The sequence below is a fragment of the Vulpes lagopus genome, chromosome 6 (assembly GCF_018345385.1).
Source record: "Vulpes lagopus strain Blue_001 chromosome 6, ASM1834538v1, whole genome shotgun sequence".
NCBI classification, from domain to species: Eukaryota; Metazoa; Chordata; class Mammalia; order Carnivora; family Canidae; genus Vulpes; species Vulpes lagopus.
This window is the reverse complement of record NC_054829.1, coordinates 9,780,252-9,849,450: the sequence shown is the minus strand read 5'-3', so window position 1 is coordinate 9,849,450 and position 69,199 is coordinate 9,780,252. Positions and strand designations below refer to the sequence as shown.

General features: G+C 52.3%; 4 protein-coding genes across 6 annotated transcripts; all 4 read left to right on the top strand.

The window, feature by feature from the left end:
- Window positions 1-3,006: 3,006 nt before the first annotated feature.
- Window positions 3,007-11,559, top strand: SERPINA4 (serpin family A member 4). Of its 2 annotated transcripts, none has more exons than XM_041760265.1 (5): window positions 3,007-3,101; window positions 4,816-5,463; window positions 8,963-9,236; window positions 10,078-10,237; window positions 11,008-11,559. In XM_041760265.1, exons 2-5 carry the CDS (start codon window positions 4,833-4,835, stop codon window positions 11,206-11,208), a joined length of 1,266 nt encoding a protein of 421 aa, XP_041616199.1. In that variant the 5' UTR covers window positions 3,007-3,101; window positions 4,816-4,832; the 3' UTR covers window positions 11,209-11,559. The 2 variants fall into 2 exon arrangements, with proteins under 2 accessions (XP_041616199.1, XP_041616200.1); XM_041760266.1 differs by having other exon boundaries at window positions 3,053-3,101; window positions 4,762-5,463.
- Window positions 11,560-18,009: 6,450 nt separating this feature from the next.
- SERPINA5 (serpin family A member 5) lies at window positions 18,010-28,003 on the top strand. Of its 2 annotated transcripts, XM_041760299.1 has the most exons (6): window positions 18,015-18,125; window positions 18,265-18,371; window positions 23,618-24,250; window positions 25,634-25,904; window positions 26,249-26,396; window positions 26,969-28,003. In XM_041760299.1, exons 3-6 carry the CDS (start codon window positions 23,635-23,637, stop codon window positions 27,155-27,157), a joined length of 1,224 nt encoding a protein of 407 aa, XP_041616233.1. In that variant the 5' UTR covers window positions 18,015-18,125; window positions 18,265-18,371; window positions 23,618-23,634; the 3' UTR covers window positions 27,158-28,003. The 2 variants fall into 2 exon arrangements, with proteins under 2 accessions (XP_041616234.1, XP_041616233.1); XM_041760300.1 differs by lacking the exon at window positions 18,265-18,371 and having other exon boundaries at window positions 18,010-18,125.
- An 11,371-nt stretch (window positions 28,004-39,374) lies between these two features.
- LOC121493783 (alpha-1-antichymotrypsin-like) lies at window positions 39,375-48,290 on the top strand. The gene is given in 7 exon segments (XM_041760032.1): window positions 39,375-39,457; window positions 40,274-40,322; window positions 40,969-41,622; window positions 43,824-44,051; window positions 44,054-44,096; window positions 46,669-46,819; window positions 47,884-48,290. Coding segments are annotated over 5 exon segments (1,263 nt in total). The 5' UTR covers window positions 39,375-39,457; window positions 40,274-40,322; window positions 40,969-40,985; the 3' UTR covers window positions 48,088-48,290.
- Window positions 48,291-55,712: 7,422 nt separating this feature from the next.
- On the top strand, window positions 55,713-66,242 carry LOC121492490 (putative serpin A13). The gene is given in 6 exon segments (XM_041757773.1): window positions 55,713-55,787; window positions 56,478-56,580; window positions 56,583-57,014; window positions 58,375-58,449; window positions 58,452-58,544; window positions 66,115-66,242. Coding segments are annotated over 6 exon segments (906 nt in total).
- Window positions 66,243-69,199: the final 2,957 nt, after the last annotated feature.

Genomic DNA, 69,199 nt, shown 5'->3' with positions numbered 1-69,199 from the left:
AAGTTGCAAAGTGACAGAGGGAGGGTCCCAAGGGAGTGCGGCTCTTGACTCTGGTACAGCTCAGGCCACTGCTCAGGTGCTGGGAAAGCAGCTCTTCCCTGAGGATCTCAACCCTGCCCCTACAGCAGCCCCAGGTGGAGCATTTTGAGAGGGGGTGGCCGAGATAAATGGTCAAGCCCTGTGCTTCTCTGTTTCCACACCTTGGACTTCCAGGTCAGAGAGCTTTTCTTCTATCATTTAAACAGGTACTTGCTAAGATCATTGCTGTTTTCAGGAGCACACCAAGCTTTGAGCAAAGCCTCTGGTGTCCATTCATTCATTCATTCATTCATTCATGATACATATTCTCTTGGCCAGTCCTATTCTGATATAGATACAAATCTGACTGTAACATGATCTGTTGCCCTCCTGGACCTCACAATTGAGAAACTCCTGGCACACCAGGGTATAACATGCAAGGTCTTCACACTCCTTAAGCCTGCCCAGAGGCCTTAGGACAGCAAGCAACCAGATGCTGGGTGGGGAACGAGCTCTGAGCTAGCGGCTGAGCCCAGTCTGCCACCAGTACCGCTGGCCAGCAGTCCCCATCCTCCATACTCTCGGGCAGTGACTCCTTTGAGGATCTGAAGATCATTTCTATCTTTCCATCATGCAGGATGCTTCCTGTGGGAGAAAATGGCTGTCCTGGCGCACAGTGACCACAAGGATTTTATGTGATTCAAGGAAGCTCGTAAATTGTAAAATTTGAAAATCTGTGTATATTTTAGAAAGAGTCAGTCCAAGGCTTTCTTGAGATAGGCTGTCAGGACCACAGTGCAAAAAAAAAAATGTTTAAAAACACCGATTTAGCTATATTCACACATTTAGGGATAAATGAATAGCATGCAAACTGTCTGTAGTAATACGATAGACTAGCTCACACTTACATTGCACCTCCTATTGCCAACACTCACTCTAAGCACTTTACAGACACAAATTTCCTGACTTCTCATGACAAGCTTGAGATTTGGAACAATTACTGCCTTTAGCTTACAGAGGAGAAGCAGAGGGAGTAGTGTAGCTGGTGGGTGGGCCTGGACTGAGCACCCCACCTCCAGGCCCTGCCCTTTACCACTGCAAGAAGTTGGGAAGAAAGAAAGAAATGTCATTGATCCGGAGGGGGAGCCCAGCACATTTGAGGATCCCCGGTCCCCTCATGTCCGCCTTTCCAATTAGTGATTGCTCCTGATTTGACAGGTGAGGAAAGTGAGTTTCAGAGAGGTGGAGTGACTTGCCCTGAATTCACCAGCTCAGCGGCAGCACTGCCTGTCTGACTTCAAAGCCCAACTCCATCCAGAGCATTGCAGGGGCAGGGTCCAGGAACCAAAGGGCAGTCACCATGTGCTCACACCAGGGTCAGGACACCTGTCCTTACAGCTGCCCCCTGGAATCTGCTGCATCGAGCTCTAACTCACTGCAGAAACCAGGCTAAGGAAACTAAAACCAAATTGCCGACTCTGGAAAGGGAATAATTGAGTTTCATACTCATGAACTGATAACCCATCTCTCCTTCATTCATTTACTCGGTGAATATTGATGGAGCACCTACTGGGTGCCACACATGTTCTAGCACGTGGGTTATAGCCAAGAATGAAACCAGACCTGATATTCTAGAAGAACGGCAGGTTTGTCCAAGCAGAGAAAGAACATGGGCTTCAGTCTAACTTTGAAATCTGAGCTAGCAACTTCTCTGAACTTTTGTTTTCTTGTCTGTAAAATGGGACAAGGACAGTCCTCCTGGGGTGTGTACGTGTGTGTGGTAAGAGAGGAGATGCAAGTGGGTAGTAGTTCTCACTCTTACCTGGCATGACAAGTTCTTCTCTTGCCCTGGTGTTGATACATTTCTGTCCTGTGAACTTGGACACACCTGGGAACCTCTCAGAGCCCAATAACAGACTGAGATTTGGACCCCAGAGCAGCTGGGTCCAAGCCTGTGCTTGGGCCTACTCTACCACTCTGTCCTCTGCCCAGCTCTGGTCTCCTAGCCCAATCTTGCTACTTGGTGGTATATGTTCCACTCAAGTCAAAGCCCCAAGCACCTGGAGACACATTCAGGAAAGCCCACGAGAGGAAGCATGAATGTCAAGGGCATATCATTCAAGACACCTCGGGCCACATCACTTCCTTCCCCTTGGGCTTAAGAAACAACCATATGTTATCCACATATTTAACTGCCCCAGAATAGTCCAAGGGTGCCCAAGCTCACTGATTACTACACATAAAGCAGATTCAAGATCCATAATTAAAAAGGAAATGTGCAATTGGATTCCTGGCCCACAGAGGGGTTTGCTCCGACCCCATGCCACCTTTGCCCCTGGATGCACTCTCCTTGAAAGCCAACATATGGTACCTCATAGGCCAACATGTTCCATCACAGAGTCATGTACCTTTAAAGCCGGAAGTTTCCTGGGCAATCCATAGTCCAGGATTGCAAACTGGAGGACCAGGGCAGGATCCAGCCCCCTACCGCAGCCCAGTGGGTCCTGATGGCCACAGAGAAGTAACCCTCTCCAGTCCCACATGTCCACTATTCCTCATTATGTCACCCTGGAAGCAGTATTCTGAGGTTTGTGAGGGCACTGGGGTTTGCTGGCCCCTGGTCTTGTCCACCTCTTCATTTTGCAGGAGGTGGTGGGGGATGGGATGGGCACATGACAAACCCAGAGAAGGGAATAAATGTGCCTTAGTTCACATGGCCAATAAGCGGCAATGTGGAGGCCACATCCACTAAGGGGCCCCATCAGCCTCTGGAGGAAGCATGTGCCAGGGAAACATTAGTGCACAACACAAAGAGCAAGGGGTAAACTCAGTTGGAATCCCCCTGGACAGAGGAGGGTCATCTTGAGAAGGTTGAGACAACTTTCAGTGAAGTTCTCTGTGTTGAGACTCCACACTGCACCCATAGGTCTGTTCGTTAATAATTACCTAATCTGGGAGGTGCTGGTGGTGCTGGTGGTGCTGAAAGCCTCTGCCAACCTTCCTTGGCTTGATAAGCCCAGACCCTGTTCCTGGGCTTCCTCTAGCACTCAGACAGCTGCCCGGGGGCCATACCAGGACTGACCGTGAGTAACTCTCTGAGGGCCACGACTGAGACTCAGAAGGGAGGGTGATCAATCATCCTAGTTTTCCTAGGATTGGGAGATCTGGAACATAAGACTTGTAGTGCTAAAACTAGGAAAGACCTAGAGGTGACACATCCTATGGCTGGAAAGACCCCTACAGATGATTGCACCAGCCTTCATATTGCACCAGTGGGCAAACCGGCACCCAGGCCCAGAAGCAGCCTCCTGCAAGGCCACACATGACTTAAGACTCAGGTGTTTTGGAGAATGTCAAATAGAGAATTCTGGGTAACTCACTGCAAAGCCAGAGATAAGTACGCATGTGACGGTTAGGGCAGGAGAAGGTATTATAGCTTGGTAGGAAGCCATGCTATGGGGACAGGTGTTAAGCAGGTGAGTAGAGCGGTTACTCCCATTCCAGGGTGGAAAATAATATAGAAAGACCAGGTAGGAAGCTATAGTGGTCTAAGACAGGGCTCAGCAAATGGTGGCCTATGGGTCTAATCTAAGCCACAGCCTATTTTTGCCTAGCCCCTGAGCTAAGAATGCAAGATATAACAAAATATAAAATATACATATAAATACAAATTTTGTAAATGGTTGAAAAAAATCAAAGGGAGGACAATATTTTGTGACCCACGCAAAGTATATAAAATTCACATTTTATTGTCCATAAATGAAGTTTCACCAGAACACAGCCACACACAAGCCTGCCTCGTGGGTAGCCGCTTTCCAGCCAACACAGCCAAGTTCGGCAGCTGCAACATGACTATGGCCTGCAGAGCCAAAGACATTGACTCTCTGGCCCTTTGTAGGAAAAGTTTTCTGACCTCTGGTCTGGGTGAATGAGGTTGGAGGCCTGAGTGAAGGTCATAGCAGTGGACAGGCTGGGGGGTTGGGGGAAGAGCCTGTCAGACATGCACAATGATTGAATGGAGTGGGGGACGGAAAGCCAAACACAGACTAGAGATGACAACTGGGTTTGGGGCTGAGAACAAGATAGTAATGGTAGGTCCATTTGATGCAGCAGCACAGATTTGATGGAGAAAAATCGAGCACCCTGTTTGGGGCGGATTAAGTTTGCTAGGAAAAGAGATCAATCCTTTTCCTGGGACTTTGGGCAGGTTAGCTTTTGAACATTGATGATCTTACCTGTACGGAGCAATGGTGAGAATTCCACTGATCTCTACCTAGGAAAGAGGGGCAGGCAAAATGGCATTAAAGTGATTATGTCGACTGTAAAGCACACCTTGGATGTTGCTGCTGTAGATGCTCACATACCCTTTGGTGATTTGCACCCTTGCTGCAGTGGGTCACCGGACTGAGGGAATAAGTGTGAATGGTAAAAGGAGCTCCAGGCTGAGTCTGGAGACTTTGTGTTCTAGCTTACTTACCAGTAAGGTGACCCAATTAAGTCATTTCTGGAGTCTCTGGGACCAGAATGGAGGCCAGTGCCTTGCAGAGCTCAGAGGGATGAGAAATGCAAGGAGGTGTGTGGGGAGGAAGTGTGCTTGGTTCATCTAAAGCACCGCCACGGAATATCATCTTCATCATATGCTGGGAAGGTGCTGGATTGTTTGCTAGCCTGCCACAGGTCCATCTGCAAGAGTTCACAGTGTCACTTATCACCCTGGGGCCCTGCCCTTGCCCAACTTCTTAGGACAGCTGGATGTTCTACTGAGGAATTGCCTGGGCACTCTTTTTCCTCCTATAGCCCTGAGAGTGCAGAAGATGGATCTTGCAGACAGCCTGCTCCTCCTTCTGGCTGGACTGATAGTCTTACCTCATGGTCAGCTGCATCCTGAGCGCTACAGCCTCCATCAGGAGCCTCCAAGCACAGGTGAGGGCTCCCCTAGCCTCAAGATTGCCCCAGCCAATACAGCTTTCGCTCTCCACTTCTACCACCTGATGGCTTCCCAAAGTCCTGGGAGCAACATCTTCTTTTCCCCACTGAGCATTTCAGCCTCCTACGCCATGCTGTCCCTGGGGGCCCGCTCACACAGCAAGACCCAGATCCTTGAGGGTCTGGGCTTCAACCTCACAGAGGTGTCCGAGTCAGACATCCACCAGGGCTTCCAGCACCTCTTGCACACTCTCCACCTTCCGGACGACAGGCTGGAGATGCACATGGGCAGCACCCTGTTCCTGAGCCAGGACCTGCTGATCCTTCCGGGATTTCTTAATGACAGTGTGGCCTTCTATGACTCCAAACTCTTCCTCACCAACTTCCATGATTCTGTGGGCTCCACCCAGCTTATCAATGACCACATCAAGGAGGAAACTCAAGGGAAGATTGTGGATTTGGTGAGCAACCTGAACACGGACATTGCAATGGTGCTGGTGAATTACATTTACTTCAAAGGTAAGAGTAGGTTCGCTAGTGAATCCTATATCTTCCCTCTCCCCCTAATTTAAGGATAGATTAAATATTTTAAAAAGAGAAAGTAGATGGATGGGGTCAGATAGGATCAAGCAACCCTTAGAAGATTCACGTGAAAGCATCAGATATCTAAGATTGTGTAGTATTGAGAAAATTTAGAAATATTTACTTATTTGTTTTCTTCATGGTAGTAATGTATGAAATGCACAAGGTGAACTGCTGGATTCATATCAAAGCTCTGCCACTTACCCCGGTGTAAACAGAGCAGGTTGTTTGCTTAAAGTAAAGATAATAAGAGTCCCTCCTTCAAAGCTTTGTTTTGAGAATCAAATTATGTCACATTTTTATGTGCTCTTTAAGAGAGGGCCTAAAGAGATAGGCAAACCACCAACCCCAGCCACATCTGATGGACCACTTGTTTCTGTCAATAAAATTTTACTGGCATACAGCCATGCCCACTCATTTATGTATTTTCTCAGGCTGCTTTCACACAGCCACAGAAATAAGCAGTTTCTACAGAGCCTAAAATATTTGTTTTCTGGACCTTTGCAAAAGAACCTTGTGGAGACTTGACAGTTATATATATTCAACAAATAGAGTAATCATAATTAATCTAATAATAACAATGCTCATTTTGAAGACACCTAAAAACACATATAGGTATAAAAGAGAAATAGAAATTACCCATAATCTTACTACCCTTAGGTAACCAGTGTTAACATTTCACCTAACTCATTCCAGTCTTCCATTCACACACATATTAACAGTTGAAATAACAGTGTGGGGACAGATTCGTACAGCGTGTATCATCAGTGTTCCATCAGAGGAACAAAGCCACCATGAATGTTCAGGGAAAGGGGATTGCTATAGGAATTGGACCTTGCACAGTTGTGGGGAAGTGAAGGTCTGGAGGAAGTGGAGTTGGAGGAACAGAGTGAAGTCCTTGGCGCAGGTGGAAGTTTGGAGTTTATCAGGGATCTATAAGCCAGGGACATCCAGCCACTACAGTGGGTTCATGTATGGGCAGCTTGTGGAGAGGTCCATGCTGGGCACCTGGTAGTGGCTTGGGGATACTGGAGGGCTAATGTTGGACAATGAACTTGGAGGACAGCATGGAAAACTTGAGCACACAGAGTTCTGCTAGATCTGTTCATCATCCCATCTTCCTGGGAAGACCTTTAGAGTATGGTGGTTGCTTCACATCTACCTCCTGATCTCACACTTGTAACCACCTTGAACCCAGAATCTACAGGGAACAGATTCTGGGAAACAGTCCCAGACTAAAATCCAGCCTAGTTGGTCATTGCTTGCATTTTACACATGGAATTTTTTGTGCACCACTGAAAACGTTTTAAAAAACCTTTTTAATTCTGCAGTAACCATAAACTTATAGAAGTTGCAAAAGCAATACAGAGAGATCCCATGTACCTTTTATCCAGGTTACCCTAAATAATATCTTACACAACTGTCATACAAAAGCAAAACCAGGAAATTGACATTGGTGCAATCTACAGACTATTCAGATTTTCCAGGTTTTGCATTCATTTGTGTGTGTGTGTGTGTGTGTGTGTGTATAGGTGTAATTTAATGCTATTGAAAACTGTGTGTGTTGTTTTATGCCACTGAAAACTTTATTTAGATCTTGCTTTAATGGTTGCACACTATTCTATAGATGTCAATCTTTTCAAAATATAATTTAGATGTATAGTATATTCCATCAACCTATCTAAAGCTTTGACCATAAATAATGCAGGGTTTGAGTGTTCTCTTCCTGAAAGAGACCTAGCTCCAACTGGGTTAGTGTTATTGGCCTGAGAATGAGAGATTCTCCAGAAATAGAATGAAGATAGAGACATCCTTCCCTCTGACACATCTGCCCAACACCTTAGGGACATAAACGTAGCCCCAGGCCTCACTGTAAGCCACATGGTGAGAGAGTGGGAAAATTGTGGCTTACCTTCAAAACTGAAAACTACCTAGCAAAGATGCACAGGATTTCTGTAGATAAGATTCTCTTGAGAGATATTAAAGTAGACTTAAATTTTTTTAAATATAGATATACTATGTTCATGAAAAGGAATAGTTAATGTGTAAAGATGTTGATTCTCTCCTGAATTAGTCTGAATATTTAACGCAATCCCAATCAAAATCCTAACAGGTTTATTTTTTCTTTTTGGTGGCAGTTAACAAGCTGATTCTAAAATGTGTATGGTGGTGCAAAAGGCCAAGAATAGTTAAGATGGGAAAACTTGACTGCCAGAGGGTGAGACTTATCATAAATCCATATTAATTTAGGCTATGTAGTATAAATGGGCCAATGGGACAGAATAATGAGGCCAGAATAGACCTTAGAAATGCCCACATCGATAGATACATGGACATTTGATAATTGTCAAAGCTGACATTCCTCCTCACTGCCATGATAGAGCACTAGGGAAAGAGTGGATTTTGTCAAAAATGGTGCTGGTGCAACTAGATACCCACAAGGGGAACAAAATGGGTTTGGACCCCTCCATTCAATGAGTAATAAGTATTTATTCTAGGTGGACTAGAGTCCTTTTTGCAAAAGAGAAAACTAAATCTTCTAGAATATAATACAGGAGACTATCTTCAAGATCTTGAAGGGAAAGCTTTCCTAAACAAGACACAAAAGACCTAACCACAGAGGAAAAGACTAATATGTTCACTGCATTAAAGTTAAGAATTTCAGTCACCAAAACACTATTAATAGAGTGAAAATGCAAGTCAGAGAGAAAGACAAGGGATTTGCAACTCATGCAACCAATAGACAATTCGTGTTCAGTTCTGAGAGAACTGCAAATCACTAAGAATCAACCCTACACAAATCAAGAGAAAAACATGAACTGGTGTTGACATAAAAAAAAAAAAGACACTTAGTTGGTCAATAAACATACAAAAGATTGCTCAACCTTATTTCTAACCAAGAAAGTACACTACAAAGCCATAATGTGCTACCACTACATAAACATCAGGTTGGCAAAAAAATTTAAGTGCAGCAATGTAGATGAAATGGTGAAGACGTGGGGTGGCTCAGTCAGTTAAATGTCTGACTCTTGGTTTCGCTCAAGTCATGATCTCAGGGTTGTAAGATCAAGTCTGGTATTGTGCTCCAAGCTCAGTACAGAGTCTGCTTGAGATTCTTTCTCCCTCTCCCTCCCCCTCTGTCCATCCCAATCTCATGCTTTCTCTCTCTCTCTTAAATAAATAAGAGCTTTGTAAATAAGGGTGAAGACATGAAACAACCTTGCTTATACTGTTTTGTATCTCACATTTTAGAATCTTAAATGAGCCCTGAGAGATCCATTTCTCAGGCAGGTCAGGTTTTGAAGGACCTAAATGGTACACCATGATGGAATAGTAGGGTGGGCGTCTCCAAGACTGTGGGAGAGGCATTCCCTAGCTGAAGGCTTAGCTTGTTGGTCCCCAGGTGCCCTGTGCCTTCTTTCCTTCTTCCTTTCAGCTCTGTGGGAAAACCCATTCCAACCCTCGATGACTACTACCCAAGACTTCCACGTTGATGAGAATACCGTAGTCCAGGTGCCTATGATGCTGCAGGACACAGCGCACCACTGGTATCTCAATGACAGATACTTGCCCTGCTCAGTGCTGCGGATGGATTACAAAGGAAACATGACAGCCTTTTTTATCCTTCCTAACCGAGGGAAAATGAAGCAAGTGGAGGAGGCCTTGACCCCAGAGATGCTAACAAGATGGAACCGCTTACTTCAGAAGAGGTAATCAATGTGCCTGGTGGTGCTGAATCTGCAGCACTGCCCTTCCTGTGGACCCTCCTAATGAAAGCCAGTGTCCAGAATGGGGGTAATTGCCGAATTATGAAAAAATTCTTATTTGGTCTCAGACTTCCCATGGGTTCCTTTAGACAATGAACTTTCCTGTTACATCTGAAATATGATTTTGCCCCTATTGGTGAGAAGAGAACCAGACTAGGTGTTAAGAGTCCTGGCTCTAGATGTAGCCCTTATATTGCACAAGACTTGTGTGAAGTGACATCGGCTCTTCAAGGATCTGCCCCTGTGCAGTGAGTGCATAGACCTCCGGTCAAGATGCTTAGTATAGAGGGACTTAAGAAAACTCCACCCATTCATCCAAGGAAGTAGCAAGGAAGTTTCCTGTCACCTTGGGGCTATGAATGGGGGAAGTTTCAAACCACAGATAAGAGCCTCAGCCTAGGGCCACATGTGGATGGAAAATTCACACGGCTCACGTGGTAGAGGAATTCTAGCCAAAGAAATCATCTTTGGTCCCGAATAAGTGAAAATCGCAGGACCCCAACAGAGATGAAGGCAAAACTGTCACACTTGTATTTCCCTGGGCACCTGGCACGTTCACAGAAAGCAGCCTCTGTTGAAAATGTGCTCCCAAGGGAGGAGCTCCTGCAGATAGCAGGCCGGGGTCGGGGGAGTGGGGATCCTGATTCTAAGTCTCTGGGAGCATTGAAGCACAGTCAGTTGGAGTGAGTGGGGCCAGCTAGAGAATGCAGTCAAGAGGACCACAGTGCACTGGGGTCCCTTGCTTGTCCCTGGGTCCAGTGTTTTAACCCCATGCCTCCTTTAGACATTTTTATAGGAAGCTCGAGCTGCATTTCCCCAAGTTCTCCATTTCTGGCTCCTATAAACTGGATGAGATTTTGCCCAAGATGGGCTTCATGGACCTGTTCTCAAAGCAGGTTGACTTGTCTGGCATCACCAAAGAGAAAAAACTGCAGGTGTCCAAGGTAAGTCATCCGTGGTCATCCATGCCTGAAGACTCAGTGGGGAACTTCTGCTGTACGAGAGCTGCCGGGTGATATGTGTTCTCTCTGCCACCACATGAAATCTCAGAGCCTGGATTTCATTCAATCATCCACAGGCATGGGCAACCATGAACTAACCCCCTGTTTGCTGGCTTAGTTCTTAGCACTGGCAAAATGGTATCCACTCAGACCCTGTCCTCCGGGAGCTCTCACAACCAAGTGGGCTTCATAGATCACAATGGACAGTGACAAATGCATTGATAGAAATAAAGGGAGGATACAGACCAGGCTGGGCTGAGTGTGTATCAGAGATCTCTTTGACAAGAGAAAGAGATCTATGACTTCAGTTAAGAAAACAAAAGTGTACTCCAGGATAGAGCCTTGAGTTATAGAGTTGAATTCCAAGTCTTTCCCTTATGGCATTGAAGGGCTAGTGAGTGTCTAGATTTATTTTCCTCATCTGTAAGATGGCCATAATATATCAACCTTATAGGATGGCTATGAAGATTTAAAAAGAGCCCTAAGCACATAGAAAGTGTTCAGTTGCAGATAGAAATAACTATTCCTATAAATAAGAGGTCATCTAGCTCACAGATCCACCCAGTGTAGACTTTCTTGCTGGGAGATTCCCAACAAGTGGCTTGGCAAGCGGTGACCTGTAGTGATGATCTCCAACCACCTCTGGTTCGCCGAGCCTTCCCTAAGTCCTGATTCCTGTTCTCTTGAGATAACACTTATGATTTCCTTCCCAGAGTTTCCACAAAGCCATTCTTGAGGTGGATGAAGTTGGTACCCAGGCTGCAGCAGCCACTGGCATCTTTACCACCTTTCTGTCTGCCTGGCACAATCACAGAGTCCTTTGGTTCAACCGGCCCTTCTTTGTGGTGATCTTTTCCACCAACACCCAGAGCATCCTCTTCCTGGGAAAGGTTGTCAACCCCACAAAGCCATAGCCCTCCCAGGGCTGGCTCTTCTGTTATAAGCAGGAGGACGTGGCCTGGGGGACTCCATGGGAGCAGCTCCATGTTTGGAGAGGGGGACACAGAAGATCCTGAGAGTCCAGGGCAGAAGCTGTTGGTGAGAGAGAGGGATGTGGGTTGTAGGAGATGCTCATGGACTGGACACCCAGATCCTCAGGACAGTGCAACCTCAGGCAGATCATCTCACCACTTTGAGCACCACCCCAGGAAGTGGGAGAAGCCCCACCAGCTGGTTGAAGGGATTAAACACAATGATGGTTATGAGGAGCCTGGTTTGGTGCCTTGTACATAGTAGGTTCTCAATAAATGCATCCTTATTCTCCATCTCTTTGGGGTTCATTCTGCGCTGCCCTGACATAGCTGGTCCCAGACACTGAGGGTGAGATGCTCCAAGTTCCAGTGGGTTGGCAAAGGTGTATATGGAATGGAGAAGCAATGTGGGCAGCCTGCTCTCCCCGGCAGGGTGGATGCCTTGTTTCAGAGTGGGAGCTCCAAAGGCCTTGGTGGGAAGAGCACGAGTCAAGGTGGCCACCACAAAGACCTACTGAAGAAGGACCAGTAAGGCAGGCAGCTCCCCTTGGGTGGTCCAGGCACTTCCCCCATCTTTGGCCATAGAGATGTGGCCAGTCCCCCGGATCAGGGGCCATGGTCACACACGCACTGCAGAAGAAGGAAGAGCCTGAGATTGGAGTCTGGAGCTTGTGTTTACGTCCTGCTCTTCCACTGATGTGCTCCAGGGCCTCAGGCCAATCCCCTTCCTTCTTGGGCTTGCTTCCTCACCCGGCGAATCGGGCTGTCCCAGGTGGTCCAGCTCAGATGTCTGTAGTATGTGGGGTGAATTCTCTCAGAGTCTTAGAGAAGAAACCTTGATCCCTCCTGTAGGGGTAAGCCAACGGAACCTGGCTGTGTCTGTTTCTGAACCTCAGGAACATGTGGCAAATGCATCTCCCTAGGCAGGGCCCTGGGATGTGTTCTTGTCACCTAGTGTGTCAGACGCAGGAGGTCCTGAGGTCACAGACCCAGATTTCCACTGGTGATTGAAGAGACAGGCTGTGGGTCACCCCCAGCGCTGAGATGACTGAGCAAGAGTCACAACGATCCAGGCTTTGTGTGACGTGGTTCCTGGCCCACATAATGTCACAGGTACAGGAATAGGCTCATTGTGGGAAGCCAGGAAACCAATACCCAGAGCAAGAATCAGATGACCTGTTTATGGCGGCAGGAAAAGCCATTGTCTCACAGGAAGTGAGAGAGGGTAGGAAGGGAAGATTTGGAGGTTCTCTCCCCTGGCCTCTAAAATGGAGCCCTGAGCTGGACAGGACAGCCTTGGGACAAGTGCCATCCCAGAGAAGGAGGGTGCTGAGCAGAACCTTCTGGTGCTCATCATACCAGCCCCAAGCTACATGGACAAGGCCCTGGAAAGGCCGCAGGACCCGTGTCTTGGCATGCTCAGAGGAATGCAGACCCTCCTCCTTCCCCAACCCTTGGTTTCATTGGCTGAAAAGCAACTACATTACTGAAAATATGAGTCCACCTCCCCCCTGCACCCGTTGGGAAGTCGAATTCTGTTTTTTAATAGCCAGGCAGGAGATAAAGTCTGGCTCAGGCTGACACTGGCAACCCTGCCCTTACAGAGGCAGCCGGGTGGGTGGGTTCAAGCCCTTCAGGAGAAAGAGACCAAGGCCTGGGGTGACTGTGCCCGGTGCTGCCTGGGTGGTGTGGGAGCGTGAACCCCTGGTAAGATGCAGAGAAAGAAAGGGGAGGAGGAGTCACCCTCAGTTCAGCCTTGAGCTTGGTGCCTCCGTATTCCGATGAAGCCCATCAGTCCCCGGCTCAGAAGCCCTCAGTGGCACCCTATTGCCTGTAAGATAACGCCCATAGTCCTCCACCTGCAGCTCTGCCTCTCCTGCCTCTGTGCCTCCTCCCACACTCGTGTGTCCAGTGACTTCAGCTGCAGAAACTTGCTGTTTCCCAGGTTGTCCGTAGCCTCCACTCCGGGCCTCTGCTCCTGCACCCCCATTGCCCTGAGAGCCCCCTTCTCCATCTCTGAGCATCTGCCAGGATCTCCTGCCTCATGCCCTCCCCAAAGCAGACGGCCATCCTCCCATCAGATGTGCTTGGCTGACACTAATCGCTGATCCCCCGGCCCTGATTAGACAGATGATCTCAAAGTCAGGGCTCTGTTCACACTGCATCCCCTTCACTCACCCCAGATCCTGGCCCTGGAGTTGACCATATGGTCTGGTGTGTGGCTGAGGCTCAACTGATATTTGGTGAACGAATGAATGAATGAATGAATGAATGAAAGAAAAAGGCTGTGCCCTGAACAAGGTCCCTGAGCTGTTTGTTCCGCACCACCCCCCGACACATCAATTGATTGGGTAAATATTTATGCCAGCTTCTCAGATTTCTAAATGCCCTTTTGGAACATTAAACCCATAAATAAATAAAAAGACTCCATGCAGGCACTGCCCCCAAGAGCGGTGCCTGGGCTCCTCCTCTTCTCCTTTGCTGCTCTCCTATGGTGTCCCTTACCTGTGTGGCACTGGTTACACCATTTGGGAGCAATGGGAGTACCACGAGCACCAGTGGCATACTCTGGGGACCCCAGAATGCCGGTGGAATGATGAGCTTGCATGGCTCTCATACGTGGGTGTGTAGAGATGCCTCGTGGGCTCTTTCAGTTATTTGTTCTTTCATTCAACAAATAGTTACTCGGTGGGGATGAGCCCCTGCTGGGAAACCAGGGGATCCCCCCCCTGCCGCCAGTGGAGGCACTTGAAATCTGGATGGAAACAAGGAGGAGTGCAGCCCCAGCTTCCCCACGAACCCTGTGCTAGGGGGCAGGCTCTTCACCCCTCTGGATCTCAGGTTCCACTCCCCACCCCATTAGTGGGCAGAGAGCCCCACAACAGCTGCTGCAGCAGAGAGGGGAGGGTGAACATGGGATCCCCTGAAGCTACAGACCTGGGAGCCCCTGGTTCTGACTCAGTGTGGCAGGTGAGGGGCAGGAAGGAGCCCTCTCCATCCCTGGCTGCCTGGGCAGGTCAGGGGCCCTTCTCTGACAAGTGGCAGATGTAAGGCCAGTGGTCCCATGCTCCCATGCTCTGAGCACCTGCAGGGAGCAAGCTTGGGTGACACATGTTTCTAGGAGTTGTCAAGAGGCCATGTGTAGAACCTAGACTTTGGAGCCAGAATGCCTGGGTTCGAATCCAGCCGCCACCAATTACTGAGTGTATTAGCTTGTTGGGGCCATCAGAACAAAGCACCACAAACTGAAATGTATTGTCCCAGAGTTCTGGAGGCTGGAAGTCCAAGGTCAAGGTGTTGGCAGGGTGGTTCTTTCTGAGGGCTGTGGGGCGGAGAATCTGCTCTGGAACCCCTCCGGGCCTCTGATGGTTTACTGTCAATCTGTGGCATCCTCTGTGTGTGTGTCTGTATCCAAATTTCCCCTTTTAATGAGGACACTGGTCAGAGGGGCTTAAGGGTCCCCTCTACTGCCGAATGATTTCACCTGAACTAATTCTCTCAGCATTGACCCTCTATATTCAAATCAGCTCAACTTCTAAGGTGGTGGTGGTGGGGACACAGTTCAGCCCATAATAGTAGCATGGGACATGGGCTGTTCTGGGCCTCATTTTCCTCATCTGTAAAATGGAGATGATACTACCTAACACAGCACTAGATTTCGAGCACTGGATGAGTCATTATATGTAAAGCACAACTCTTTGGTGCCCCACAAATGTGAACTAGTCCCTTGTTTCATCTTTTGTCACAACTCTGTCCTCTAGAGCAAGTCACAACTTCATATGCCTGCCAGGGCTGGGAGGTCACCTGAACGGCGAAGTGGGCTTACAGTGTGTCAGGGGCCAGGCAGGTGAGTCAGTAAAACCCCCAATTCATTAAAATCACTTCTGCTCAGCATTGCAGCACTCGGCTGAGCAGAACGCACCTCTGCCCAGGGCGAAGCTCATCTGTTGGGGTTGGGTCACTCTTGGTGATAACGGAAAAATAAATCTATCGGGGCTCCTGGGTGACTCAGTGTTTGAGCACCTGCCTTTGGCTCAGGTCGTGAATCCAGGGCCCTGGGATCGAGTCCTACATCAGGCTCCCTGTGGGGAGCTTCCTTCTCACTCTGCCTATGTCTCTGCCTCTCTCTGTGTTTCTCATGAATAAATAAATAAAATCTTTTCTAAAGAAGTCTATCATGACCTATAGAGTCCTTTAAATTCCCATATTCTGGCTGCTGGCCCATCCTACCCACTCCCTGAGGCTGTTACGGACTTCAGGGTGTCCCCCCAAAATTCACATGTTGAAGTCCTAACCCCTAATGGGATTATATTTGGAGATGGGGACTTTCGGGAAGATAATTAAAGTCAGAGGAGTCATAAGGGCTGGGCCTTAATCCCACAAGGATGGTGTCCTCATCCTCATAAGAAGAGGAAGAGACACTAGACCTGCCTCTCTCTGTCTCTCCTTATGGGCCAAGAGCTCATGTGAATGCGCAGTGAGAAGGTGCCATTTACGAGCCAGGAAGAGAGATCTCCCCAGAAACCACATCTGAGGTCACCTTGATCTTGGACTTCAAGCCTCCAGAAATGTGAAAAGATAAATCTCTGCTGTTAGGTCCCCCAGTCAGTCTATTGCGTTTTGTTCTGACGGCCCTAGCAGGCCAATACGGGGGCATCGCGCCCCGAGACCCTCACCGCCCTGCCTAAATCCCTCTCTTCGGACCTTAACCCAGTCTCTGCCTCCTTCCTTCGGGGCACCTTCGGGGCAGCCGGGGCGGGGAGTCAGGGGCTGCCACAGACTTTCCCCCAATTCTCAAGCTATTCCTTACAGCACAGTCTTGGAAAGTAGCCCACGTGATGTCTCCAGGAACAGCCCACAGCTGGAGAAGTCCTACTTACCTTGGTTAATCCCATCTTTCCCAAATACTTCCATGCGGAGCCCAGTCTGGGGTATTGTACACGTTACCTGTTCTTGCTGTAACTAATTCATGCCAACGTCGTGGCTTGGAACAGCACAAACTTATTCTCCTACACTTTGGGGTCCAAAGTCCAAATTAAGTCTCACTGGGCCGACATGGAGAAGTTAGCAGGGCTTTCTCCTGGAGTTCCTTGGCCATCGAACATCCTTGGATCCCCACATCGCAAGATCTTCTGCTTCCGTGGTCATGTTGCCTTCTTCTGAGCCTGATTCCTCACTGCCTTCACTTATAAGGGCCCCTATAATGAGGTTTAGGACCCACCTGGATAATCTGTGCTAGTCTTCCGCATTTCAAGATCCTTCACTTTGGAACGTCTGGGTGGCCCAGTGGTCGAGCGTCTACCTTCGGCTCGGGTCGTGATCCGAGGGTGCTGGGATCGAGTCCTGCATCAGGCTCCCCGCAGGGAGGCTGCTTCTCCCCCTTTGCCTGTGTCTCTGCCTCTCTCCCTCTGTCTCTCAGGAATAAATAAAATCTTTTAAAACAAAAATTCTTCACTTAAAGTCACATCTGCAGAGTCCCTTTTGTCATATAAGGAAGATCCACAAATCCTGGGTATTAGGATGTGGCTATCTTTGGGGGGCATGTTATCCACCCCAGCACAGGCATATAATACGATTTCCACTCTAAAGAACACAGTTTAGGAATCTCTAGGTTCTTTAAAGGACTCTTGCTATGTCACATGGGACAATGGACGGAAGAGACCTAGCTTTCCCCTTGCTAACGCTCCTCCTCATTAGCTGTGTGCCTTTGGGCTGATTACCTAACCTCTCTCTGCTTCTGTCTTCTCACTGATCCAATGGAAATACTAGTACCCACCTTCCGGCACATCTGGGAGGCAGCGAGCACAAAGTAAGTGCTCGATGCCCGGTAGTGATGGTGTTTACCTGTAGACTGAGGTGGGCCTCAGTCTCCTCCTGGTCTCAGAGGCAGTAGAGGGACCCTGTTTGCTGAACACCAAGATCGCTTCCCCTGGGCAACGTCTGGCCCCCTGTCTCCTCTGCCAATTCCCCACCCCAGCTCACCCACACCACTCCTGGGTCTTGGCCACATGCAGGACACCTGACACCAGGGCCTGGGGACCTTGGAAATGAAGCAAGGGTTGAGCCAGCACCCTGAACCAGCATCTTGGAAATGCTCTTGAAATGGCGGGGCTGAGTTCCAGAGCCCCAAGGTCAAGGTCAAAAAGGGCAGTTCAGCTCCAGCTGAGCCAGCTGAAATCCCAGATACAGCCCTTTCCTAAGGAAAAAGCCTTGACCTTGAAGTTGGTGACCTGGGCACCTGACATCATTCTGTCCCTAATGATTCATGTCCCTAATTGGATGTCCCGCTCATCTTTCTGAGCCTCAATTCAGTTATTTGCACAGTGAGGGGACTGGATCCAATGTCCCTGCATCCAGCCATGGTGACAGTCCCTCTGACTTCCTCTAGACTCTCACCATTGAAGGAATCCGGTAAGCACTGCCTGGGAATCCGGTAGTGTTGGGGGGTGTGGAGACCTCGGGCTCGCACGATCCTGCCCCAGATGTAGAGCCAAGTGGCTGTGGGAGCAGAGGAATCAGCCTGGAGAAAGGAAGGCTTGCAAGAGGGTGTCCCTTTCTCTGTGTCTGGAAGGCCAGCAGCAGGTGGCCTCCCTGGGGACCCCATGCTGTGGAGGCCAACGGGGGTCTGTTGTAGGACTGGCGAGTGGGTGGCCCTAGGTCAGAGCTCAGGTGGCTGTGCCTACAGCCTACCCGTTGGCAAGAAGCCCTCCAGGACAGGATGAGGCAGGGCCAAGGGGGCGGGGGGCGGAGTCAGGGCTCTGCCCAGGTCAGTGACAAATGCTCCTTCCAACAGCTTCTGCTTTTCGCTGAGCGTGAGGGACTGGGACCTCCACTGTGTGCACGCTTGACTGTGAGACAGAGTAAGTACAGGCATTGAAGACGGACGGGGGGGCCCACGGGCTTGAGGGCATGGGGCCTGATGGGATACTGGGGTTCTGGGATTTGAGAGGCTTCGAAGCTTTGGGGCAGCCCCAGAGTGACCAGGAAAACTTCCCGCAGGGGTGGGGAGAGAGCCAGGGCCTTGGAGGCCGCAGAGTCCACCCTCCGCCCCAGAACTGTGAACTTGGGCACACACTACATCTGGCAGCACCTTGGTGTCCTTATAGGTAAGATGCGAATTATTACACCTTCTCCACAGTGGCTGTGAAGATTCGGTATGTGGTAGCTCTCGCCCAGGAGGGATTTTTATCCCTGCGGCACATCTGGCAACATCTGGAGACATTTGTAGTGGGCACAGCTGGGGACAGGGTTGCACTGGCATCTAGTGGGTAGAGGCCAGGGATGCCCCTAAATCGCTGACAAGGCACAGGAGAGACCCCATGACAAAGAACAGCTCCGAGGTGGAGGAACCCCGAGACAAGGTAGAGGGGACAGAGTCTGGTCCACAGGCGGTGCTCCTCTGTCTGGCTTTCTGCACCTGCCATCTCGGACCTTTAGATATCAGGAGAAACGACGGAACAGCTCTGTTTCCCTGAGTCAGGGCGGCCCCGGCAGGAGCTGCCACCTACAGGGGTCTCAGGGGCTGCTCGAGGTCCGGACGCTGTGTGGCGATTTGTTAAATAGGTGAAACTTGGACATAAAATAAGTATACTTTTCAGTTTTTCTAAGGAGAGGGGCAGTTACTGCCCAGTGTCCTTGGTCACCGATCAAGAAGCATGAAGGATAAGGCGGTGGGCAGAGGGGGCCGGGAGGCGATGGGTTCGTTTGTGCTGGTGGTAGTTTCACGGGTGTACACGGCCCAGGGCTTTTTGTATGTCACTCGTATCTCAAGAAATGAGTTTTAAGGAAGGAAAAGGGAAATGGAAGCCGAATGGCAGGGGAGAGTTGTTCCAAGCCACCTGGCAACTTAGCCCTGGGTGCAGGAGGGCTCCACGTCCAGCACAGGTTCTAAAGCCTCTGAGCCATAGAGAAGGACTTCATTCATTCATTCATTCATTCATTCATTCATTCTTCCAAAAAGGGGTCTGAGCACCAGCCCTTGGCTGCAAACCTCACAGCAAGAGCCTTTTCGGTTGCTCTCTGCTAGGAGCTCGTGCTCTAGTTGGGAACAGAGGCCGGGAGGCAGGAAGGCACCTGAAAATGCTTGTGGAACCCGAGCTTCCATCACTGTGGGGGCTCAGGGGCCATCCTAGAGAATAACAATGCACAGGGAGGGGCCGGGCAGGGGCAAGGCATGACAACAGCGAGCAGCAGACAGGTCTCCTTAGGCACACACCTCCCCCAGCTGAGCGCCAAGTTGACCTGGTAGGACTTTGGGACCTAGCATTCGGAGTAAGTGCAGCAGATCTGGAGTCCATGGATGGTGGGGATTAGTGGGAGGACTTCCTCAGCGCCTGCCCAGCCCCTGCCCAGCCCGGCCGGCTCAAGTCACTCTGGCCTGGGGTGCCAGATGCGCTGGATCCATCTGCTCTTCTCCCTCGGACACGCAGGGGACCTCTCTGCAGAAACACTGGCATCGGGGGGCCGAGGAGAGGGCCAACCAGGCCAGGCTCCACTCTCCTGATTGAGAGCCCATCTCCCAGGGGCCAGGCTCCCAGGGCCTGGAGCAGACTCGCCCCAGCTCACAGTTGGCACAAAACTCTGTCAAAGCTGTGTCTTTCGGCCGGAGGCCTAGTAATATGATGACAGCACAGTCCGGGTTTGAAACTGGGAAGCCTAAAACCAGCACCCTCATGCCTCCACTCTCTCGGACCCCCTATTTCCTCCTCTGTACAATGATGGTGATGATACCAGCTCTTTGTTGCTGTGGAGGAGCATAAATGATCTTGGGCGAGACCCAGGGATACTCACCAGGACCTAGCTACAGGGGAGAGGGAACAAGGCATCTGTCTCAGAACCGTGAAAGGAAGAATGAGGCAGTGTGTACACCAGTCACAGGAATCTGGATTTTAATCCCGGCTCCATCACTCACTGGCTGAGACAAGCTATATACCATTTTGCTCAGCCTCAGTTTACCCATCTGCAAAATGGTCTCAATGATGTTTCTTCCTTTGATGGGTAGATGCAGTAATATTTGTAGAGTATCGAATAGGTTGTTAATGAACACTGTTTGGGGTTTTTTTTTTTAAGATTTTATTTGTTTATTCACAAGAGACACAGAGAGAGGCAGAGACAGGGGCAGAGGGGGAAGCAGGCTCCCTGCGGGGAGCCTGAGCCTGATGCAAGAGTCGATCTCAGGACCCCAGGATCACACCCTGGGCTGAAGGCAGAGGCTCAACCACTGAGCCACCCAGGCGTCCTCAAACACTGGTTTTAGTAAGAGAGAGAGAGTGAGCCCAAGTGGAGAGTTCTAGGTCCCAAACCTGCACCCCGGGGGAGAGTGCATGAGGCTGGAGCCACCTCCAAGGAGACCCTGGTGTCTGGGGAGACTCAGTGGGTGCTGAGAAAGTGGCTCTGGCCCACCAGACCTCTGGTGCTTGGTGGTGGGCAAAGGGGCAGTGGTGGGGAGAATTGTTTATGAACAAGCTGAGGCCTGCAGAGAGGAAGGAACTGGCCCAAGGCCACCGGGCCAGCTGAAGGCACAGGAGGCCAGAACTCTCTCTCCTGCCTGCGCCAACTGCCTCTGGGCTCCATCCAAGCAGGAACCTCCCTCGGTGTCTGCAACTATTCTCTGAAAGCATTTCTTTTGAGGCAATTATCAGCTCGGTGTTAATCTGTGATAATAAGGGAGCGGAGGTTGAGCTGAAGTGTTTGCTCAGCAGCATCCTGCTACATTGACGGCTCTAACACTTTGCAGGAGGGACCATACTGTGCTGTAAAATTGGCTAGTTTAAAGGACCCAGAGATTAAACCACCCACCCACATCCTCTAAAGACTGACACCCAGGGTGCAAACAGAAAGGGGGTGTCAACCTGGGAAGCCCAGACCCTGTGGCTTAATTATCTGCAGATGAGCAGCTATAGTGCTGGCTGCTGAGGCGGGGGATCCAGAGACTGGAGGCGGTGGCGCAGAAGGAGGCCCGGGAGCTGGGGAAGCCAAATGGCCTGGCGGTGTAGAGCACGGGCTGTGAGCCTCGGAACTGAGCTTTGCTGGGATGCCTGAGTGGCTCAGCGGTTGAGCATCTGCCTTTGGCTTAGAGTGTGGTCCCGGGGTCCCGGGATCGAGTCCCGCATCGGGCTCCCCTCAGGGAGCCTGCTTCTCCCTCTGCCTGTGTCTCTGCCTCTTATGAATAGATAAATAAAATCTCTAAAAAAAAAGAACTGAGCTTTACCACCATCAGCCAAGGACTTGGCCTGTCTGAGCGTCAGGTGACCCCTCTGAACAGCGCTAATAGCAGAACCTGCCTCTGAAGGTGGGTGTGAGGCCGAGGGAGGGCAGATAGGAGGAGACGGCGCAGCACCCAACAGCAGGCCCGTGACTGCTGAGGCTGCAGTATTTGATTCTGGGTGGCCGGAGCTTCTGCAAACAGAATGTTCTAAATGAGCCTCCTTTGTGAGCTCAGGTGTGATCTAAACGCCGGGGTTGGTGAGCGTGCCCTGCTCAGGTCACTTGATTTTGCTCAAACTCAGGACTGCAGCCGGGTCAGCCTGACTCCCAAGGTCACTGGCCCTCTCTCCCCCTGCCCTCCCCCCTCCAAGTGGGCCACTTTGTATGCAATGCCCATTGCAGCTGTTTGGGGCCTTTGCGTTTGAGGTTTGTGTGGGTCATGTGACTCTGGCAGGACCCTGAGGCTGGGGACTTGATGACACTGTGTCCTTGGAGGAAGAAGACCCAGCTGGAGGGAGATCTCACCCTCTAGGGCTTTTCTCAGCACACAGGCCACTAGGCCCACACGAGAGCAAGTGTGCAGTGAGAGTGTGTACCCCACAGCACAGCTGAGGAACCGGCGACCTCGGTGGGGCTTTGACTGGAAGCTGCCACAGCCACAGCTGACACTTCCACTGCAACAGGTGTGCGCCTTGACCTGTGTCGACTCCTTAAAGCCCCCAGTCAGCACCTGGGGCAGGTACTGGAGTCACCTCCGCTGCACAGATTGGGGGGTGTGGGTGTGGTCAGTGGCTCAGGACATGACCAACTTACCCCAAACCACACTCATGGGAAGTACTGGGGCTGACCTTTGAACTCAGGAGGCTAGGCTGCCGAGTCTGGGCTGGTCACGGAAGACGGTGGACATGGGGGACTTCGGAAGGCCTGGGCCCAGGAAGGTTTTCTGGTTGGAGAGGAAGGGTCTAGGCAGATGGAGCAGGAGAGGAGGGAGGAGGCAGGGGCTGAGGACCTCCCAGGGCCCACCTAGGAGGCCTCCTTCTCTGGGGGACGGAAGGAAGAAGACATGTCTTGGCTCAGGGTTGCAGTAACAAAGCAGCACACAAGAGGAAATGGGTCTGGAAGGGCTGATTCCTCCTGAGGCCTGTCCCCTGGCCTCGCAGATGCTGGCCCCATCCCTGTGTCCTCAAGTGGACGCCCCTCTGTGTGTGTCTGGGTCCTCACCTCTTCTCACTAGGCCTGCCCATACAACCTTGTTTTGACTTCATCACTTCTTTAAAGACCCTTCCTCCCAATACGGTCACATTCTGAGGTGCTAGGTGTTAGGACTTCATTGTAGGAATGTGGGGGACACAGTTCAGCCACCACAGAGTAGGAGGGAAGTCGAGATGCTCACATTCAGAGCGTAGAATTTTCTCATGGGGTTGGGAGTGGGGAGGTGCCTCTGATGAGGAGCGAGGATGGCCCCCGGGTCCTTGCACAGCCCTGCTCCCTGCCCCAGGGGGTGGATGGGAGAAAGGAGAAAAGAACCAACTGGCATCCGCGTGTTCCCCAGCACATCTCTGGAGCCTGGCACCCTGCCGGCCACGGGGGAGATGCTCAATATGTATTTGCTGAGTGAATGAGAATAAATCCAGCAGTTCCGAGGGGCCCGTGGTGGGGGAGTGGTAATTGGTCTGAGTTCACAGAAGGACCACCGGGCCTTGCAAACGCTGCCTCCAGGGATTGAAGTGACAGTCACAGGCCACCTTGGAAGCAGGCTTCTCATTGCCTGGGAACCTCAGAGATGCTGATGAGGCAGAGAGAAGAGAGCCATGTACTCCCATGTCCCACCTCCTGTAGCACGAACCCTGATATGGACGAGAGGATTCTTGCTCTGGTGGCCAGCCCCCACTTCTGCTCTGCGAACTCTGCTTTCCCCTTCCTCTCCCGACCTTTAGGTGCTCACGTCCCCCGAGTCTCTGTCCTCGAGCCTCCACGGCTCTCCTTACCCCCCTCTCCCAACTGCACAGGCTCATCATCTCCCTTAGATGCTGCATGCTGGGTGGTCACAAGCCTGGGACACCGGCCCTAGACACCCAGTCCCCTCTCTGAGGAGGTGCCCCCGCTGTGCACCCTCCCTGAGGACACCTCCCCGCTGTCCTTTCAGAGCGAGGAGCAGCCACCATGAAGCTCTGCCTCCTTCTGTGCCTGATGCTCTTCAGCTCGCCGGGTGCCAGCCTGCACCGCCACCGCCCCCGGGAGATGAAGAAGAGAGTCAAGGAGCCGCCTGTGGCCAGCACGGTGGCCCCCGCCAGCAGGGACTTCGCCTTCGACCTCTACAGGGCCTTGGCTACAGCTGCCCCCGATCAGAATATCTTCTTCTCTCCTCTGAGCATCTCCACGACCCTGGCCATGCTGTCCCTGGGGGCTGGATCGTCCACAAAGGTGCAGATCCTAGAAGGCCTGGGCCTCCGTCCCCAGGAGGGCTTGGAGGAGGCGCTGCACCGCAGGATCCACCAGCTGCTGCGGGACTTCACCCAGCCCAGGGAGGACATCCAGCTGAGCCTCGGCAACGCCCTGTTCATCAGCCCCACCGTGCGCCTCCAAGACACCTTCCTCCAGGCCGTGAAGACGCTGTACCTGGCAGACACTTTCCCCACCAACTTTGGGGACCCTGCGGGGGCCCAGAAGCAGATCAACGATTACGTGGCGAAGCAAACCAAAGGCAAGATCGTGGACTTGGCTAAGGACCTGGATAGCACTGAGGCCATGGTGATGGTGAATTACATTTTCTTTAAAGGTAAGACCCCGGTGCTCTGGGCCGAATGCTCTCCTTTCCTCTGTTTTTGTCAAAAGGGCCCCCCAAGTCCCACACCCATAAAGGTGAGAGAGTAGAGTTAGTCCCTTCTGGTGCCTTGTTGACAGAGTGAGGCCAACAATCAGCAGAGGGTAGGTCAGGCATCTTCCTATGGTGTAAGGGAATGTCAGTGACCCCGGCTGCTGTCCCCCCTCCACCTGCCACCCTGGGAAGAGCTGGCTCTTGTTCATGGGCCTTGGGCCCCAACTTCCACAACGAGATTGCCATGGCCACCGTACTGCCACTCAGGGAAGGATTGTAGGTCTTAGAAGGGCCTTGGAGGGCCTCCCCCTTCCCCTACACCCTTGCCCCCATGCCCTCCTAGGGGCTAGGCTCTTCTTTCAGCAGAGAAATCCCTCGACAAGCACCTGGCCTCTGGAGAGTCTTCTCCCCCCGTCCCACAACAGCTGATCCCCCCAGCTCCATCTCCCTGACGTTTCTGGTGGATACCCCTACTCATCTCCGCTCTCACGTCTGCTTCTCCTTCTGGATGCAGAGCCCCTTTGGTGCCCCCATGTGGGGCCTGGCTGAGGATGTGGAGGCAGAAGTAGATAAAGAGGGGAGGAAGGGAGAGAGGAAAGAGGGAAACAGCTTGTTAACTGCCTCCCCCTTCCTAGGAGCACAGATGGCGAGCATCCAGCTTGGAGTCCGAGTTTTCATGTCCCCCACCCCCCCATGCAGGACTCTCTCTCTCTGACACCAGGCTGCAGGGGACAACTGTGACAGAAGCTATGTGGGGTCCTGGGGTGGGCTCCGTATCTTACATCTACTAAGAAGATGCAGAAAACTATCTGTATCTCGTTGATGCAGAAGAGCTGGAGGGATCAGACACAGCAGGAAGCATAAGTGAGGGCTTCTCAGTAGGAAAAGTCCTGTATGTCCAGGAACCTTACAAACTCTCTCCCCCAAACTGAGATCAAAATCCAAAAATGGGAAAAGAGTGAAAAACAGAATAACTCCCCAAGGTGTAGTGTGGCTTTGTCAGCCGTCATTACTGCGGACCTTCTTCTAGAAGATATTCGACCTTGAGTAACACCAGAGATCAAACAAACAACTTTGGCAGTTAAGGGCCTCCAAGGACATGAAAACCATACCCTTTGCTTTGCACACGTGGAAGGAAAACCTCATAGAAAGTTCAGGCACGTCCCCGGGCACGTCCCCGAAGTTATAAAAAGGCTCACCTTTCTAGTCCAAGGGTTGCGGGATCCCTGCCACTGAGGAGGAGACTGCGCAAGGGGGGATGAGCTCTGTTTGGTGGGTTTACTGTCTCGACGCCGTTCATCTGCAGCTCGGACTTTCTAACACCTTTTCCATTTTGATATTTAGCTAAGTGGGAGACAGGCTTCAACCACAAAAGCACCCGCAAGCAGGACTTCCATGTGACCTCGGAGACGGTGGTTCAGGTGCCCATGATGAAACAGGAAGACCATTATTACTACTACGTGGACCGGAACCTCTCCTGCAGGGTGGTGGGTGTCCCCTACAAAGGGAACGCCACCGCTCTGTTCGTCCTCCCCGGTGAGGGCCAGATGGGACAGCTGGAGAATGGAATGAGTGAGAAAACACTGAAGAAGTGGCTCAAGATGTTCACAAAGAGGTATTCCACAGGCGACATGAGGCCAGGCTGGCCCTGCACACTGCCAGGGAGACACAGCGGTCGTGGGAAGGTCTCACCCAGCCCAGGAGCTGCCTCCCAACCTGGAGGCATCGTGTGAGGGCCCAGCCCCTGGGGCCTGACCCAGCTGGAGGGAGCAGGCCTGAGTGCCCCCTTTCCTGATGGGGCTGTCAGAGTGGGCGGGGACCCATGGGGACAGACCCCATGGTCCAAGTCCAGAGTCGGGTGGGCTCTAGGCAAGGGGCTGGAGGACCATTATGAAACTGAGGGCAGGTAGCTGGGATATGAGTTCAGCCAGCCGATGAAAGTTCCTATTCTCTTTCCAGGCAGCTTGAGCTCTATCTTCCCAAGTTCTCCATTGAGGGCTCCTACCAGCTGGACAAAGTTCTCCCTACGCTGGGCATCAATGACGTCTTTACCTCCCACGCTGACCTGACTGGCATGACCAATGACACTAATATCCAGGTGTCTGAGGTGAGCTCAGAAGAAGCTTTCTGTGATTTCTGTTCTATTTTGCTCTATTCTATTCTATTCTATTCTATTCTATTCTATTCTATTCTATTTTAATTTATTCTGCTCCACTCCTTTCATTCCATTCCACCTTCTAAATTCTCTCTCCCTCTTTCTCTCTCACTCTCCTCTTTTCCTTCAAGAAACAAAGATATCACTTTGCACCTCATCCTATGTGCAATGGGAAGCCATATCCAGCACCGCATCTTAGGAGGAGCTCTCAAGAAGCAATCAAAACTAAGACTTAGGTGCTAGCTCCTTCACTCACTAGCTGTGTGACACTTACTTGGCCTCTCTGAGCCTCCTTTCTCTCTATAAAATTGGAGGGTCACATCCTTGCTTCAAGATTCCATGAAAATTCAAGGGAAGGCACAGATCCCAGTGCACAGTAGTGGCACGACTACCTGTCATTTGCTACCTGCTTGGTGGCATGGTTGCACAGAGAGTTGGACAGTGATGGCAGAAGCTTCACCGTCTCCAGTGATGGCATCTCCCAGGCCCTGATGGTTTGGTGACATCTGATCTTTCCTCTGCAGATGGTGCACAAGGCTATGGTGGAGGTGGACGAGTCGGGGACTCAAGCGGCTGCAGCCACAGAAGCAATCTTCATGTTCAAGTCGGCCCCAATGAGGCCTCACAAGATCATGTTCAACAGGCCCTTTATGATGCTCATTGTGGAGAATGCCACGAACATCCTCTTCCTTGGCAAAGTGACCCATCCCTGAGGTGGGTGTTTCTCCTGAAAGGGCACAGGCCTCCATAGTGGAAGTCCCTACTGGGAGCTGGTGATTGACACAGGTTTCGTTGACTAATGAAGCATTTACAAGTAATAATAATCATAGTATTGATATACTAACGATGGCTGCTTTTCACACAACTGCAAGACGTGGCCACCTTGAGGAACCTTCGAGAGCATTTGATCTGGCCCTCACTCTTCATCAGTGGAGTCTAGCACCGAGGCCCAGAGAGGTTGGTTGACTTGCCCAAGGACACACAGCATGTTAGCAGTAGAGAGAGGCCCAGAATCCAGGCCTCTGATGCCCAGCCCAGTGCCACCGAGCTCTGTAGGAGGATTGTTCTGGCAGGCATTTCTACCAAGAAATGTAGTTCTAAGCAGAGGCCTTCTCTTGCCAGCAATACCAGCCATCCATTCATCATGGTTCAGAAAAAAAACAAGGAATGGGGCTTATGTCCCAGCTAACCAGCTGTGGGGCATTGGGGTGATCCTATTCCTCTCTGGACCTCAATTTCCCCCATGCATCCAAGGAAGGATCAGGTGAAAGGTTGAAGGTTCCTTGACATCAAATAAAGAGGCCGGGGTGTTCCCTACCCATCACCATAGATTTTAACACATTCCAGTGCTCCTTGTCCTAGAAGAAAAGCAAGTGGACACCAGGGTGGAAAGGGCCCATCACAGCATCAAACTATCCTGAGGCTTCATTACAACCTCCTGGCGTGGCTGGGGGCAGGAGAATAGAGACTTGTTGCAAACACTAGAGTATCCGTTGAAGACATTGATGACTAGCCACGAATTTTAGCATCAACAAGAGTAATAAAGCATTTTGCAAACACTGAGTGTCATTGTCCTTATGGAAGTAATGCTGGGAACGGTCACATTAATAGCTTACCGTGTACCAGGCCTGGTGCCACGTGCTTCACCTGGATGGTTGCCTTTATCTGCTGTGAGGCAGGTAGTGCTATTATCCCCATTTTACAGATGGGGGAGTCAAGGCTTGGAGAGAGCAGGCTACTTCTCCAGTCACACAAGGGTGGAGGCAGGAATTGCCCCAGGGAGTGCAGCCCCAAGACCCACATTTTCAGTCTTGTGCTCTGCTGCAGGAAAGACATGATGAAGAACCAGAAGCCTGGTTCCAGATGCATCACTCCCCTGGGATGCAGGCAAGCTTACTCTCCCTCCTCTTTTATGAAAGCCCCTACAGACACTTCCTCGTCTAGCAAATGAAATGGATCGGACACTTTAAAGAATCAATGAATGAATGAATGAGTCCTTCACTCAAATTGTCCTCTAATTAGCCACCCCTTTAAATCTGAGTGCTTGCCCAGCCCACCCTGCATGGCCCTAGTGTGCTCCCAGTGAGGCTGTACCTGCTGCCCTGATCCAGAGTCTGCACTGTATTGCAAAAGGTCAGAACCTCAAGCCTTGGGCACACCTCAAAGTACTGAGCACCTACTTTGTGCCAGCCTTTGGGGACACTTATACCTGTCATCTCCTGAATCCCTCGACAACCCCTCAGAGTATGTCCGTGTACCCATTTTACAGAGGGGACGTGAGGGCATGTGCAGAGGCTGAGGACAGTGAGAGGCTTAGGCCCTGGGACCCAGATGGCACCTGTGTTGACATATGGTTGGGCAGATGGCTGAGATGGGACCCGGACAGCTTGTCTGCATCTGAGCTTCCAGCTCAGGGACAGCATTTCAGGATTGGGTCTCCTCGTGGGCTCAGACCCACTCCCGTGTGCCTTTCCCTTGCGAAATGTCTCTCCTGCCTTGGCAGATATTTCTCTCACTGTTTGCCCGACCAGTCCAAGGTCAGAGGGAGGCCCTGCCTGTGTGATGTGTGTAAGACCAAGGTCCAGAGTTGTCTGAAGTTCACTGGGCACATGGTCACACAAGAGCTACCATGTATGAGGTTGAGATGGGCTCCAGGGTGGCTGCATGTCACACACTGAAGCTCCCGGCTGGGTGTCATGGCAGGCCTCATCACTCAACTGTCACACGGTCCTGGGATGAACACAATGATATAGCATGGGGGGGTGGGGGGGGTGGAGAGAGAGAGAAAGAGGTCAGGAAAACCTTCTTGGAAGAGGTGATATTGAGCTGGTCTTGAGTAAATAAGCCTTCACCAGACAGCAGGTTTGGGAACAGGGGAGAGACTCCAGCAGAGAGAAAGGCCGGAGGATGATGTTGAGCAAGCTGCAGTGTGTGGAAACCACAGAGACTTCATTCCAGACCAGGATAAGTTGTGTGAAGGAGAGTAGTGAGGATGAGGTGCCTGCACAAACATCTGGGACGGGGACCTTGAACAAGAAGCTGGTGTTACGGGATCCCTGGGTGGCGCAGCGGTTTGGCGCCTGCCTTTGGCCCAGGGCGCGATCCTGGAGACCCGGGATCGAATCCCACGTCGGGCTCCCGGTGCATGGAGCCCGCTTCTCCCTCTGACTATGTCTCTGCCTCTCTCTCTCTGTCTCTCTGTGTGTGACTATCATAAATAAAAAAAATAAAAAAAAGAAGCTGGTGTTACTCTGTTCTATTTCTTCCTGATTTTAGAATGGCTTGGTCATCCGCATCACACCCTGAGCCCTCCCTGGACCCCTCGCATCCCTCATTCTCACACGGGCACATGAGCAGACACCTCCACTCAGCACTATAGGGGGCACTTGCACCTATGTGCACCTGCTCCTCCAGTGGCCCTTTCTCCAATTGACCTCGTCCATCCTGTCCAGTAAAAGGGCAGCTTAACAACAGAAACTGTGTTATCACACAGTTCTGGAAGCTGGAGTCTGAGACCCAGGTGTTAGGCTGATTCCTCCTGAGGCCCCTCTCCTTGGCTGGGCTCACAGGTGGCCTCCTCTCTTTGTGCCCTCACATGGTCATCTTCTGGCATTCTAACCTCCTCTTCTGTCTCCCAGCCTCCCCAGGTCTTGTTCAATAGAGTCACCTCCATTTGAATTTCTGCTGCTATTGTCAAGCCTCATCTTGTTCTTGAGAACCCACTTTCATTTCTCTCTCTGATCATATGGATACTCAGGACCTCCCCTTGTGAACCCACTGCCACCAGAATGGCAGAGGACAATGCTAGGGCTGAGAAATCCTGTCCCCATCTCTTCTGCAGAGACCCAGGCCAGAAAAATGACCTTGGACTCCAAGAGGAAACACTTCACACCCCAATGAGCAGCATGCCCAGCCCACTCTTGCTTATTTAGCTCTTTTACCCAAAGGCCATTGTTTGGGGGCACCTACAGAGCCTCAGACATGGAAGTCATACAAGGTACAAGTGCAAGCCCAGCAGACATGGACTCTGGCCACAACCAGCTAATCAAGCAGATAAACATGAGGGTACAAACTGTGGTGAGGGTAATTCGTTCATCTGCAGATATTTATTGAATGCCCACTGCTTATCTGGAACCGTCCTGGGTATTGGAAATAAATGAAGAAAACCACAAAAATCCCTGCCCCAGTGGAGCAACATTCTTGCATGGAGAGACAATAAAATTTTAAAAAATAACAAGGAATAAAATAGAAAAGTAGAGAATATGACATATGCCCATTGGTGACAAGTGCTATGGCACGTGAGCTTGACTTGGCACCTTGTTTCTGCAAACAGAGCCCAAGGAGAGAAGGATGCTAAGTGGCGCCCGCTGCCTTGACTAAGTGGTCCAAACCCTAACCCCCCGGGGTGATGGTGTAGGAGATGGGGCCCTTGGGAGGTGATTAGGTCATGAGGGTGGAGACTCCATCAACGGAATTCGTGCCCTTATAAAAGACACTGCGGACAGCTCCCTGGCTCCTTCCCATGGCAGGGCACAACCAGAAGTCCATGAGCAGAAAGGGCTCTCATCCCACCACGCTGGCTCTGATCTCGAACTTCCAGCCTCCGGAACGGTGAGAAATACATTTCTGCTGTCCAGGAGGTGCCTGTCTGCGGTGTCCCCAGACACCTGGGGAGCTGTCACGGCCCGGGCGAAACAGAGGAGACGTGGGAATTAAGAGTAATGTGGTTTCCTGATTGGGATCCGGGAAGCGAAGAAGGACAGTAGGGAAAAAACTGTTAAAACACAAAAATACAAATGAGTCTGCACCATACTGACGTTCACGTCTTGGTTTTTGATAAATACGCCGTGGTGACAAAAGATGTTTGCATCACAGGAACTCTCTGCACTGTTTTTACTACTTTTCCGAGTATCTTGAGTTATTTCAAAACAAAAAGTTGTTTTCTTTAAAAAAAAAAATGTTAAGGAAAGAGAAGAGCAAAAGCAGAGGAGAGGATAGGAATGGGATTGGTTTGTGAAGGCAGAAGCCAGAGGCCAGTGAAGGGAGAAAGTGGGGTGCCCAGAGCGACAGCTGGGGAGACCCTCTACCCCAGGAGCCAGGGCCCCAGTGGGGGCTCTGAGGTGGTGGCATTGAAGCTGAGATCTGAAGGACAAGCCGGACTGAACCGGGCAAAGATTATGAGCAAAGACCCAGATGGGGGAGACTGTCTTCCTCGAGGAATTGAAAGAGGACACACGTGGCTGGAGCCCGGAGTCCTGCTCATCACGGTGTCCCTGTGCAGGTGCTGGTGCAGGGAGTGACAGCAGTAATACTAGGTCGCACTCGGATGCCACCTGCTGCATGCGTGGCACTGCCCTGCATCCCCTGCGTGTATATCTCAATTCACCAAGCGTCAGAGAGGCCCCTCCTGCAAGGTACTGGGGCTGGTGAGCAAGTGCAATCGGTGCCCTTCTCCAGCCGCACCCGTGAACGGACTGTCTGTCACCTTTCCACAAGGAATGAGGTGGGAGGAAGGTGGCCCCAAGGTGGCCGTGTCCTTTGACCATCTGGGAGATCCAGCATAAGTCCATACGCCACTCCTGATGGTAGTTTCCCATGAAGACATACAGAGCGCAGATAACGAAACATTTCCTACAGAGGTGCACGCTGCTGCTCACACGTATGTGCACACACACCCAGCCTGCTGGAGAGCAGTGGCTGCCCGGCAGCTAATCCAACTACAGCTTCCATTGTACTAAGATCTGAGCATTTGCTGCACATGCCTGGGAGCGAGGGGTCCCCCAGAGTCTTCCCTCTGAGCCCCTCCTTCTCCCTCAGCGTCCCAGAGAGGCTGCCATGAGCCCGTGGATTTGATCAAGTCTCTGTTCTTTCACAAATATCAAGGTCCTTGGCCTGGGTGGGGGCAGGAGCAGGAAGGTGAGTCTGGTGGGTGGGGGTGGGATGGGGTGAAGGAATACCAGAGGTGGGCTGAGATGTGGGACCTGAGCTTCTGCTCCTGGATGCTCCTGGATGCGCTGAGCGAGGTGCTCGCGAGCCAACACACGTGTCCCTTCATCCCTTGTGCGGTGGGAATGATTGTGACGATGCCCTTTCACCAGGCCGGGAGCAAATCGGGCAAAGGGAAGAAGCTTTGACCCTACAGCAGGGTTTACTCAAACGTAACTTGAGGAGCTTGTTAAAAATTCTTATTCAGGGTCCTACCCTAGGAACTGTAATGTTTGAGACGAGGTCTTTAACAGGCCCTGCTCAGATTCAGATGCACACGCAGCATTTGTGTCTCTGCTTCTCGGGGTGCATGACAGCACAGGGCTATCCTACTAGGCCCAGGCCCCAGGCACTCCTGTGCCCCCCCATCTCCCCACCACCACCACCCCGGCGCAGCTGCCACCCACCTAGACTCAGAGCCTGAAGACCCTCGTCCTCCAGGGCCTGATGCGCCTGGACGCTCTTTGCTTTTAGGTATTTTTCCAGCTAATTCTTTCAGGGCAGCAGCCAGGTAACAAATACATAAAACCCAGGTGCATCTTGGAGCTCATGGCCACTCTGACAGCTCAGAGAGTGCTTCCTCGGGTCTCTGCTCAGAGGTCCCTGCCCGGGGAGCCGTCCTGACTCCCCCAACCCGGCCCTGGGATCCCAGTTCCCCATGCCTTCCTCTTATGTTTTCCGTGCCAGAGTTAACGTCTCTCTACGTGTCTGTGTCTCTCAAGGACCATGAAGTCCCTAAGGGCCCGAAGTGGTCTCTACTCCCCAGTGCCTGGCACGGGGCTTTGCCCAAAGTGGACTCTCATCAGGTGCATGAACTAGGAGATGGCCAGCTGGCTCCAGAGGACTCTTGCCTCTGCAAGTCCTCAGGTCACTGCCTGAGACTTCTCTATTCCTTGGGTGGGACCCCGACCACAGACCCTGCAGGTGGGGTTGCTGATAACCTATAGGACACCCAACTAAGAACTCCAGGTGATAAATCACTTTTTAGGAGAAGTACGCCCAGGCCTGGTGAGGCACTTTTGCTCGCTGACTCGGGCAGCTCTATGTGTAGGGAGCAAGGATGAGCGAGAAGGGTGTCCCCACTGGCCAGAAGCCAACAGTCTCACTGCAGAGATTGGGGAAGTGACAGTCACCGGACAGCGGGGGAAGCAGAGTGGGGACACATCTGGGCTAGTCAGAGGAGGGGCGGTTCTGCCAGGAAGGACCCCAGGAGGCCTCCTGTCACATGATGTGCAGCCCAAAGTGTAACAAAGGTGTTGACTCACCGATGATTACATCAAACTGAAGCCTGAGACAGAACGTTCTGGGAGGTTTCCTTGTTTGTAAAGGAATTTGAAAGCCTCCCTTCTCCTGGTACAAGCGGGGGGGGGGGGGGGGGGGCGTGGGATCTGCAGGGACAGCTCAGCTCTGGGGAGTGCCCTTCAGACCCCTGCGGTCTGGCATCTCAGCTGCAGCTCCGGTGTCACTGTGGCAGGGAGCGTGGACCGCAGAGATGGACATCATGGGTGTCCATGATGTGGAGAAGGGACACCCCCACCCCATGTGGAAGAGGGGCAGGGGGACGGCCCCAGGTCCTGGCTGTGCTGGGGAGCAGAGGCATCATTCACTGGGAGGCGGGAAGACTGCAGGGAGCAGGGAACAGTGGGGGGGGGGGTTCAATTTAGGGTTGGATCCTTTGAGAGAAGAGAGAGGTCACTAAGGAGAGATGCCAAAAGGAGGCACTGGGGTCCACATTCTGCTCACCAGAAATCTCTGAAACTTGGAAAGAGCCACATGACCCCGGGTGAGACATGGGAGCTGATGGATGAGATGGAAGCGTGGCAGGTGGACACCACCCTGCGGGGGGAGTGGCAAGGAGGCCGGGGGAGACCCGAGGCCTGGGAGAGCCTCTGAGGCGGGGGAGCCCACCGAGGGGACACAGGAGGGAGCAGGGGCTGCAAGGGCCTCCCCTCACCCACACCCATGTTTACAAAGAGCTCCGCAGCCAGTGGCCACTTCATGTCCCTTGACCCTGACCTCAGAAACCCGTCACAGCCGGGCCATAAGCCCCCTGGTGTTTTCTGCACCAATAGTCCCCGCTCAAGCCAAGACGGCACAGGAATCGCAAGGCCACGGGCTCCATGACGAGGCTCACAGAAACCCCAGAGAGAAGCACTAAGGAGGAGATGTTAACCTGAGAGAGGGGGACAGGGGACCCCTTGCTTGGGCTCATGATATTTACAAAAACATCTTGTTTGTTATTATGATGGTTGCAAGTGCACCATGTTTGTCCTAAATATCCACCCTGATAGTGGCAAGAAATCTACCAAGTTCTGGGTCAGTTTCCTATATTTATTTTTTTTAAGATATTTATTTATTTATTTATTTATTTATTTATTTATTTATGAATGAGAGACAGAGAGAGAGAGGCAGAGACACAGGCAGAGGGAGAAGCAGGCTCCATGCAGGGAGCCTGACGCAGGACTCGATCCCAGGACTCCAGGATCATGCCCTGGGCCGAAGGCAGGTGCTAAACCACTGAGCCACCCGGGCTGCCCATAAAAGCCCTCAGTGGCCAGGCTGTCAGGACCCGTCTCACTTTTGAGGGCTTTCTCTGCATCTTTGCTTAATAAATTTCTATCATTTTGCCCGTTGTCAGGGGTCCTCGAGATTCATTGTTTGACCCCGTGAAATAAGAATCGAGCTCTCCTGTATCCGGGCCACGTGCTTTGTATGAAGTTGACCTGCTTTCTTATATAATATTTAGGTTTCCCTGTTTGTTTTCTTCCTTGATCCTAAGAGCTCGGTGGGCAGAGGATGTGGCTCGGGGTTAAGCTACTGCTGTATAATAAATCACTCCAACAAAAGTCCTCAGCTTAGAACAATAAACGTTTACAACCTCACCGTTTCTAGGGGTCAGGAATCCGGGAGAGGCTGAGCTGGGGGGTTCGGGCTCAGGGTCTTTCCTGAGTTTATGGGGGCTGCTGTCTTCATAAAAGCAGATGGACAGGCTGAATGAGTAAGGGAATGAGTCAGGAGGTACCCCAGCCCCATCTGATGCAGGGGAAGAGTCTGTGGCTTAGGGTACGTAAGGGTGTCAGGGTAAGTCGGGGACCGGGCTGCTCTGACCCCAAGTCCCTGCTCACCAGGAATTCTCAGATGCCACCTGTAATGGGAAACAAAAGCAGATGATGGCAAGCTGCTTCCTCCTCAAAGGGACCAGGCCGCGTCAACAGATGAGCAAGCAGAGGCGGGAAGTGTCCCTGTCCTGCCAAGTCCTCCCGCAGGGGCACCCGAGGGCACAGCCAGGGCGGTGCTGAGGGTTACTGGCCAGCGCACCTCCCATCTGCAGCAGCGTCTCCCCGGCCATACGAAACCAGGGGTTGGGCTGTTGCCTCCTTTCTGCCTCCTAAGAATTCTTTAAGGAGCAATGATTGACAGAAAGATGCTCAGAGAGGTGAGGTAATGAGGCCAACATCACCCCACTGGCCGCTGGTGGCAGAGCTGCGACGAGGAAGGGGCCCTTCCCATGACCGCACCTCCCCAGCCTCCAGGAAGAAGCTCTCTGGGAGGAACTGGTGTTTGTCCCTCCCAGCCTCACCTGCCTCACCTGTTCTCTGGAGGTGGGACACCCCCCCTACTTGGTGTCCTGCCATCCACCCCCCACCCCCCCGCGAGCCCCTAAAGTACATACACTCTCCCATTTGCAATAGCAGCCCCAGTGGGGATGCAACTCTTTTCCTAAGACTTTCTATAGCCTGCCTGTGCCAAGTTGGCATTCAGGAGTCACGGGTAACTACGGGAAGGCAGGGACGCCCGGGTGGCTCAGCGGTTGAGCGTCTGCCTTCGGCTCAGGGCCTGATGCCCAGTTCTGGGACCGAGTCCCACATCAGGCTCCTTGCAGGGAGTCCACTTCTCCTTCTGCCTATGTCTCTGCCTCTCTCTCTGTTCTCTCATGAATAAATAAATAAAATATTTAAAAAAACAGGAAGGCAATAACTATGGAAAATGGTAAACAGATCACAATGGTCAAGCTTGCAAGACCCAAGTCAACCCAGTCCCGACGGATTCCATATGTGGCTGCGGACAGTAAGAGTGACTGACCCACAGGCGGAGCACCTGCCAGCCCCAGGTCCAGGGATGATCACTCTAGGTCTGACTCTTGCCTCTTCCCCTCTGAGGCAAGTGCAACAGCCACACCCAGACAGACCCCAAAGGGCAGTGCCGCTTCCAGCCTCGGCCTGTCTCTGTCTCTGCACTGAGCCTTAGCAGTAGGTTCCTGGAGACCATGGCCCTGACCCCTCCCCCCCCCCAAAGCCAAGTTGAACCTTCCAGCTCTCCCTTGGGCTGTTCACCTGCGTGCATTTCCAGTCCAAGAAACACGCCATCTGCAGTCACAGGTAGAGCTGTCAACAGACAGGGACAGGGTTCCCATTCAGCTCCCATTCCACAAAAAGGAGGCAGCCTTCCCGACACAGAGCTATAGACAGGCAACACCTTATAAAATTAATGATCCCAACAGCTGTAGAAGAATTATACTCCTAAGGGGCACGATGGGATGGGGGGGGGGGTTCAGTCAGTTAAGCATCTGACTCTTGGCTTTGGCTCAGGCCATGATCTCTAGGTTGTGGGATCGAGCCCCATATTGGGTTCCAAGCTCAGTGCAGAGTCTGCTTCAGACTCTTTCTCTCTCTTCCTCCCCCTCTAACCCTACTCACTCTCACTCTCAAATAAATAAATTAATCTTAAAAAATAATTATACTCCCAAGATACGCGTTTTCTGTCATATGTTCAAGGATGGAAATCCTTTTCCTTTTCTCTCTCTCTCTCTCTCTCTCTCTCTCTCTCTCTTTTTTTTTTTTTTTTTTTTTTGAGCATGGGAAGGTAGAAAGAGCCTGAACGTGGCATTGGAGCAGCAGCTCCACCACTTAACAGCTAAGGGCCCCTGGGCAAGTCATAAGGTTAGATGTTAGCATTTTTCCTCTCCCCCCAAACCCACCACTCTGGAGGCTGGCACAGACCAAGCCTTGGTGACAAGAACATAAGATGGAAAGGGGACAGAGATCTTTTTCAACATAATGATGTACCATATAAAGAGGTGCTAAGTCCCAAGATTGGTGGGCACTGGCCATCTAGTAGACATTCTGTCTCCAGACAATGCAGCACCCACCCGGCCCCACCCAGAGGGCAGCCCAATGACACTGAATGAATGAATGAATGATGATCTCAGGTCTCAAGGAGAAGCAGAGGACTTCCAGGACTAAGAGGCCATGAGGGCAAGAAAGAGAAGGAGAGAGAGAGAAGATTCCAGTGGGGAAGGGCTCCCCCGCAATTCATTGGATGGAGTAAAAGGAGGAGGAAGAGAAGGGGTCGGAGGAGGAGGAGGAGGAGGAGGAAGAGGACCCAGCAATCAGACCCCAGGAATGGCAGAGCAACAAGACAGAAGGAGCCTGGGATCCCAACAAAGGGGAGCCTCCATATCAGCCCACACCCACACCTAAATTTCCATGAGCGAGGAATAAACATAGCCTTGTTTTAGCCACTATTTCTTTGGGATTCTGTGTAATTTTTTTAAGATTGTATTTATTTATTTGACAGAGAGAGAGACAGAGAGCACAAGCAGGGGAGTGACAGAGGGAGGAGAAGCAGACACCCCGCTGAGCAGGGAGCCCGATGCAGGGCTCCATCCTAGGACCCTGGGCTGAAGGCAGATGCTTAACCAACTGAGCCACCCAGGAGTCCCTGGGATTCTGTGTAATTTTAAAATATGTATTCGATTCTGAAAATACTTGGAACCTAAAAGGGCATTAAGTCACCATTGTAGGGAGGATGGGACCAGAATCCTCCTTAGTTACCCCAGTGCTTCCTGGACAGCATGTACTGGGTAAGTGCCCTAGGACACAGCACCACATGGCCCTGTCCTCAGCGAGCTTACGCTCCGTGTTATGTCACTTACCCTTCGTACCACCCTGGCAGGAAGGTGTCTGTGTCCGCATTGTAGAGACCAGGAGGTTAAGCCTGAGGGATTCCCAGTTGCTTGAGGCCACCAGCTGGCAAGGGTCCATCGAGGACTCGGGTCCACCGCATGCCAGAGCCACACCCTTACCGGTAATCCAGTGGTTTCCAAACTGTGCTCCATGGCACCCTCTAGTCTGTCAGAGGTTGTCATGGATGGAGGGTCGTGACATGAGGGGTCAAGGGGAAGGTGTTCTCAGGAGCCCAAGAAAGACCTGGCATGCAAGAGAGATCGGAGGAGACCTCGAGGTCACCACAGCTCTTAGCGGGAATCAAGAGTAGAAGGGCCCTGGGGTGAAGAGGAGGCCACCCAGGATGGATGGTGCCAGAGACCAGAGGCCCCCGACTGACACCCCCAACCTGGGAATGAGGGAGGGGTGCTTCAACATACAAATCAATCTACAGGCAAATAGAGCGTTGCATTTTTAAAATATATCTGAGGGGAGGAGGGCAGGGGGTGGGGGTGACTGGGTGACGGGCACTGAGGGGGGCACTTGATGGGATGAGCACTGGGTGTTATTCTAGATGTTGGCAAATTGAACACCAGTGAAAAATAAATTTATATAAAAATATACATATATCTGAGTTTGTGTATGAAGATTCGCATCAAAGAAAGTGATTTTTAAAAGAAATCACAACAAAACATCAGCTGGGGGGTGAGATTCGGGCAAGTACTTTCCAATGTCCTTCTGTATATTTTCTGGGTTTTCACATGTTCCTTAATGAATATTTCATAAACAAAAGATACAAATGAAAAGGGAAACTTGTTTTGGGGGTTTTCCTTTTTTTAAGAAACAAATGAAGGGCTGTCCTGGTAACTGGATTATTCCACTAGATCTAATGAATTCATGTTACCAGAAATGATCGCCCATTCCAGTCTAAAAACAGAACACTTGGGCGTCCCTGCCAACATTTCCCAAGCAAGGGGAGGAGTTCTTCGCACGGATAAATAGGTGTCAGCACCCGTGAAAATCCAGCACTCCGGGCAGGCGGTGGCTTTGGAATCCACTGAGTACGTCCAGCTGTAGAGGCAGGTAATCCAAGAGGCAGTGGGTGCGTCCTGGGGGCAGAGGAACCCATCTTTCTAGGGTGGTTCTAGGCCCTGGCCTGGAGCCTGGGAGGCGGGAGGGAGCCAGGCGGAGGTGTGCCAGGGTGCAGGGGACAGTTCTGGGGCTGGCCCCGGAGGCCATGCCCTCTGAAGACAAGTCTTCCCCTCTGGGTCTGAGTTTTCACACCTGCAAAGGGGTGGACATACCACGAGGGCTTCTTTGGCTGTTCCTGCCTCCAACACCTGTGGATTCTGACTTTAGCCAGCTGGGTGCCCCCATACGCAGGACCCTCCGGACCGCAACACACCCGAGGTGCCTCCCCTTGTCTGGCACCCGGCACAGCTCTCACTCCGTGGTGCAGACGGAATGTTGCAGGGGGTCCCTCCAGGCAGAGCACATGGGGTCTCCAAGGGGGCCTGGCGGGTGGCTCCTCTCCCCTCGCCCCTCCGGGGGCCTTGGCCAGGGAGACAGGCCGGCAGTGTCTGTCCAGCAACTGCTCAGAAACAGAGCCAGCCTGCCAACTTGCCCAAACAGAGTTCTTTTTCTCCAGAAATAATTCAAGGCTGGTGGTGGGGGGGTGGGGGTGCAGGTGGTGGGCAGGATGTTTAACTCGTCCAAAGAAATGGTTGCATTAGCCCAAGAGTAAACAGAGTTGAGGCAATTGAACTACTGCTGCCCCTTGGCTGATCTGAAGGTGTCTCTAGTGGCTTCTTGATGGAAATCAGTTCAACTCTGTCCCTTGCCCTCTCCCCTTCCCCTACTTCCCCTCTCACACCTTCCCTCCCCTCCCCACCTCTGCAGCTCTGCTTTTCTCCTCTGAACTCTGGGCCTGAGTGGGCAGAGGCTGAAGGTAAGTAAATAATCATGTTGGCTGCAGTCCCTGGCTCTGAAGGCTCCTGCCACAGCTCCGTCCCCTCTCCCTGTGGAATCGCAGCTCCGGCGTGGCTGGGAGTTTCAGGGAAGGGGTGCCCTGTGGGAGGAGATAGGCCTCTGGAACCCTGTTAGGAGCCTGACACCTTCATGGTTTCTTGCCCGTGAGCTGCTCAGCATGTTGTACTGAGATGGGGATTGAGGCTCAGAGAGGTTCAGCCCCTTGCCTGTCACCACGCAGCAAGGGCAAGCAGCCACAATGAAATCCTAGTCCAGGTCTGCGCAGCCCCGAGGCCCACACTGCGTTCCCCCCACCGGGTAGCCAGGAGCCAGGCCAAGGGGTGTCCTGCCCCTGCTCCTCCCGCCACTGGCTGTGTGACTGCGGGTGAGCCCCTTCATCTCTCGGTGCCTAGTTTGTCGCCAGCGGGGAAAATGACAACAATTACGTCCAGTGTGATGTGGTCTTGTATGTTGGGTGCCCGGGAGAGTGCCTTCCCCTGGAAAGTCGCAAGGCTAACAGAGGCAGAGACTGGAGCACAGGCCACACTGGGAGGGAGGGGGTGGCAGTGGGAGGCACTCGGGGCACCATCGGGCCCCCCAACACTTAAAGGAGCTTTGCCTTCCAGAGCAGAGGACAGAGGGCATGTCACCCCTCTTGGCTCTGGGGCTCCTGGTGGCTGGGCTCTGTCCCACTGTCCACTGCCTCCCGGAGGGCATGCGTGACCCGGAGAACGTCGCCCAGGAGGATCTACCCAATGAGACGTCTGAGAACAGCCTCCGATTAGCCTCCAGCAACACCGACTTCACCCTCAGCCTCTACAAGGAGTTGGCTTCGAAGAGCCCCGACAAGAATGTCATCTTCTCCCCGATGAGCATCTCCATCGCCTTGGCCTTCTTATCCCTGGGGGCCCAAGGCACCACCCTGACGGAGATCCTCGAAGGCCTCAAGTTCAACCTCACGGAGATCCCCGACAGGGAGATCCACCGGGGCTTCCAGCACCTGCTGCGGGCCCTCCACCAGCCCAGCAGCGAGCTGCAGCTGAGCGTGGGCAATGCCATGTTTGTGGGGGAGCAGCTGAAGCTGCTGGAGACGTTCGTGGAAGATGCCAGGGCGCTGTACGCCTCGGAGGCCTTCTCCACCAACTTCCAGGACTCTGCTGCCGCCGAGAAGCTCATCAACGACTATGTGAAGAATAGGACGCAGGGGAAAATTGTGGATTTGGTCAAGGACCTTGACCTACACACGGCAGTGGTCCTGGTGAATTACATCTTCCTTAAAGGTGGGTCCCTGGCTTGGGGTTTGGAGGGAAACAGGGTTTCATTTTATTTATTTTATTTTATTTTATTTTATTTATTTTTATTTTATTTATTTTTATTTTATTTTATTTATTTCATTTCATTTTATTTTATTTTTTTTATAAATTTATTTTTATTGGTGTTCAATTTGCCAACATATAGAATAACACCCAGGAAATAGGGTTTTAGTTCTGAGCCTTCGGGACCATTTCTGGCCTGTGTAGCAAACCGTGGGATTAGGGAAACTGCCACAGAGCAGGTGCCCTTGGTCTGGGGAGCGGGCAGGAGAGGAGGCACCACGTTCCCGGGACACCCCCTGCCTGTACACATGGAGTTCTTATTTTTTTTTAATAAATTTATTTTTTATTGGTGTTCAATTTGCCAACATATAGAATAACACCCAGTGCTCATCCCGTCAAGTGCCCACCTCAGTGCCCGTCACCCGGTCACCCCCACCCCTCACCCCCCGCCCACCTCCCCTTCCACCATCCCTAGTTCGTTTCCCAGAGTTAGGAGTCACACTGACTTCTTGTAGGGTTTTCCAAGTGATGCTTCGGCTCTGTAGGGAGTAACTGCAAAGTTGCCCGGCAACCCTTTGTCTGAGTCAGAGCAGCACTTTTTTTTTTTTTTTTTTTTTTTTTTATGATAGTCACAGAGAGAGAGAGAGAGAGGCAGAGACACAGGCTGAGGAAGAAGCAGGCTCCATGCACCGGGAGCCTGATGTGGGATTCGATCCCGGGTCTCCAGGATCGCGCCCTGGGCCAAAGGCAGGCGCCAAACCGTTGCGCCACCCAGGGATCCCCAGAGCAGCACTTTTTACTCCAACTCAAACGTGCCTGGCTCCCAGAAGGAAGGAGCTGTCCCTTCAAATTGCTCCAGGGTGGGCGGGAACTTCGGCTTCCTCCCTGCAGAGACACCTTTGGGGACGCTCAGGAAGCCCTTTGCCTGTGCCCACCGGGGCCATTCTGACCTGGGCTCCGTCCTGATCAGGGACTCTGGTCTGGGAGGTCCCAGCAAGGCTGGGGGCCATCTGCACGGGGACACAGCATTCAAGGAGCCCGGCCATCCCAGGGCTTTGCAACCAGGCTCCCCTGTAATCTTGAGGGTGGTGCCGGCAAAGGTCACCATCCGGGGAAGTGTCTTTGAGGGGGCACCATCCAAGACAAGACCCCTTCCCAGGCTCTGGCTGGCCCAAAGCCCGATCCCTTGGATAAGAACGCAACACTAACCTCCTCAGCACGTGCGTTCCTAAGAGGCGGAGAGCAAACAGGAAGAGTCAGCCCGTGGAGCCGTGGAGCCGCAGTCCTAGTGGGAACAAAAAAACAAAGAAGCATCATGGAGTCAGGGGGTGGCGAGGTGCCTGAGAGATAGGAGCTGCATGGAGACACACAAACCTACACTAGAGGTTCTGGCTGAGGTCTGGGGCCTGTGTTTCTGGCTGCAGGTGAAGACACGGAACCAGATTTCTCTGTAAAACTAATCCAGACCTGATATGCTGTTTGCCTCTTGTGTCTCCTGATTTTCCCCTCCTACCACTGTGCCTGTCCTAGGATTTTCTCCTCCATATTCTCCTCCCCAGGGACACATCAACCCAGCCGGGCCTTCCCCTCCTCTCCTGCCTCGAATGGTGGGACACAGGCAGGGGGTTTGGGGTGGGTGGCTGCACCTTTCCCAGCAAGTCCCCAGGCTCTGGTTCCCCCAGGAGCTCCCACTCACCCCACTGAGGGCTCCAGTCCTCCTGCGCCTCTGTTCTCCGTGGACCTCCCTCCAGCCTGCACGACAAGGCCTACGTGGGCATGCAATCGATTACTAGCATTGTCTCCTTTAGGGGGTCAGGGATTCGGCATTCCTTGCCCTGCTGCAGCCACCCACAGTGCTCCCAGGCCCCTCCCCCATCTCTCCCAGACCCACCTCTCTCCTGCATCCACTATTCCCAGATTCCTGTCGCTCTCTCATGTATCACAGCTAACCCAGTCTTTGTCTCATAGCCGTGTCCCGACCAGATCTGGGGGGCTCACCCCCACCCCCGGCTGCCACCCACTGGCCAATGCATTCCTGCAAACCAAGGCAGGGCCAGTGGCGTGGCCGGTGCTCTGCTGAGTGTCTCCATCATTCAGGGGACCCCAGGCAGAGAAGGGGTGGAGGCAGGGCAGCCCTTGTGTTCACAGACTCCTCTGACCTCCAGGCAAGTGGAAGACACCCTTTGACCCCCGAGATACTTTCAAGTCCAAGTTCCAAGTGAGCAAGAGCAGGTCGGTGAAAGTGCCCATGATGAACCTTGAGGACGTGTGGGTGCCTTACTTCCGGGACGATGCGCTGTCCTGCACAGTAGTGGAGCTCCAGTACACCAGCAACGACAGTGCACTCTTCGTCCTCCCCGACGAGGGCAGAATGGAGGCAGTGGAGGCCATGCTGCTCCAGAGACGCTGAGGAGGTGGACACACTCCCTGCAGATGAGGTGATGACCCCAGGGTGCGGCCGGTCTGCTTCCTCCTCAGCCACTCCCACCCCCTCCCCGGACTCCCCATGCCCCCCAGCACCCAGGGCCTCCCTGATGGCCGAGGCCGGGGCTGCAGTGCTGGGGGAAGCCACCCTGGCACAGGTGGAGCTTGGGTTTACCCTGCCCTTTGCTGCCCCGGGGGGCTTTGGGCCTGAAGGTATCTCCTCTATGAGACATGAGGACCTGGGACGGGACAGGGGCAGAGGCTGCCTCTGACTGCAAAATGCTCAGGTCCCGGGGAAACCTCAACAGCCAGCATGCTTGTCTCAACCTCTCGGAGGCAGAGGGGACAGATGGGCCTGCCATCAGGTGAAGGCCAAAGCAAGACAGGCTCTAAGCAGCTCTGCTCAGAGGTTCATGCGCCGGCTCTTACATTCATTCATTTATCCTTTCACCCATTTTGGCACAGGTCACATAGGTTAATGGGGAGCCTAGTAGGTGCCAGGCACTGATTTAGACCCCAAGGGTAGGTCAGCAAGTAAAACACAAATCTCCTGCCCTCGTGGAGCCTTCTTTGTACTCAGGAAATGAGAAAGTAAATAAATATGACAAACAGGGAAATGATTTAGTATGTCGGACGTTAGGAAATGCGGATGAGGCGGTGGATGATAGAGCAGGGTAAAGTGATTAGGAAAACTGGACCAACAAGGAGGTAGTTGGTGATTTTATTTTATTTTTTTAAGATTTATTTATTTATTTATGATAGACATAGAAAGAGAGAGAGAGGCAGAGACACAGGAGGAGGGAGAAGCAGGCTCCATGCCGGGAGCCTGACGCGGGACTTGATCCCGGGACTCCAGGATCGCGCCCTGGGCCAAAGGCTGGCGCCAAACCGCTGAACCACCCAGGGATCCCCTAGTTGGTGATTTTAAATAGGATTGCCATTAGGTGACATCTGAGCATCAATATGGTAGAGGTGAGGGGTTGAGGCCTGTGGGTATGTTGGGGAAAAGCATTCCTGGCAGAGGGAACAGCCAGTGCAAAGCCTCTATGCAAAGCCTGGAGGGTTAGTGAGACAAAAGAGGCTACAGCAGGGTGAGAGTCAGAAGTCAGGGGGCTCCACGGGATGGCACAGATTGAGGAGGGCCATGCAGACCTTTGGAGAAATCTTGACTCTTCCTCCTCTAAGTGAAGTGTGGAGTCATCACTAGATCTTGGGCCAAAGGGTGAATGATCAGAGTATTGTTTTAAATACACCCCAGGAGGCTGAGTGGAGAATAGAGCACAGAGGACAGGCATGGAGGCAGGAAGCCAGCTAGGAGCCCTGTGCAGCGATCCAGGCAAGAAGTGTGAGGAGTCGTCAAGTTTCAGATGAACCTGAGGGTAGAGATAGGCTAGGACATGGCATCCAGAAGACTGATGTCAAGGGGAACAAGCAAGGCACCGGGAGTTCTGGCCCGGTCCTTGAGGGTGGAGACACTGGGAGGCAGTTCTGGGCTCTGTCCCTGTGATGGGGACATAAGGAGACAACTGTGGGTCAGATCCCAGGAAGCCCCAGCACACAGGGACCCGGCTCTCCCATCCCTGTTCTCCACCCGCAATGCGTCCTTCCTTTAACAGCAGGTAGCTTCCACCTGGCAGGGGCTTGGTGACTATCTATAATCGGGTAGACTCGCCATCACACACCTTTGATTTACAAAGCACAGAGGAAATACGCCTCTGCGTGTTCCTAGCCCACGGTGGGTGCTCAATCAATATTTGTTAAGTGAATGGATGGATGGGAGAGTGAATGAATGTGGAGAGAAAGAGATATCTCCCCTGCTCATGGGACTCAAGGTTTATTGGGAGACACAGCCTCCCCGTAGCTGGCAGCTGTAAAACCAGTGACAAGAGTCTGAGGGATATAAACAGAGGGAGACGGAAGCTGGCAGGTGGTCGCTGATAGCTGCCCCTGCTTGTGCTCCAAGAATGCACCAGCAGCTCTGCTCGGGAGCAGGAGAAGCCCCTGCCCTCAAGGAGCTCACCAGACACCAAGAAGGGGACCTTCAATTGCTTGTTTCAGGATTCCCCGAGACCCTTTGAATGCGATCCCTCCGTGTCCAGCCCCTGCTTGGACACTACGCCTTCCCTCCGCTCTGTGGAGCAGCCCCTCTTTCTTCTCGAGCCTTCCTGCAGGTTCATCTATGTGCCTCCTGTTCTGCTCTTCACCCAGCTAGCTCCTTCCCCTCCCTCTGGACTCAGGCTTGATGGAAGCCTTCCTGGTGCCTGTGGAGCACGCTGTGGAATCCCCGTCAGAGACAGGGTGTTTCCTGCTGCACTGCAGGCTTGCAGGGGAGGAGCAGGGCAGGTACTGGCACCGCCACGACCCCCGTACTGGCACACGTAGGCACTTGCCCATGTGAATGGATTATTCACATTATCCACAGGATTAAGAGTAAGCACAAGAGGTCAAGAAACTGGGGAAAGGAGTACTTACTTCCAGCAAGAAGGGGATGGTTAGAAAGGAAACCAAGGAAGGCCATGCTGTGAGGTGGGAGAAAGTGAGCAGTGAGTCAAGCAGGTGTTCAAAGTCATGTTTCTCATTTCCTAGGAGGATAGACAACCTCTACCTGCCAAAGTTTTCCATCTCCAGCAGCTATAATCTGGAAGATGTCCTTCCCCAGCTGGGCGTGAGAGAAGTCTTCACCAACCAGGCCGACCTGTCGAGAGTCACAGGGCACAAGAACCTGGCAGTTTCCCAGGTGAGCGTTTCAACTTTGGATAATTCATCCTCTGTATCCAAGCCTGAATGGTAAAGGGGAGGCAGACATTTGGGGAACCTTGAGTTTGCATGAATAACTGCATTGCTCAGTACCCTGTCCCCCTCGTGGTTCTGCCCCAAGCCCAGGAGAGCTGAGTGGTAAGCATGTTGGAGGCTGGTCTGCCCCCCTCCCCTGCAATATCCTGTGACACAGAAACTACTCGTGGGGAAGAGCCTGTGCTGGAATCAGGGATGGACCCCACCCCATGCTCTATCTTTTATTGTCTACAGCAGCCAATAATTAAAGTGCTGGACCCCCTCGGTTTTTCTATAAAAGGGGGTGATAGTTCTTGGCCAGTGTGCAGTGCCCGGCAGAGTAGGGGAGAGGCACCAAGTAGTGACAGCCGTCGGGCAGTAGTGATGGGTGTGAGAGGAGCATACAGGGCTCCTTGCACTGCGCGCCCAGAAACAAGGTCCTCGGAGTGAAGCAGTTGTCTGAGCAGCCCTCCGCTCTCCTCTGCACCCCACCTTCCAAAGGGCACGGTAATGGCAAAGATGGGGGGCGTGCAGAGGGGCCTATGTGGTCCTCAGATGTGAAGCCGCATCTTTGCACAGCAGCCTGGGCCTCGAGGACATTTCGGATGGGGCAGGAGTAGAGCTGAGGGCAGTGGGGCCCTTTGGACCTGTGGGGCACCTGCAGCAGCTGCTTCGAGGTGGAGAAGCTGCCAGAAAGTCGCTTGCAGGACAATCGCCTGGGTTGCCCCGGCCCCTTCCCCTGCAATAGCGAGTGTTTGGTGGGGGGACAGCACAGTGTCTGGACTCATCAGAGAGGCCTCCAGATCAGGGTGCCCCTCCTCTCCATCTCCGTGATCCTGGGCAGATGTCTCGGAGCCTCAGAGTCTCGGTTTGTACCTCTGTGTGTGGGAACCACGCAGGACCCCTGACAGGGTTGCCAGGACGAACGAAGCGATCGGTGACAGGCCGGGGTGGAGGCTGCATGAATGTCAGTCACCTTGGGGCTCCCAGGCAGGCTGCTCACCCCTCGCCCACCGGATCTTCCCGCAGATAGTCCACAAGACCCTGCTCGATGTGACCGAGTTGGGCACAGAAGCCGCTGCCGCCACGGGAAGTAAATTTGTTTTTTTTTCCGCAAAGATCGGCCCACTGGTCACTGTTCGTTTCAACAGACCCTTTCTGTTCTGCATACACCACAAAGATACGGAGAACATCCTCTTCTGGGGCAAGGTCACCAACCCCAATCAAGCCTAGGCCTCCCCCCGCAGAGGTGGGGCCCCTTTCAGAGGTCTGTGGGTGCAGCCTGGCTTCTCTGCACTGAGGAGCCACGTGCCAGGATCTGCCCTGCTCATCCTTTAGAAGGTGCCAGTGACCACCTGGTGGCTTCCAGGGAGCCTGTGGGCTTTTTGATCTGAGGCCCTGAGGTCTCCAGACAGCAATAAACTATCTTTCTTAGACTGGACACTTCCTTTGTACCTCTCTGCCCCAATCTGCCTGACTGCACTCCCCATAGCTGCCTGTGCCCGGAACCTAAACTCTGGAACCTCCCGCTGGGCTCAGTCTCAGCCAGGCTCTGGACACCTCTGCCTTGGGTTGCTGTGCCCTGGCCAGAACCAGGCTTGGTGCTTGTGGCCAAGCCCACCTGGCCCTCGGGCCTAAGAGGGGAGGGGAGCCTGCTGCCTGATTCCGTCTTCTGTGGGCTCCTTGTCCCCGGGTCCAGTCTCGCCCTTTCTTTCCCCTCGCCTGGGCCCAGGATGTGTCCACGCGCTGACCCCCAACCCTGACCACACCTGGCACAGCCCCTGGACCCCTCGCTCCCGGGCCTTCTCTCTTCCAGGATCCCTCAGCAAAACTGGGGAGAGTAGCTACTTTGTGGGTTCCTGGTCAGAGCTCCTCACCTGCCTCCCGAGTTCTGAGTCCTCCCCAACAGATGAAGCCCTTAGCAGCCAGAATGGAGGGCGAGAGAAAATGAGCAATGCACGGACAGCTGCAGTTAAAGCCAGCCACACAGTCGTTACTCTGCTGGTGTTATCAGGAACTGTGTGATCCCTACGGCTGACGACCGACAGCTAAAGAGTGGAGATCTTTCTGCCGGGCAATCTGCCAGGACCACTACCATTTAGTCCTTGTGACAACCCTATGGGATAGATACTCTTCTGAGTCCCATTTTATAGATGAGGATGCTGAGGAGCAGAAAGGCTCAGTAGTTTTCAGCTAGGAATCATCACTAGCAGTGTGATCCCAACCTGCTCAATGTCACAGGACGTCTCTAAACCAAGCTTCTGCCCTTAAAGATGCTCATGGTGATGACTCTCATGGGCTTTGAATCTGATGGGCAAGACTGATGATAAAACTAGGCTCTGGAAGCTGAGAGCGGGGCACCAAGCTCATCTTTCTACAGGGAGATAAAGAGCTCTGATGTGCATATGTATAGTCAGAGATGCTGTGGGTCATGCGAGAAGAGATGTCTGCAGCTATCTGTAGCTCGAGAATTTGGGGTGGAGAGACGGATGGCATGGTCATTGCGTGTTGGTGGTTAAGCGAGACCATAAGAGGAGACAGGCACCTTAGTGTACATGGTGCTGAGACCCCAGAGGCACCCTTACCCAAACACCAACACATAAGGGGACAAGCAGACCACAAGGAGATTGCAAAAGAGCAGGAGAAGACACAGGAGGAAAAGTGTGGCCTTGTGAAGACCCAAGGAAGATGTTGCAGCAGCAAGGGATGGTCGGCATGGAATGGGGCTGAGGAGTCCCGGAGGAGAAGGGTGAAGAGCATCCTCTGGAAGAGTCCGACACTGGTCCAGGGGGACCTTGGCAGGAACAATCCCAGGGGAGGGTGAGAGCAGGGACCAGCCATGGGGGGTGGGCAGATGAGCCGCCAGCTAGGGGAGCTATGACGTCAACACCCCTCCATAGCTGTTTGACATCGAAAGGCAGGAAAGAGGGGAGCTTGAGAGTCACATAGAATTAAGGGAGCGGGGGTGGGGGGAACATGTGATGGGATGAGCACTGGGTGTTATGCTATATGTTGGCAAATTGAACTCCAACAAAAAATAAATTAATTAAAAATAAATTTTAAAAACAAAATTAAGGGAGGATTTTCTTTCCATTTTCTTTTGTGATGAGAGACTTAAGTATGTTTACATAGTAAAAGTCAGCCAAAGAGCTTGAAGATAGAAAATAAAAGAAGTTAATGCTCAGCGGGAAGTCTCCTTAAGGATTCTCTCCCTCGGGGTGCACCTGGGTGGCTCAGTGTTTGAGCATCTGCCTTCAGCTCAGATCATGATCCCGGGGTCCTGGGATCGAGTCCTGCATCAGCTCCCCGCAGGGAGCTTCTCCCTCTGCCTATTTCTCTGCCTCTCCCTGTGTGTCTCTCACGAATAAATACAATCTTAAAAAAAAAAAAAAAGATTCTCTCCCTGCACCCCTTCCCCTGCTCACGCTCTCTCTCTTTCTCTTCTTCTCAAATAAATAAACAAAAATTTTTTAAGTGACTTTACACAGACTCAGTTTCCAAAGCTAAAATCACTCACTACTGGCCTAGCTGGTAAATTCCAACCGTGCTTTCTATCACCCTAAAGCCACTGGGAACTCATCACAGCCCACGAAACCCCGTAAATACTTCCCCCAACTTCCCCCTTTGAGGCATTACTGAGATGCTGTCCAGGTGGTGTTCTTGCTTGCTCAGCAAGTTTATGAAACCCAGATTTGTGTGATCCAGGGAGTTCCCTGGGGATCTCTGTGGAGGAACTTCAACCTTAGGAAAACTCAGGATTCCCAGCAGAGCAGGGAGGTGCCAGCTGAGGTGCAGAGGGCACAGGAGTCTGGATCCCAGGGCTCTAAGCCCTGCTGAGGTCCTAAGTGCTAAGTGACCCAGAAGGGGTGGCCTTGTGCTCTCTGAACCTCCATGACCTGTGGGTGAAGCTCCGTGAAAACATGGGGGCTGGAAATCTGCCTCGGTACTGAGACCTCCTGGCTATGGTACACTCAATTCCTTGGAGCAAATACTTACTTTGCACAACTCCACACTTCTGTGCCCCCTCCACGGCTAGGAGGCAGTAGGAGGAATTAAAGGGAGAGAAAGGCGACAGCAGATGGAGCAGGGGAGAGATGTGTGAATATAAAAAGGGACACTTTGAGGCCGACTTAGGGAATGTCATTGATTGGATCGAGTGGAAGGAGGTAACACTCTGGCTGCCATATGGGAGGCTTGGGAACCTGGAAGACATCATCTGGTAAGACGAGTAACGTAGAGCAGTGCTTCGTGAGGTAGGCCATAGAGACCAGAGATGCCTGACCATCACCCACGAAGGGGTACAGCGCAGAGAGCAGAGGCTGATGTGGTCACATTCATACATGGGAATAGGGTGCAGCCCCACAGAGGAATGAAGTGCTGCCCCACGCCACGGCATGGGCGAACGTTGAACACACTATGCTCCGTGAAAGAAGCCAGACACCAAAGGTCACGTACTCCATAATTCCATTTATATAAAACGCCAAGTCCACAGATACAGCGAGCACTTTAGTGGTCGCCAGGTGCTGCGGAGGGGGAAGCATGCAGAGTGCTGCTTAGTGGGGCTGGGGTCTCTGTTGGGGGTGCCTGACACCGCCTGAACCTATGGAAGTGACGGCTGCACAGCATCGTGCATGTACGCACCCCCGCCGAACTGTACGCCTTTAGATGTTCGATTGGGTGCATCTCACCTCACTAGACAGACAGGGAGGCTTGCAGACACAGGAACTCAACGCCTTGCCAGATCCCAGTTGTAAGAAACCAACGGTAAAATGAAATGATGTGTAGGATTTGCTCCACACAACCCGAGGGAGAAAAGGGAGTGGAAGGTATGGGAAAATGGTGCTGACCTCATATTAATAATAATTGAAGCTGCTGGAGGTATGTGAGGTTCATTACACCATAATTCTTCCATAACAAAGATTTGGAACAAAAAAAAAGTCTTATTCCCCAGTATTCAATGCATCCTCAGCACATAGTGGGTACTGCATAGTGGGTGGATGGATGGATGGATGGATGGATGGACAGGTGAGTGGATGGATGGATGGATGGATGGATGGATGGACAGATAGATGGATGAATGCAATGAGTCTCATGTCACATCCCTGCTGTATCCTCCCCTGAGTGAACAAGAGAAACCCCTGAAGACCCTGTGAAGTCAACAACAAGGAACCTCATGGGTATTTATGTCCAGGCAGTGGATGAACACAGTAAAAGTAAAGTAATAATGAATTTGGGAGAAAATCAAGTCAGGCTCATACCCACTAACCTGTATAAACCGTGTCTCTGCACTCAGCACGCAGGCTACCTTAGTACCATCCCTGCCACCAGGCCACCTCAGGAAGGACAAGGCATTTCCGTCGCAAAAGTCTTACAAATATGCTTTCTGCTGAGGACACATTAACTTTTCTGTTGGTGCTCCGTTACAACGGAGAGTTCTTTTGGCTCTCCTGAAGAACTGGTTATTACAATATAGGCAAAGTGCAAAAGGAGTCACAGCATTTGAGGCCGACTTAGGGAATGTCATTGGTTGGATCGATGACAATTGATCGGATCAATTGAAGTTGTATAAGCCAAGCTTCGTGCAAGCAAGAACTATGACTCTGGCACAGGAGCGCCTGGCGGGAAGCAGGCGTCCTCAGGTGGAAGAATGAGGCCAGGAAAGGGTGTTGCTCCAGTTAGGTCAGTCCTTTACCGATTTTAAAGGCTGTCCCTACGCATCGCTAGATTGGATCTTCATGACCTCATCTCGAGCGGTGAGGAGGGTGAGGGAGGAATGACACTCGGGAGGGCGTGCAGCGCTGGAATCGAGACTCCCCCCACCCACCGCAGGACACCAGCCCCAACCACAAAGCATCACACCTGCTCTGTTGCTCCTTCTTCCCTGTGCGTGGGATTCCACATAACCTTGAGTTTAGGAGTGGGTTGTTTTCCTCATTATTGGGTGTGCTAAGAGTGGACATTGGGCCAAGGGAGCGTCAGTACAGCCTGTGTTAACCCCAGAGGCCCAAGCTGTCACTGTCCTCCCACAGGGACAGACTTCTGTGTCCCGGGCCATGCAGACCTGCCGGATCTCCTCCAGCTCCTTGGAGAGCACTCGACTGTAGCTGAGTGCGGGGCTGTGGGTGCAGCTGGAGCCCTGCCGCCTCCCCCCACCCCTGCTTGGTGAGCCTGCCACAGCTTGTCTCATTGTGACACATGCACGCAGGCACCCCACGCTCCGAGAGCTACGCGTGTAGGCAGCTGTCTGGAGTGGCGTTGGCTTGCCCTGCCTCCACAACCTCCGACACGCTCTTTCTCCCCTTTCAACCTCTGCTGAAACTCCTTGCCTCACTCTCTCCTGACCCATGTTCCAGTCTTAGCTCAGAAACCACCTCTTCCAGGAAGCCCTCCAGGAACTCCCCACCTTCTGTGCCTCCTGTAGGCTCCCCATTCACCCTGCATAGGCCGCCTCTGACGGAGCTGTGATCAGCCTCTCCGCGTGCCCATCTTAGGCAATCACTAGCAAGCCTCTTCCAGGTAATCCCTCATGTCCCGGCTGCCAAATATTTATTGAATGAGGGAGTGAATGAACATGTTTCTCTCTGAGTCTCATTTTTTTTTCCTGTCTGTCCAACGCTCAGATTGGATCATGGTGTCCTGGCAGCTCAATAGCTCTTTGGTTTGGAGGACTTGGCCACTCCACGCACACCACTTCAGGTGAATTCTGTGTGTCTGTCCCAGTGGACCTGAGCCCCGGAGGGAGCAGCTGCGTCTCATCCATTGTGCATCCCTCGCACGTGGCTCAAATCCTGCACAGAACCCCCACAAAAACCTGCACATGGGTGTGAATAGCAGTTGCATTCATAATTGCTAGAACCTGGAAGCACCAAGACATCCTTCAAGAAATGAAGGGAGAGATAACCCGGGGTTCATCCAGACAATGGAGTATTACTTGGCCCGTGTTTGTGCAGTGAGTGAATGAATGAACACATGAATGGATGTTCAATATAATAACGGAATGAAAGTTTTACAAACTTTTCAGCAAAACCAGGATAGTCACCAAAGCAGATGAGCGGGCAAATGGACAAATGAGGACTCCTCTGTTCTCTGCTGGTAAATGATAAGGAACAACCCTTTACAGATGAAGTTTTCCCAGGGGCTGTTTCTGTTGCTTCTCCCTTTTCCAGAGAGAACTCAAGGACTGCCTGCGGACATGGAAAATCAGAGGCAGGACAGGGCCGTGTGATGAGGATCAGTTCCATCATAATTAACCCAAACTCAGGGGTCCCCAGTGAGATTGCCACAGGGGGATGGAGGGATGGTTTGGTTTTGGGGTGGAGTCCCAAAGGATGGTGCTTGGTTTTGTGGGGCTAAGTGCTGAAACCCTAGAAGGGAATTTTTTTTTTAAAGAGAGACAGAAAAATAAATAAATAAAAAATAAAGAGAGACAGAGAACACGCGAGCAGTGAGGGTGGGGCAGAGAGAGAGAGGAAGAGAATCCCAAGCAGTCTCCACGTTCAACAAGGAGGCTGATGTGGGGCTTGATCCCCCGACCCTGAGATCATGACCTGAGCTGAAATCAAGAGTTGGACGCTTAACCAACTGAGCCACCCGGGTGCCCCTAGAATGGAATTTCCAAGGGTAACCCATAAACCATTTGTGCTTTCAACAAATATCAATTGACAGTCTGCTCTGTGCTGAGTACTAGGAATTGAGCAGCGAATACACAGACAGAATGATGCCCTCATAGAGCTTACCTTTCGGTAGGAAAGCTAGATAAATATTTCATATCATTCCAGATGAGCATAAGAAAGATAAAGCAGGACTTAGGGTGGTGAGGGCAGAGGTAGGGCCTCTCTAAGAAGGTGACCTTTCAGCAGAGAACTGAGTGAAGTGAAGGAGTGTACAGAGTAAGTGCTGTAGAAAGGCGGTTCATTGTTCTAGGTAGCAAGTGCAAAGGTCCTGAGGCAGGATTGAGCTCTTAAGTTCTAGAGTAACAAGAAGGCCAGAGTGGTGAGAGCAGAGGGAGAGAGGAGAAGGATGGTCAGAGGGGAGGTCAGAATATTGCCAAGGCCCAAATCACGTAGGGCTTCCTAAGAGGTGGTGAGAAGTGTAGAATTTCTCCTCAGGGTGATGGCGACCATTGGCAATCTTGAACTAGAAGTGAATAAATCTGATTTGCCTTTCTTTTGAAGATTTATTTTATCTATTTGAGAGACAGAGAGAGAGAGAGAGTAGGGGGAGGGGCAGAGGCAGAGGGTCTCAAGCAGACTTCCTGCTGATGGTGGAGGCCGATGCGGGGCTTGATCTCGTGACCTGAGATCATGACCTGAGCGGAAACCGAGAGTCAGACGCTTAACCGACTGAGCCACCCGGGAGTCCCAAATCTGATTTACCTTTTAAAAGTATCACAGCGACTTGACGGGATGAGCACTGGGTGTTATTCTGTATGTTGGCAAATTGAACACCAATAAAAAATAAATTTATTATTAAAAAAATTAAAAATATATATAAAAAATAAAAGTATCACAGCGGATCCCTCAGTGGAGCAAAGAGTTAGCTCACACCGTTACTGAAATAGATTCTAGTCTTCACTGAGATCTCCGTCAGAATCCTGCGAAGGGAGGCAGGTCTCCTGGGGCAATAGCATCTGCTGCTATCGGGGGCCCACCCCGAGCTGGGTCCTGGGCTAGGGCAGTATGGCGCAGGATCACTCGAATTCCTATAACCCTGCGACGAGGGGATTCTTAGCACCACCCGAGAGAGGGCAAGCAGAGGCCCCAAGAGGTAAAGTGACTTGGCCAAGGTCTCTGGGCTCGCACATAGCAGCAGAGCCTGAGCCAAGGCCGGGCTGCCAGGGTGTCTCCCTGCACCATGAGATGCCTCCTCGCCTGCTCTCCTCGGGAGCACCCTGCCAGTCCAAGACCAGGGATGAGCAACGGGGCTCAGGCGGGGTGAGTCACCCAAGGTCACATTCCAGGATATGATGGAGCCGGGATTTAAAAGGGGTCGCCTAGAGGAGGTGCTGTGAGCTGTTGGGTGAGACCCAATCTCTGTGTGAGCAGGAAGCAGGTGGGTTGGGAAGGAAGGACAAAGTGGACTGCCTCAAAGGTTGGGGGGGTGGGTTCCCAAAGCCTGGCAGGCGGCTAGAGAAGACTCAGCTGACTCGAGACCTGTGGCACCTGTGGAGCCCAGGGACGGGTGTGGAGGAGGCACGATCGTTGCCCCTGGGGGCAAATGGAGCCCTCACCTGCACTTGGTGCCAAGGGCTCTCTCAGCAGGTGTGCAGGGATGTGCGCTTCTGTTCACACAAGACAGCTGCTTGGGTGTTCCTTTCATCTCCTCCTGAATCCACCCACACCCAGGCTCTGGGTTCTAATCCTGATCCCACCACCTACCAGCTGCTTGGCTTCCTGCAAGTTTCCTAACCTTTCCAGGTCTCGTCTGCCAACTGCGAGTGCAAAACCAGTGCCTCCCCGCACAGGGGCGTGGGAAGGATGACAAGAGGACTTGCCCGTGATGCCCGGGAAGCATCTGCTCAATGCCTGGCCCAGAGCAGACATTCTGTGCATATCACTGGCTCCCGTTACTGTCACCATTGACGCTGTGCTTCCGGCCCCTGCTTCCAGACCAAGGACCCTTAGAGGCCGGAGGCCCCTCGGTGGTGTCTGCTGGTCACCGTGCCCACGGCTGCGGCTCATTGTCCCGTCCTGGTTAACCAAGAGGTTTCTGATCTTGTCGACCCGAGCTGCAAACCAGCCTTCCCAGGCCTGCCCTGCCTTGCCACAAAATTTCCGTGAACAGCATGGACTTTGCTTTCAAGCTCTATAGACCGTTGGCTTTGGATGCCCCTGGAGAGAACATCCTCTTCTCCCCAGCGAGCGTCTCCTCGGCTTTGGCCATGCTCATCCTCGGGGTCCCAGCAGCCAGTAGGGCCCAGCTCCTGGAGGGTGAGATCCAGGAGGGCTTCCAGGATCTGCTGCTCAAGCCACCTGTGCCGGGCCCACAGCTCCTCCTGGCCATGGGTCAGCACATGCTCAGGGCCAGCCGAGACCCGGCGGAAACCCAGAAATGCATCCACGAGTACGTAGAGAAGCAGACCCAGGGGAAGTGTGGAGCCCGGGCAGAGGAGCTCGGGACGGAAACCGCAGCAGTGCTCGTGAATCACATGCTCCTCAGAGGTAGGAGTATATACATCCATTGTGGAATCTCCTTTGCAGAATGGGGGCTCCAGCACACCTGAGCCATCCTCCTCACAGCTCCCGGGAAGCCTCCCCTGCTGACTTAGATCTAGGGGACACTCCATAAGTGTCTGCCCACTGAATCCTTGATGCCTCTACTTGAATACCCCCATAACGGGGAACTCATCACCTGTCCCACTTTAATAGTACTTGTTGCGTTTTTTTCAAAGAAGGATCTTTGCATTTTCAGTGTGCATAAGAACTCGCTGGGGTATTTGTTTAAAATGCAAGTGTCTGATTCTGACTTAAGTCAGGGACCTATGACCCTGCATTTGAAGCAACTCGCCTCTCTTCCCCCCACGGGTGATTCTGCTTCAGGAGGGCTGCGATCTCCACTATAAGCAACCACTGGATTAAGAAACATGATTCCCTTCCTCTGGCAGGTCCCGGGAGTCATGGATTAGAGCCAGAGGAATCCCAAGGCAGGGAGGTCCTTTATTTTCTCCAAAAAGAGCCAACAGGAGTGTATGCCTCATTCCTCCGTCACACTTCATTCAGCAGGTGAATTCAGAGCTGGTTATTTGTACAGCGTTTTGCAGGTCTTGAGGGCTCTTCCCACCCGCAATCTCATTCGATCTTCTCACCTGGAGGAGGCAGACAAAGCTAAGATGAACATTCCGGTCTTACAGATAAGACAGATTTTTTTAAAAGGAGGAAAAGTTCTTTTCCTGATCCAATAAGGCATCGCCCAAATACACATCTGTGCATGTTTATCATCTGTTATATGTGTGTTTGCACACACACCCACACACCCAGTATCAGGTCCCTAAGTACATGTCAGGCACGGTGCATATTTCATTTGTGTTGGATTCTCCTCGCAACCCGGCCAGATCAATGCTATGACCACTTGAGACATGAGAACACTGAGGAAGCTGGGAAGTTAGGTCATCCACGTCTCAAAGCCAGGCAGGCCTAGTCTTCAGAGCCACACCTACGTTCTCAGCAGCTTGTACCACAGTGATGGCCTCTTCTTAAAAATTAACCCCCTCCCCGTCCACCGCCAAGAAAGGTCCAGGAGACCAGAGAGAGCAACCGTGTACCAGCGATAGGATCACACTATCATAACACTGTTGTGCTGTCATAATAATATTTATCTCCATTTTACAGGCAAGGGGACAGACGCTCAGAGCCACCAAGGGCTCAGCACCCCCAGGGTCACACAGGCAGAGAAGACAGCCCTGAAGCTGGGCTTGGTGTCCAGAGTGTGGACTTCCATCCCCAAGGGCTGCCAGAAGGTGACCCCTAAGCCCATTCTTGGTTCTTTCCCCGAGAGTGACATTGGGGTTCGTCTACCCCTCAGCCTGGTGCGTGCAACCCTGTGACCCACATGCCGCTAACCCAAAGGATTTCTTTGGGGATGAGCACAGAGCCGTGCAGGGCCCACGATGAAGCAGAAGACCCGCCACCACTTCCTCCGTGATCCTGAGCTGCAATGCTCCCTGCTGAGATGGACCAACCGGGGCAAGACGGGTCAGCCCTGCTGCTCCAAACACTGATGAGTGAGATGGTTTGCCCAGGGCAAGGTAGACTGGCCCAGCAGCAGAGTCCCGGGAAGTCGGCCCCTTGCCTTCTCCACCAGGCACCCCGCAGTGGCCCTCAGGCCCCCTCAGCGCATCATCACTCCCCCAGCGCAGTCATCCCCTAGGACACTGCTATTCCCAAGACACTGTCCACCACACCCAAGGCATTGTCACCCCTCCCCCCGCCCAAGGCTTTGTCACCGTTCCACAGCCTCCCTGAAAGTATCTGAATGGGGCCAAAAGGGAGCAGTGGACCAGGAGTCTGGAGGCCGGTTTCTGGTCCTAGCTCTGCTGCAGACCAGGGTGGCACATTGATTAGCCGGAGCTCCAGACCCTAAAACTAGGGGAGGCCAAGGGATCCCAGGACAGAGGATAGGGTGCATTTTAGAAAGCCCTCTGGAGGCTGCCCCTCGGAGAGGCGGGTGAGAAGCCTGAGCTCCTGGGGCGGGTTAGAGGCAGTGGAGGCATCTGTGAAAGCCGCGGGCCTTCCTGGGATCTCAACGGCAAACCAATTTTGGTCTCCCCAGAGAACTCGATTTCCATTTCCCCAAAGGTTCCCTTCCCAGCACCGGTGGAGCAGAGGTGCCCCTCCCAGGCGTGCCCATGGGCAGAGGCCTGTGTGCGGGGGCAGCCTGCACTGAGCACATCTAAGGTAGGTTGCAAATCAGGTTTCGGGGGATCCCCTCAGTGTCTCTGGGCAACTTCTGGAAGATGGCCACTGCCTCCTTAAAGCTGGCAGCTGCTGCTTCTGTAACACTGCAAGCTGCTGTTTGCCTGTGCATTCGATCCTCATTAGGCACACGAACACCTGAGACTCTGGGGATCCCCTGGGGATCCAGGCAGCATTTCTGTCCCCAGGGCACGGACAAGGAAAGGGGAGCCAAGAGATTTGCACACAGTCAGGCCTGGAGGTGCAGAGGAAGCCTCCTGGGGAGGACGCTCCTGGTCTGAAGGAACTGAAGGGGAACATGGGCACAGCCCAGGGAGCAGAGGCTGGAGCCTCTGGGAACGGGAAGTCCCCTGCTATGGGTGGAGCTGGGGCCCTAGGAGAACCTGTAAAGCCACCCTGAGGACCTGGGACTCTATCTGGAAGCCAAATGAGAACACACAGGGACTGTAAGCATGGAGAGCAGCATGATGATATTTGCATTCTAGAAAGATCTAGAAAGATCTGTGGAGGGTGGAGTGGAGGGACATGGATCAGAGAGAACAGAGGAAAGGCTCAAAGCCACGCACTCAGGGAGAGAATCGCAGAAGAAGGAAGCAGAGGGCTGAGGGCAAATCAGGGTGGGTGGGGGGAGCTCGTTGCCTGAAGCGCCATCAGCTTCCTCTCCCATGGCGCTCTCATCGGACATTCACTGGGCACCATGCCATGCCAGGTGCCATGCCAACACCTGGCAGCAAACTGACGAGGTAGGTGCTGTGCCCCTATTTTATAGATGAGGAATCTGAAGCTAGTCACCCGGTCACCACTGCTAGTTAGCATCACACCCTGCTAGTTAGCGTCAAGCCAGGGTTTGAGGCCAAAGGCCTGCATTCTTTCTCAAACAGCACTGGGTCCCTGTGGCTTCCATATCACACACATTCCAGAAAGGGGCAGTGGAGGGTGAGGGAAAGAATGTGGGGTCTGAGGTCAAACAGACACTAGTCTGAGCCCTTACTTTGTCCCATCCTAGCTGTGTGACCTTAGGCAAGCCACAACACCTCTCTGAACCTCTAAACCTCCACTGCCTTATCAGATCACTGGGGACCCTGAGCAGTATTTGGGAGGGGAAGCAACTTTCTAAGATCACATCCTGGGGTGAGGAGCCAGGTGCAGTCAGGTGGGGTGGGGTGTAGAGCCAGAGTCCTCCAACTTCAGGTCAAGTGATCTCTCACAGGCAGTGACGATGGAGGGATACGAGCCAGAGCGAGGGATTACTATGTCCCGGGTGTAGACTGAGTTTGGGGAAGGAGCAGTAAACAGAGCAAAATCAGAGTCTAGTGTGTGGCTGGAGGGCACACAGCAAGTAGACCACCTGCATCTGTAGCATGTGAGTGACAATAAGTCTCACAGTCTAAGGGGTGGACAAAAGGATAGGTGACCTGGCAGGTGGAGGGATGGTTATGGGTGGGGGTAAGTAAGAGAAGAGAGAAAAAATTGGTATAAAAATAAGGGCCCAGGGACCCCTAGGTAGCTCAGCGGTTTAATGCCTGCCTTCGGCTCAGGGTGTGATCCTGGGGTCCCGGGATCGAGTCCCACGTGGGGCTCCTTGCATGGAGCCTTCTTCTCTTCTCTGCCAGTGTCTCTACCTCTCTCTGTGTGTCTCTCATGAAGAAATAAATAAAATCTTTTTTTAAAAAAAAGGGTGGCCTGGTAAATCCCTCCCATGGGGTCAGTCAATGATTCCAGAATTTTCTTTGCAGGTCATTCACAAGGTTGAGATGACTCTGAATGGATAGGGCTCAAAGGCCATTGCCGCCATCAGCCTCCCGGTCACTCCCAGGCCTCACCCCAACCTGGACCCCGCACCCCCTCCTGGCACTAAGTTTAACCGACCCTTCCTGATGAGGACTTTTCACTTGGACACAGGAAGCATGCTTTTTCTGGAGAAGATGGTAAAGCCACTGGGATCATGCTCCCCAGAGGCACTGGACGGTCCTGGGAGAACAGAGCTGGGGACCACCCTAGAGTCCCTGCTCTGAAGACTGAGTCACCGTCAAAGTCTCTGCGTGGCCTCGGAGACATCACCAGGCTACTGGGGCTTCTCTGCCTCTTTGTCTGAAGGGAAATGGGAGGCATTCTTGAAGCCGGCTGAGGGCAGGGATCCTCGTACAAGCTTCACGCAGCCACGAAAGTCACCCCCTGCTCAAGTGCCAGGAGCTTCTGTTGAGGTATCAGGTTCAATGAGACATTGTGCACACCCTATTCTTCTGCGTGGTTTCATGGGAACCTGAGAACCTGGGGTGAGGGTAGGAAGGGGGCATCAAGCTGTGGCATGGAGCGAACACCTACGTACCAGTCGTTCTCTATATTTTATCTCATTTTAAAACTAATTCCCACAACCTAACAGGATAAGTGCTGGTTGAACCATATCACATTGATTATATTTGACCTTTTTTAAAAAAAAAAAACCTACGATGAAGGGCAACTTCACATGGTTCCACTTAATATTATTTCTCTCTTTTCATAGCTGGGGCTCAGAGTTTACGCAATGCACCATGCTTGGGCAGCTCAAAAGTAGCAGAGCTGGGATCTGGAGTGTTCTACTTCAAAGCCTACACTCTTCCCATTCTCTTCCATTTGGCGAAATTGGTGATTCTCAGGCTTGTTCCTGGGCGCAAATCCCGAGCATCTTGTTAAAAAGTAGACTTTGAGTCAGCAGGTCTGGGATCTGGGCTTCCTAACAAGGTCCCGGCGTTGTGAGGCTGCTGCTGGTCAGGTGAGCATGCTTGTGGTAGCAGGTGCTTGATGCTCTCGTCCCCCTGATGCAAGGAGGGACTGGTATGGTCCTCAGGACAGAGGAGTGTCACGGGCCCCTCAGTGCATGTGTGGGCCTGAGTACAATTTTAGAAATACTTTTTTGAAGTCTACAGACAGAGCTTGCTCTAGGGTCGCCAATTAATGCACATATTGGGTGAAAATAAGTGTCCTGAATAAAGTCGTGTTGCCCCTTCTAATCATACCATAGGGTCTGTAACCATCTGTGGGTTATGGGCCATGCCAGTCCCTGTAGATGGGATGTTGGCTGGTCTCCAGCTTCTCAGAAGGGAGCCACACAGACACACAAATCCTGTCCCTGGCTCTCACTATGCTTATGCCCACCAGAAGCAGTAAGTGGGCAACTGGCAGGTGCAAAGAGCTCCACTGAATTCAGGGCAGGGGCTGTGCTGTGTGACCCCATGTAAGCCTCATTTTGTATTTTGCATTTACAGCCAGAGATAAAATTGATTTTTCCTCTCTTCTCCAGTGAGCACCAAGGAGTCCATAAAATCAGCCTTCCCAGAGTGGGGAGCCCAGAACCCCTAAAAAGGAGAGGTGAACAGCCCCAAAGTACTGGAAAATAGCTATCTTGCTTATGTTTTGTTTCTTGAGGATTGGCGATGGGTGTTCCGAACTCAAATACTTGGGGGCCAGGTTGGGCAGTAGGCAGAGATTTTGAGTTCAGGAGCAGAAATCAGCTGAATTTGGTGTTGGGAAAGCACAGGGAGTGGCAAGATCTGTGGATCTGGACAGCAGGGCCTCAGCTAAACGTGGCACACAGGGTGGCCTGTCTATGACAGTGGCTTCTTAGAGGGCATAGAATTTACATTTTGACCAGGGCACTTGGGTGGCTCAGTCGCTTAAGTGTCCGACTCTTGGTTTCAGCTCACGTCATGATCTCAGGGTCATGAGATGGAGCCCCGAGTCGGGTTCCGTGCTCAGCGGGGAATCTGCTTGAAGATTCTCTCCTTCTTCCCCTTCCCAACTCTCTCCCTCTCTTTCAGATAAATAAATCTTTTTTTTAAAAAAAGTTTTACACTTTGACCTAAGAATGTAGGCAGACCTAGTGGTTCTGTTTCACCCAGGCCTCTTCTAAGTGGTGGGCCTGCCTTCCGTAGGGGGTTGTCCTCACCTGGCTGCTGGAAAACCACCCACCAATGCCTCCACCTTCCAGCCGACAGGAAGGGGTGAGGAAAAATGGAAGGCACCCTCTTCCTTTAAGTGTGCAACCCGTGAGTACCACCCCTCTCTTCAGCTCATCTCCTATTGGCCAGACCCCAGACACATGGTACCCCTAGCTGCAAGAGAGGCAGAGAACGTTGCTTCCATCTTGGGTGACCATGTGCCCGGCCAGAAATTGGGGATTCTCAGAAGAAGGGATGATAGACTACTGGGTACCCCCCACAGCCTCTGCCTAAGTTCCTGCCAGCCTCAGTTGGAATTGCCTTGCAGAAAGGTGTCCCAGGGCTGCTGGCTTTTCAAATTTCAAAAGAAACTAAAAAGCTAGGTTTTTAGGTGAAAATGTTTCCCCTTTTGAATGTTGACAACCAGTTCAATTTTTAAAAATACCGAGCAGGCCGACGGCGCATAGGGTAAATGAAACACGCAGCTGGGCGGAGTGGAAGGCCACTACAGCATGACCCTAGGACAAGGTACTGGCTGCTGGAGTTTTGGTGAAAGCCCAGCCCTGGGGTATGACCTGCACTGAGGTCTCCAGGCCACCACGAGACAGTCCCCAGAGAGAGAAAGTGTCAGCTACAAAGTAGCTTCGATCACAGGACTGGGGTTCAGAAATGTTTGAGCAGATTTTACAAAAGATACTCAAGACTCGTCTTTTAGACTGTTTCTGCCAATAGAGCCAATTTGTGCAAGAATCACTATTATAACAAGCTAATTAGTGATTTTGTTGAATAGAGACAAAAAACAGTAAGTGGCTTGGAAAATATAGAAACATTTGTGAATTATCTATGTCTTCCCTTATTTCCCATCTAGACATTATTGGCCCATCCAGGACACCCAGACATGAACAATCAGAATTAAATTCAGTCACCTTTGGTATTTTGCTGATTTCCAGTCACATGAAACTGCAGCTGTGTACGGGATTTTCAATCCTATTATTTTGAAGGTATCATTTTTCTATTTTCCATTTTGTTCAGCAGTTTGTTTTGGCGTGCCTGAGAGCTGGTCAGGCTCCAGATACGTATGGAAGCTGGGAACCGCTTGCACTTTGCCCTTGGTAGGCCTTGCTAGGAGGTAACCAGGGTCTCCCGCCTGTCCCCTCTGGGCAGGATACAGTAATAGACGTGTGACATCAGGAAGAAGGTGTGGGCAGAGCCAGGACTCCTCAGGCCAGACAGAGCCCGAGGCCTAGAGCCAGGAGGGGTTCCAGGGTGGAGAAGGACCCTCCCAGCTGAACGGTCACCCATCCTTCATTCCACAAGTATCTGTACCCACAGCCTGCCAAGCGCTGGGCGTACACTCATATGGTCAGAGGCAGGAACCCACCCTGCAGGACACCCTGTGGGGAACATGGGATCTTTGACCCCAGAAGTCCCAGGGAGGCAAGACCTTGGCATCAGCACCCCTGCTCAGGTGGCTGCAGGGAAGGGTCAGAGCTCCTTGGGCAGAGATCCTGGGCACACGATGAGGTGTGTTGTGAGTGGGGCTGCTTTCCTGGTTTAGGAGGAAGGAAATCATCAGGGCAACCAGGATGGGGTATTGGGAGGGATGACCAGAGTCTGGGGCAACCCACCCTGACCCCAACTCCCCATCTCCCACCGCTGGAGGCAGTGCAGCCTTCCAGGGAAAGAGGGACGGAGAAGAAAACTCAGCGTCTGACCAACAGCTCTGCCCAAGCACCTGTGTCAGGAGGACGGGGTTAGACTACACTCAGGTATCAGCAGTCCCTAAGGAGAGGGGGGCACTGGAGGCCCACCATGAGGGCTTCTCTCTGCACCTTCTTAAGGACCCACATGGGCATGGGCCAGCGTGGCTCCATGGTTAGGAGCTGGACTCCCAATCCCCCAATCCATATTTGGCCTTTGTGGCAAATTAGGAACTTCCATCCCTCAGCCCACTATAAACTGGAGGTTCTCTCACCTGGGAGTCGGGGGACACTGGCACCCCCCACCACGTGGGGAGTGCCGAGCACAGTCCCCAGGCCAGGGAAGAGCCTTGGAAGTGCTCTCTGCTATCACCACCCAGACTGAGTGGAATGATGGCCCCTGGAAAGGTATGTCCGCATCCTAACAACCAGACCCGGCCACCATCACCTCTGTGGAAATGGGGTCTTCGTAGATGTCACCAGGTGAGATGTCACCCTGAGCCCAACGACAAGTGCTTCTAAGAGTAAGGAGGAGACACAGACCCAGAGGAAGGTCGTGTGGAGATGGAGGCAGAGAAGGGAGGCCGGCCGTGTGGGAGGCTGACAGCCAGCAGAAGCCGGGGGACAAGCAGGAATTGTCCCCTAGTGCTTTCAGAGGGAGCGTGGCCCCCGCTGACACCTGTGCCTGAGACTTCTAGACTATAGAACTGTGAGTCAAGACAGTTCCTTTGGTTTAAGCCTGCCAGCTTGTGGTCCTCTGCTCGGGCAGCCCTAAGAGAGCAGTACACGAGCGGTGCTGGAAGTCAGAGTTGGCAATGCACTTGGCGTGGCGAATGCTTGCTGGGTGATGTCCACATGGGGCTCCAGACGCAGCAGGGGTGACTCGCATCCCCACCTCTGGAGTCAACAATGCTGTGTCCCTTGAGCTCCCCAGATGGGTGAGATCTGTTCTGAGCCCCATCCTTTGGGGCTGGTGGAGAGTCCCCTTCAGCCACCTGGGGCTCTTCCCCAGGCCCTGCCGGGCTCTCAGTGGTGCTCTCCCCTCAGAGGCCCTGCTAGGTCGCTCCTCGTCCAGGCCTCCAGGGGCCCGGGAGATCCCAGGTCATAGCTCCCACCTCTGGACCATTTCCACCCACCCCTGAGCAGCACCTTCCAAGGCTTTGACAGCCCCTGGCCTCTGCAAGGGAGTGAAGTGCTGGTGTCCTGTTCAATGCACCCACTTCTCCTTTTTAGGTTTAAGGAAGCTGATCTGGCCAAGCCCCAAGCCCTACCTTCACCCCAGTGATGACGTGACCCAAGGCCTCAGCGTGAGCTCAGACGTCCACCATACCAAGGCCAGGAGGGGCTCTCTGGCTGCCTAGCCACATGGCTCTTGGTCCTGGGCTACAAAATTCCTGCAACAAGGAAGCTCGCTGAAGCTGGTCGGCCTTCTGGGACAAGCACACGTGCCAGTAGCACAGGCCATGTTGGGGTAGGTCATCCTGCCGCACACAGGGCAGCGTAACACAAACCCTGCCCCTGAGGAGCTCACCGGGGTTGCTGTGCACACTGGGGCAGAATGTAAGTAACCTCAGCTATGATGGAGGGCAAATCGAGGACAGATTTAGCCTGACGAGGACGATGGGGAGGCAGGGTGGCCCTGTCAGAAGGTGCTAGGTGGCATCCTGGTGCCAGCCAGTAGCTGTTGTATGGTGAGCAAGTACAACTGTAAATGGAGACCAGAGTGACACTGGTCTCATACCTTCGTTCAGTCCTCACCACCACCCTGACAGTGGGGAACATTTGGGGACACAGAGGCTTCAGTAACTTCCAGCTCCAAGCTCTCAAAGGGAAGCAATGTCTGCTCCAAAGCCTTCAGTGCCCTCCACACCTGTCCTGAGCCCAGATCCCCCTTCTCAGGCATTTTGGTCTTAGTGTCCACCTGTCATGCCTACAGCAGAAGGGACCATGTCCGAGCCACTTGTCTCCAAGGCTGGGGGGCAATGGGGGACCCTGACCAGCTGGCATCCCAGTAGACCCAGGCTGTTCCCCCAGGAGGAGCAGAGGAGAGAGAGAGATTGAGGTCAAGGGGAGAGGCGTTAACGCAGAGCACCCTCTGTCTGACACGTCTACACACGTGCCCATGTAGAGGGCAGGCTGGGGGCGAGCCGGAAGGCCGAACCCCAGAGGTAGAGGCAGAGAAAGGCAGAGAGAGAGAGACAGGAGACAAAATTTCACAGACTCCCAAAGCAGAGCAGAAGAAATTGTTTCCAGAGGCACTTCGGAGCTGGCCCCCCTGGCCCCTACAGCCCCGTCACTTAGCAGGTCTAGAGGTCCCCTTGCAGCTGCCAGGATTGGAAGGAGGGGGGTGGGCAGGGGCGGTCAGGAGCCTGCTGGAGAAAATCTCCCAAAACCAGGCTTGGCATCCAGGCCTCTGATTGCCCTGCGCCTGGGGGAGGGGTGGCAGAGAAAAGTGGTCCAATATGGTCGGTGCACATGCGTACCCCAGATGCCCATCTGCTTGTTAGGGGAGGCCGAGTGGGTAACCTGAGAGCCCCAAAGGCGTGGCCCTTAAAACCAGGCCCTCCCTAAGTGGGGGGGGGGGGGGCTCCGTCTGCTGGATCTGGGGTTGGCAACACTAAAACACAAAAAACTCACGTGCAGCTCTAGAGGAAAAGCAGTGCGAGGTAAGGAGATCCAGCTGAATTCTTCCCTTTTTTTTTTTTATTATAGTGAGAATACTTAACATGAGATTTACCCTTTTAGGAAATTAAGTGTACATGCAGTACCATTAGCTATAGGCACAAGATCGTACAGCGGGGCTCTGGGACTTTTTCATCTTACCTAACTACGACTTCTATCCATTAAATAGCAGCTCCCCACGCCCCCTCCCCTCAGGCCCTGGCAACTACCATTCCACTCATTGCTTCTAGGAGTTTGGCTATCTTCTATACCTCGTGTGAGTGGAATTAGAATTCGCCCTCCTGTGCCTGGTTTATTTCACTCGGCGTAATGCCCTCCACGTTCATCCATGTGGTCACATATTATAGATTTACCTTCTTTTTTAAGGCTGAATAATACTCCATTGTATGTATGTGGTTAAAAAAAAAAAAAAAGGAAGCCTACAGAAGGAGAGAAAATATTTGCAAGACTGTCATCTATCTGATAAGGGGTTAATATCCAAATATGTAAGGTGCTCCTACAACTCAACAGCAAGACAAAAAATGCAAATAATCCATATTAAAGACCGGATAAAGGACTTGAATAGACATTCAAGCCCTACAAATGGCCAATAGGCACATGAGAAGATCCTCAGTGTCGCTAATCATCAGAGAAATGTAAATCAAAACCACAGTAAGATAGTCACCCCACACTTGTAAGGTGGCCATTATCAAAAAGCAAAAAATTGAAAATAGAGCTACTCTATGATTCAGCAATCCTCTTTCTGGGCATATATCCGAAAGAACTGAAGTCAGGATCTTGAAGAGATGTCTGCACTCTCATGTGCACTGTGGGATTATTCACAACAGCCAAGACATGAAAACCATCTAACTGTCCCCCGGTGCATGAGCAAATAACAAATTTTTCTCATTCTTTTCCTCTTTTATTGTTCAGCACCTAATATTAGAGCATTTATCCCCAAGCTTTTCAAGTACAAAGCTTCCCCCATGGAGATCAGGCCAGGGGATGGTGGGGCAGAGGGGGTCAGCAGGTGGCATGCACTGACCCCTAGCCCTTCCCAAGCTGTGGGTTCTGCTCCCTGTTCTTGAAGCAAGGTTTCAATTGACACTGCTAAAAATATTTAAAGTGTAAACAGTTCTTAATGACATGTTATATAACTTATTATTTCCCCCAGGGAGGGAAAAGTCGTTGGCAATGCCCCAAGTCCTCACAGCCAGAGTAGGGAAGAGGCTGATCTGGGGAGCTTGGGCCTCTAGGTCAGGCAGACCTGGCTATTCTCCTAAATTCTGACCTTTTTAGCTGTATAACCTTGGACACGTTGCAGAACTGGCTTCCCACGTCATGGGGATAACACAGTGCCTTTACCCTGGGATTGCTGACAGGGTAAAACAAGTTCTAACCCCAAAACACTAAGGAGCATGTGGGCCTGGGATACTCGGGAGCTCCCATTCTCTGGGCTGGGGACCCCGGAGACACTACTACTAGTTCTCAGCTTGAGCATGGACACCTCACCGTCTCTCACTCCCCACACCTCATCTGCTCAGCAACAACACTGGTCTAACATGGTGGTTCTCCTCCTTGCTGCACAAGAAAAATCACCTGGGAAGTTTTGAAAGGTGTGGAACTCCCCACCAACCCAGGCCTTGCTCCCACAGTT

What these genes read in the sequence shown, in the direction of transcription:
- SERPINA5 (XM_041760300.1), top strand. Translation starts at nt 23,635, where the DNA reads ATGAAGCTCTGCCTCCTTCTGTGCCTGATGCTCTTCAGCTCGCCGGGT. An exon ending in CTCAAGATGTTCACAAAGAG is followed by an intron (nt 25,905 to 26,248) that starts GTATTCCACAGG and finishes TTCTCTTTCCAG; the next exon opens with GCAGCTTGAGCTCTATCTTC. An exon ending in CTAATATCCAGGTGTCTGAG is followed by an intron (nt 26,397 to 26,968) that starts GTGAGCTCAGAA and finishes TTTCCTCTGCAG; the next exon opens with ATGGTGCACAAGGCTATGGT.
- SERPINA4 (XM_041760265.1), top strand. Translation starts at nt 4,833, where the DNA reads ATGGATCTTGCAGACAGCCTGCTCCTCCTTCTGGCTGGACTGATAGTC. An exon ending in GAATTACATTTACTTCAAAG is followed by an intron (nt 5,464 to 8,962) that starts GTAAGAGTAGGT and finishes TCTTCCTTTCAG; the next exon opens with CTCTGTGGGAAAACCCATTC. An exon ending in AAAAACTGCAGGTGTCCAAG is followed by an intron (nt 10,238 to 11,007) that starts GTAAGTCATCCG and finishes TTTCCTTCCCAG; the next exon opens with AGTTTCCACAAAGCCATTCT.